Source organism: Vigna angularis, chromosome 7, assembly GCF_016808095.1.
Source record: "Vigna angularis cultivar LongXiaoDou No.4 chromosome 7, ASM1680809v1, whole genome shotgun sequence".
Classification (NCBI taxonomy): domain Eukaryota; kingdom Viridiplantae; phylum Streptophyta; class Magnoliopsida; order Fabales; family Fabaceae; genus Vigna; species Vigna angularis.
The window spans coordinates 9,237,346-9,309,434 of NC_068976.1; the positions used below are offsets into that span (position 1 = coordinate 9,237,346).

General features: G+C 31.6%; 3 protein-coding genes across 7 annotated transcripts; 1 reads left to right on the forward strand and 2 right to left on the reverse strand.

Moving 5' to 3' along the window:
- Positions 1 to 12,495: 12,495 nt before the first annotated feature.
- On the reverse strand, positions 12,496 to 20,336 carry LOC108338334 (transcription factor MYB3R-1). 3 transcript variants are annotated; one of them, XM_017575137.2, is made up of 13 exons: positions 20,239 to 20,336; positions 20,072 to 20,142; positions 19,620 to 19,791; positions 18,981 to 19,035; positions 18,736 to 18,793; positions 18,257 to 18,351; positions 17,923 to 18,026; positions 16,266 to 16,394; positions 14,262 to 15,957; positions 13,849 to 14,177; positions 13,474 to 13,588; positions 13,159 to 13,383; positions 12,496 to 12,774 (listed from the first exon to the last, which is right to left on the reverse strand). In XM_017575137.2, exons 3-13 carry the CDS (start codon positions 19,694 to 19,696, stop codon positions 12,655 to 12,657), a joined length of 3,003 nt encoding a protein of 1,000 aa, XP_017430626.1. In that variant the 5' UTR covers positions 19,697 to 19,791; positions 20,072 to 20,142; positions 20,239 to 20,336; the 3' UTR covers positions 12,496 to 12,654. The 3 variants fall into 3 exon arrangements, with proteins under 3 accessions (XP_017430626.1, XP_052736281.1, XP_017430625.1); XM_052880321.1 differs by having other exon boundaries at positions 20,216 to 20,319; XM_017575136.2 differs by having other exon boundaries at positions 20,072 to 20,325.
- A 15,647-nt stretch (positions 20,337 to 35,983) lies between these two features.
- Positions 35,984 to 44,923, forward strand: LOC108338240 (probable protein phosphatase 2C 76). Of its 3 annotated transcripts, XM_017575007.2 has the most exons (10): positions 36,039 to 36,194; positions 36,276 to 36,389; positions 36,584 to 36,832; positions 37,811 to 37,938; positions 38,061 to 38,159; positions 38,391 to 38,549; positions 38,902 to 38,988; positions 40,606 to 40,697; positions 43,796 to 43,870; positions 44,474 to 44,923. In XM_017575007.2, exons 3-10 carry the CDS (start codon positions 36,588 to 36,590, stop codon positions 44,654 to 44,656), a joined length of 1,068 nt encoding a protein of 355 aa, XP_017430496.1. In that variant the 5' UTR covers positions 36,039 to 36,194; positions 36,276 to 36,389; positions 36,584 to 36,587; the 3' UTR covers positions 44,657 to 44,923. The 3 variants fall into 3 exon arrangements, with proteins under 3 accessions (XP_017430497.1, XP_052736075.1, XP_017430496.1); XM_017575008.2 differs by lacking the exon at positions 36,276 to 36,389 and having other exon boundaries at positions 35,984 to 36,194; XM_052880115.1 differs by lacking the exons at positions 36,276 to 36,389; positions 38,061 to 38,159 and having other exon boundaries at positions 36,008 to 36,194.
- An 11,538-nt stretch (positions 44,924 to 56,461) lies between these two features.
- On the reverse strand, positions 56,462 to 65,333 carry LOC108336955 (la protein 1). Its single transcript, XM_017573397.2, has 10 exons — positions 65,195 to 65,333; positions 65,029 to 65,107; positions 64,614 to 64,763; positions 63,638 to 63,780; positions 63,123 to 63,271; positions 62,616 to 62,717; positions 57,808 to 58,153; positions 57,366 to 57,513; positions 57,038 to 57,116; positions 56,462 to 56,785 (listed from the first exon to the last, which is right to left on the reverse strand). Exons 1-10 carry the CDS (start codon positions 65,240 to 65,242, stop codon positions 56,695 to 56,697), a joined length of 1,335 nt encoding a protein of 444 aa, XP_017428886.2. The 5' UTR covers positions 65,243 to 65,333; the 3' UTR covers positions 56,462 to 56,694.
- Positions 65,334 to 72,089: the final 6,756 nt, after the last annotated feature.

Genomic DNA, 72,089 nt, shown 5'->3' on the forward strand with positions numbered 1-72,089 from the left:
TGTTCGATGTTATTATTAAACTTTATTTGAAATTGAATTCTTTCATTTGGGAAGAATTCTAGTTGAGGACGAACGCCCTCTTGTATTAGTGCTACGTTTGAGCGTTCGGCCAAACGTAGATGCCCTCAGCATTATGTGAGGAGTTGAGAAACTTTATAAATATACCTTTGAACACTCAGTTATTCCTAAATCCTAACTTGACCATCTAGTGTTACCTTTATTTCTATTATGAGTACAACTCCGCGATGGGTTTTGACCCAAAGCGTACGTTACGAGTGGCGCTCGGTCTTATACCGAACGCTCGTCCTTGTCGTTACTTACCAAATTGGTGGAAATAGCGTTCGTCCAAAATTCTGTAAATCCGTGTACCGCGTTCGGTCATTGACTGGCAGTCGGCTTCTATAATTAAATTGTTCTCTGTATGGTCATTTAATCATCTTGAGGTGTCCTTGTCCAATTGAATTCGGCCTAGAGCCTTCCTACTTAAATTATTCTTTGAAAAATGATTTGATCTTCTTAGAGTCAGTTCATTCAACTAATTCAAGTAGAAAATGACGTTCGTCAATTATGATGTGTCGGTTTTATTCGATTCTGAAACGAGTAGTTCTCGATCTCGTTTATACGTTCGTCCTCGTTATGAAGAGGGCTGAACGCTCGTTATTTCATGTAATTGTAATGGAAGACGAAAATGAGGTTAAAGTGAAAAATTATAAAGGAGGAACAGTATATGAGATGAATAAATGGTTGTGGTTTTTGAACGAGCGTTCCAGGGAGGAACGACTCATGTATTAAATATTGGATTTTTGTAAAGTATGACTGTGGGCATGCTAATGCTGGCAGTTCATCCTGATGTTCCGTGAGTACTCCTCCTCACGTAGAGGAGGGTAGGTCATGTGTGGGAACGACAGGAGGTCCTAATCCTTAGGGGTACTTTGGATAGGGCTAACCTCGGGTGACAGCTGTTGAGTGTATCACAGTTACTACATCACCCGGGTGCACGAACGCCTATAGCTACACAGATTCATACAGTCCGGACGGTCCGTCTAATGATAGTTTTCGTATTGATATATATATATATATATATATATATATATATATATATATATATATATATATATATATATATATATATATATATATATATATATATATATGTTGAACCATTCTTGTGTTGTTAAAATGTTTAATTTATATGTTGATGTGTGAATTAAATTACTTAAGTTTACCCTGTGTTCTTTATTGTGTTGTCTTGTCCTTGTACGTCCGTCATGTTTTTGCAATGATCATCCATGTGGATGTGAGCAGAAGGAGATGCCTTGTTGGAGGATATAATTGAAGAGGAGAATCTGGTAGATGTGGAAGTCAAGGCCGAGCCGTAGGACGTCCGGTTATTCATAGACGTTAGCTAGTTATTTCTGTTTTTGAACGTTCGGTTAGTTAGTTTTATAAAACCGTTCGTCCCGAACTCTTGTTACTTCTGTATTAATGCATTTAACTCTGAAATTAATGTCGTTCGGCTTTTGATCGTTGATGTTTAGTGTAAGACTGCACCGTTTGATTTTGCAATGTAATTAATTCTAATTTATGGTTATTACTGTATTTTAGGATGTTACAGCACAAATAATATAGAAAATAAGAACATCATTAAATTCACTTTTTATATTCAATTCAATTCACTTTTTAACATTCCAATTACTTATTAATTGTTTATATTCAATTCACTTTTTTTATCACTATTCAAAGTAGAGTTGTCAAAATAGGTCACAATTCGCGGGTTAACTCGACCCACCACGGGTTCGAGCCGGGTTGAGTTTGAAAAAAAAATATTTTTTTATGCGGGTCAGATTTCAACCCGGCTCATTTAAACCCGGTTCATGCGGGTTGAATCCGTGGTGGGCTGGGTTGGCCCAGCAACCCACCTACCTAATTTTATTTTATTAAAATTTAATTTTAATTTTATAAAAAAAATATTTTTTTATTTTTTTTTTGCTTGAAAAAGTTATTTAAATTCTTTATTTTCAAAATTAATTAAACACCCATGTTGGGATTGAATTTTGGGAGTGAAATTTGTTTAGATTTGAATTATAGAAAGTTTGTAAAAAACATTATTTAAAAAAAATTGTAATTAAGTGAGCCAGTGAGCCAACCCGTTTACCCACCAACCCATGGTGGGTCGGACCGGGTTCGAATTTTTTGGTTCGCTAATAAATGAGTCGGGTTGGGTTGGCTCACTAAGTGACCAACCCGTGGTGGACCGAGTTAGGTCGGGTGGCCCGTTTTGACGGCTCTAATTCAAAGGTTAGACACTCTCCCTCAAATTTCACTTTGGTTCTTAATAAGAACTTTCAATCAACCTATCAAGATTTTTACATGTAATAAATTTAAACACAACTCAAAGAGGTCAAGAAAAGAAAATAGTTTAAGAACAAAAAAAGGAGTTTTAAAAACAAACTAAAAAACATAAAATCATGAGATAGGCTAAATCAAAAAGAGTAAAATACGACAATAAAGAGAAAATTCACTTTAAAAGACAAGAGTGATGTACATTATATATTTAGACATATTACTAGAAAACGTAAAACAAAACAAGTAAGCTAAGCAATTAAAAAAATCAAGTTGTAAGAAATGAGACAAGACTACTCAAAGGATTGTAACTAATTTTAAATCCAATAAAGAACTCGACAAGAATTAAAATCTAATTCTCAAAAAGAAATATAAATAAACACTATTTTTTTAAAATTTGTATAATTTTTTTATAGCTTTAATTTCTAAAGACTTGAACTCAAATTAAAGAAATTGTCAAAATATATATATGTTATCACTTAGCTCTTAGTTTTGTAATATCAAAAACTCAATTTCAAACAATTAAGATCCTTATCTCACAAGCCTAGTTTGTTTCACAATTAGAAATCAAGAAAAATTTAGAAGGAAACTAATGAACAAATGACTCGTATCAAAATTATGATATGAAAAATATTTATATCCAACAAAAACCCAAAATTGTAATTTTCGTAAGAATTCAAACCGAATATGAACAAATATGAAAAGTGCATACCACTAAGAAGAAAAATTGTTGACTATTTAATTTAATTGAATAATATACGTGTATGTTACAGAACGGAGATGGTCTTGGTCATGCAAACTAACACCATCTATTATCCTCTCTTAAGTATGGTTTTTCTTAATTAATAAACATAAAAAATTAATCAAACGAGGAAGAATAACGAATCTTGTTAATCTAAACTTATACAGGTAAAATTCAATTAAAACGATATAAATAGTTATTATTAATGAGATAAAAGATTGTTCAATTATTACTGTATGACATAGAGAATTCTAGGTGCAACATAGGTAGGACCCATCTCAGAGTGAAAAGACCAGATGAAATAAAACCCTATTAAATAAAGTTGTTTTGATGATAACAAAAAATAATTTTTATATCATATGTTCAAACGATACATGATATAAAGTTGAAATACACTGATTAGACTATACAAGGATGAATTACAATTGATAAGTATTATAAAGTGTTTAACATTTTTTTGTTGTAATTGAAGCTTAATTGTTTCTAATCAGATGACTTAAAATTCAACTAGCTAGGTAATATAATGTTGGAAATCATACTAACATTGACTAGACGATTGAAATATTCAAGTTGATCATACGCTACGGTGACTAGACAAATTCAAGTGTTTTAACATACCATTGATCAATAATTTTACACTCTAATATAAATGATCATTGCTCAATGCAAATGGTTGTAGGAAACAACTAATGAAGACTATTGGAAGACTATACACAACAATAGGGACCATGTCATTTCTCAAGCATTGTTATAGACCTGCTAAAGGTGTGGAAATGAAGCATGCATTTCTCTCACTGATAACAACAAATTATTTTTCTAGTTTAGATCAGTGAGACCCTTTCCACCATTTGGCCACATTCTAGGAGTTGTGGAACTCTTGGAACAAATTCTGATGAAGAGGATGTTGTTTGTCTCAACAAATTAATAGTCAAAATATATATCCAGACGATGGTGTTTAAAATGAGTTTTAAGGAAAACATTTGTGGGAGCAACATAATAAAGCACAAATTTTATATTGGTTCCCTTAACTTTAGTTACGTCTAGTTCTCTCGTAAGAACTCTTAAGGAGTTTCACTAATTTTCAAGAATATTACACAAGACTTAGAGCCTAAACCCCAAAAATGCACAACTAAAACCAGAATCCCTAAAGATAGACAAACTTAGGTAAACACTTAGGTGTTAGGAAATAGAAAAATATCTAGGTTAAAACACCCGAACGCGTGGCTAAACGTTGTTGTGCCTAAAGTGTCTAAGAGAGATTGAGTTAAACGCTCAATGCTTATAATACCTAAAATAGGTATTCAGCTTCTCTCAAAAACAAAATAGGTCAAGACAATGTCTTTGACAAAACATATTAAAAGACATAATTATCAAAATATAAAAGAAAGCTTAAACAAGATAAACTTTATCTGTCCAAAAAGAGACAAAAGCTAAAGAAATGTTTACTTGCTTAAACGATGCCATGAGTTTAACAAGTACCTCATCTTATGATTGAGTATATATGTACGTTTGGTATCTTTAGAAAAGAACTTAATTGGAAAATGTTACCTAATGGTAGAAATTCAAAAAAAACTTTATTGTTCTGAGTAAGCATTAAATGACAATAAATGCTCAATGTTCAAAAATAAGATCAGAAAAGACATATATGTTGCATGCACAATATACTCTAATCTTGCAGATAAGCTATTCTACATGCATTCACAGTGCTACAGATTAAGTATAAAAAAGTGCACGTTAGAGACAAAGGAGATATTTACAGAATGTTCCTCACTTGAAGCAAAGTCTAAAAAGATCATACAACCTACTTCAAGCAAAGGATTGAAAAAGCATGTATGCTCTAACAGATTGACTTACCCAACGACTGTTGTGCAAAGAAGAAAGAGAAAGTACGAATATCAAGGCTATAAGCTCAGTCTAACGGACAAATATCCATGAAACCTATAAATAGAAGATATCTCATAAAGAAAATCAAGAGGATAGCATAAGAGGATAACATAGTAGAGAAAAACTTACAACGAAATATTCATCCTCAAAAGAAAAAGAGAAAGACCTCAAGAAAAAGAAGATATTTGCGTTGAAGAGAAGATAAGAGAAAAGAGGAAGAGATACTCGCGCACTTCGTTGTTATATTGCTTACTATTGTAAGAGAGAAGAGAGAAACACTTGCAAGTACTTAGACTACTTTGTATTGTAATTAAATCCTCTCAACGAGAGATATAGTTTGAACATCTTGTAAGCAATCATTGATTGCAATTCTGAAGAGAATTAATATACTTACAACTGAACTCTATTTGAGTTGAGGAATCTTGACAAGGTTGATAAGTACCAAGAGTGGTTTGAATACTCAAAGGAAATATTGGCTAAGGTGTTGAGTACCAGGAGTGGTGCGAATACTCAAAGGAAATTTCGACGGGGTTGCTGAATACCAAGAGTGGTGCTAATACTCAAAAGAAATCTCGACGGGGTTGCTAGACGTAACTCAGTTATAGCGAACTAGTATGAAATCTCTTATGCAATTATCTATTTTCTTATTTAAATGATACAATTGTGCTTTATTTCTAAACATAAAAATTTTCCAAGCTAAACAATGTTATTTATAAAGGAAGTTCTTAACAAACGCTATAATATCTACATTTTGAGTAGCACATTAAAAGTTGCTATTATACAAATTCATTAAATTAAGCTTCCAATCACATAAAGAAAAATTTCAAGAGTTCGATAACGTGCTATATCAAAAGGGTTGCGAAAAGTTTTCCATTAACACTATTCAACGCCCCTTCCTCCCTTTCCCTCCCCCCACCCCCCTCTAGTGATTTTCAAGTACTTCATTTACTTCAGACCATATAACGAAAAGTTGAGCTTGCATATGCTTGTAGATGAAGAGAAAAGGCCTTGAGGAGGAAGCATGTAAATATTTTCAGTCAACTCACCATGAAGAAACACATTCTTCACATTCATTTGATGAAAGGATGAACCCTTAGAGGTGGCTATAAAATGATAGTTCTAAAAGTTTCCATTTTGGCAAAAAGTGTAAATGTCTGATCATAATCAATGTCATATTCTTATTCTTTTCCTAAGGCATCTAATTTTTTCTCGTAATGACTAAGAGAACCATTAGAATTTAGTTTCAAGCATACACCCATTTGTAACCTATGGATTTGATATCAGGAGAGCAAGAAATAATATCCCATGTGAAGTATATGTTCCAAAAAGAGAATTTGCTAGAAAAGTATGAGAAGAAGCACACATGTTTTAAGAATACCTATCAGGAGCTCGAGATATTCAACTAGATCATCATGGTTCAATTGGTTAGAGACACGGGGTAGATCAGAGTTGGAAGGGGAAATGAAAACTTAGAGATATTATTGTCCTATATATGTGATGTTAGGTTGGAAACATTCTATAGATAGGGATAATGTAAAAAAAGTAGGAAGAATAACAACATCATTTGAAGTAAGAGAAACACAAGAGGAAGATAAATTAACTATTAGAAAATGTCACATTCCAAGAAATAATAGTAGAATTTGGATGATCCAATTTTCTATGTCAAACCTCATAAAGATTTAGAACATTATTACAAGAAAAAGACAGATGGTTAAAAATAAATTGGAGCAAAAAAAATCATCCCACTTTAGGCCCCTTCACGAATCACCTTCCTCATTACTTGCTCTTACACAAGACAACCAAACCGAGAAAATTTAACATCACAATTATTGTCCACTACTTGAAAACAATAAAGTGGAAGCAATTCTAGGTGAGACAATTGCATTCCAAAAACTAGGGTTTAGGTCACCAATATTAGTGATAGAAAAAGTATTACTATAAGCAATTCATGACAATTAAGCACACACAAGAATTGTCTTTCTTTGAGGTAGTCATGGTGACCATTAATAGAACGGATAACAATGTTGTCAGAGCGTAAAGCAAGATGCCTAAAATCACGAACATAACTGCAACAAAGAATGAGGCTCGAAACCACAAACATAACGACAAACAAGAATCACAAACTAGGATCATGAACCAGGCTCGCAAACAAAAATGATGGACGAGACCATGAAACCACGAAACGAGGAACAAGAACTATGAAACTCCGAAAGCATCAAGTAAGAAAGTGAAAACGTGGATCGTGCTTAGACAGATACCATATTATAAAAAGGATTTATATATTCACTATTGTTATCTCGCTGTAAATAATACTAATAATATTTACAATAATTATTACTTATAATTATAAAATATCCTATAATATGGAATTAGGAACAACATATTCTAGTTTAATTTTAGAAAATCATATCAAACTATTTAAATATACACATTAATTTTGGATTGACACAAATCAATTTATAAATTATCTAACTAAATCATATCAAAATATCTAAAGATAAAAATTAATTCTTATTACTACTATTCTTTCTTTTTTTTTTCTCCAATTATTACACTATTTCTTTTATTTATGTATATAACAGTTTATTGTTAATGTTCAGAATTCACTTGTCGGAAACTAAATTTAAAAGGGTGTTGTTTTCCATAAATGATTTTTTTCCAAAAATTCTTTCCTCTTGAAAGAAAAAATTCAGTTTGGATTTCAGTTTTCGGATTAGTTTTATTATCAGTTTTCTTTCTACACAATCCAAAATTCAGCTTTTCAAGAATTGAATTCTTGACTGTTTATTACACCTGTATAAATTTCTCCCTACACTGCATATAAAGAAATTTTCATTTTTACCCTTTTCGAAATTCAAAAGTCATTTTCGAAAATAAAATATAAATCTCAAATTATGTAAATTAAAAGTTAAAAAAGACTTCTAGATTCCATAATCTGGGAACTAATTTTTTCCTTAAGAAAAACCTTCTAGATGATAAATCTATAATATAGTCCAAAAATAACATTCGGATTTTATAATCTCAAAGTTAAATATTTTTTTAATATTTTATTTTTATTTTTTTGAATCTAAAATTTATTTTTATTTTTTATTATTAGATTATATAATTAAGAAACATAAAAATGGAATCTTTTTATATGGGTGAAGGAGGGAATTTATTCAAGATCCTGCCTGAATTCACGTATATACACTAAAACTTGCTAAAAGGCACATTACATTATGGAAGGAAAACAATTTTTTAAAACTTGCTACAGTGGTGAACTGGAATTGTTCTGATCTTCATCTACTCTTACGATACAAACAGGAAGAAAGATTTTATAGTTTATGTTTCTTTATAGGTTTAATTGCTTGCATTGTCCCTAGTTTGGCTGCAACGTGTCAAAGTAGTCCATTCTTTTAAAAAAATTTCAATTACGTACAAACTTGGTTTAAAAGTGTCAATTTTGTCCAAACGTATGTAAAATTTGCTTCAATCAAGTCCCTTCCGTTAAATTCACCAAAACGGACGTTAATTTTTTAGTTCTCTCTCCTCTGCTTCTCTGCTCTGCTCCTCTGCTTCTCTGCTCTGCTCCTCTGGACATTATAAAATAATATAATGATAATATAAAATATAAAATAATACATTAAGCAATTATTAGAAAATTTGAAGATGAATATTATTTTGTTGAAGATGTACTGACACGTTGATATGTTATTTTGTTAACAAATTGCGGCAGTAATATAGATTTGATTAAATTGTTTTGATTCTTTATACATAATTACTTTAATATTTTTTTAAACTTCATCAAATACAATTCAATTTAAAATGAATATTACTTTTATTTTAAAATAAAATATTAAATTCGTGATAAAAATTATATTTCGCACAATATTTACAAACTATATTTATCATAAAAATAAAATAAATACATGACAGTAAAATATTGCCACTTATATTATTATCTATGAATAAAAAACTAAATTAGTTAACTCATGGCTACAGTTATATCTTTCACGCAAAATATAAAAACTTTAAATTGTACATATTTACAAAAACATAGGTATTGATATCATCTTTCTCATTTATGAAAAAATCACACAAGATACAAAAATAATAATTACTCTCCAACCAAAACATTTAAAAACTCTAAAACTAAACATACTCTAATGCATATATGATTTAATAAATTTAACATAGAAGTTTGTATTTTAAAAATCTAAAAAACTATTCATATAATTCATCTTGACTTCCTCTAATCATAATAGATGAATAAAATCATTCTACTTTTCCTATTTTGAATATTAAAAAATTATTCATATACTTATTAAATTTATTTCAATTAATATAAAGTTATTCACTTTAATAATTTTATATGTAATCATGTGTTTAAATAGTAAATAAAATATTTTTAATTAAATGCATTTTTTTCAAATATCGTTAAAATTAATTTATACACTTAATAATTTTATTTATATATCTTTATTCAAACAGTATAAAATACTACTTTCAATCACACATATTTTCTATAAACCAACGTGTCAGTACATCTTCAACAAAATAATATTCATCTTCAAATTTTCTAATAATTGCTTAATGTATTATTTTATATTTTATATTATCATTATATTATTTTATAATGTCCAGAGGAGCAGAGCAGAGAAGCAGAGGAGCAGAGGAGAGAGAACTAAAAAATTAACGTCCGTTTTGGTGAATTTAACGGAAGGGACTTGATTGAAGCAAATTTTACATACGTTTGGACGAAATTGACACTTTTAAACCAAGTTTGTACGTAATTGAAATTTTTTTAAAAGAATGGACTACTTTGACACGTTGCAGCCAAACTAGGGACAATGCAAGCAATTAAACCTTCTTTATATGATTGAGTAGGGTCGAAAGACACATCTTTCCGTTGTCATCTTCTTTATTTTTTAACTTTTGAACCATGTGTTTCAAGTTTTATAAGTCCAAGTCGAACAGTGAATATCTGTTAAAGACACCCCGACGTTCAAATCAGATTTTAATTAATGAACTTAATTCATAATTAAGTATCAAAATTCAATTAAGTTAATTTTATCTCTGTAGTTTACTCTTATATTTATAGTTACCTGGTGGACAATAAATTAATATTGACCACATAACTTAAATATTTTTATGGATCTTAAATTGACATTGTCCCATTATTAGTAATATTCGCATTGACTCAATTATGATCCAACACTCACAAAATCCATTCAACTTGCTTGATTACCATATTAAGAAACAGATCGAAAGATCATTAATAAAACTGACATATCATGGTTGTTATCGATACTACCTTATTACCTCGATCGGAATGGATCCTATACCATACATTTTAGAAGGTATGTTCTTCAACAACGAAAGACTATATGGGAAGCTTTCGAAAGTGGTATGAGAAAACAACAGAAATTTTCTGAAACGAGCTTTGGATATGTTCTCATAGAAAAAGTTTGTTGAACTAGAAAAAATGAAAATTTTGACAGAAAATATAATTCTTGTTGAATATAATAGAAAAAAAAGATAGCGCGTGTAAGAAGCATACGGAATTAAAAAAGTAAAAAAATGGGAATAAGAATAGCGACTGATGCCCATGATAAGGCCAACGAAGGACATAATAAGTACCAAGGCCATGAAATCGTAGCAAGTTGCTAAAGGTGAAAAGATTAACTCCATTTATTATATGAATCTGAATAATTTTTCAGAATTTCGATGTCCCTCCTATTGGAAACAAGATGCGCATAAACAATGGTTGGAATGAGACCTAAATTTTAGATTTTCTGAAGAAAATAGTACCTCCTTTAACATAGTTATTAATATTTTAATTTCTGTATTTCCAGTTTATTAATAAGTTGATAAGTTTATATACGAATATATAAGATTTGATCTATTTCAAGGCTAATGGCAACTTGTTTAAAAATATACTTCAAGTGGGGAATTATGGGATTGTTGACACGTGTGTAATTATGGGATTGTTGACACGTGTGTAATTATAGGATGAAAATATAAACTTGAATACTCTTATATATGCTAGAGGCTAAGCTCCAACCCTAGCTAACAAATTATATCAGAGAACAATATTAAATACAAACATTTTAAATAAATATATTAATATTTTACTTGTTGTTTAATGTATATGCATTAACTTTAAAATTTAATAACCAATTTAGTTTGTAAAGAGATTATAAAAACTCTTATTAGTAAAAATAATATTATATATGAACATTCGTTCTTAGAGAAAAGAATTTAATAAAGTGAAAGTTTTGCAAAGAAAATGTCAATCTCTATATTTTGCACCGAGAAGCTTCACAAATATTATTGTAAAGAGTCCTGTAAGTTCATACATAATGGCCATATAGAATGGCCAATAATCATTAATCATTTTTGCTTAGGAAAACTTATATGTGTAGATGTCTTGTAAAAGATTATTAGAGATTGTGTGTATTCAATTTAGTAAAAAAATTAGGTATAGTGTTAATCCTTTTCTATATAGAAAATATAGTTGGAGAATCTCAAATAACAAATGAGAGATATCAAAATAAAAAGAACCCTTAAAATAAAAAGAAAACTCATTGAACGTGACATTACATAAATAAAAGAATCGCTAAGAGAATGAGAAAAACACTTATATTTATTTTGTATAAATCCTAAAAAACACATTTTTGTAATTTAGAAAATAACTTATGGAGGCCACAACTAAAATTATGATCAACACATATAGACCAAAAACCTTAAGGAGTAAAGGATAAAGTGATTCATTAGGAACTAAAATAAAATAACGAATTTTCATATTTAAAACCGAAAATAACATACTATTAATAAGATAACATACCAACAAGAATAGTATCAATCAAAAAATGTTGAGGAACTTCACCATGAACTAAAAGAGTGCGAGTTTTTTTAATAAGATGTATATTCTTGTGCTTAGTCACCCCATTTTGTTGAAGTATACAAGCATATGAAATAATGTTTAAAACAATGAAAAATATATTAACGACTATTATCACTTCACAAAATTCAAATAAAAAACAACTCAAAACGATTTTTTATTAAAAACAATAAAGTACATTGGAATAATTATCAATAAAGGTAATAAAATACTAAAAATCTAGATAATAAAATACTAAAAACCTATGATAAACTTAACATGATTGAATCCCCATATGAACTAAGACAAAAGAAGACTAAGAATTGATTATCACTAAATCTTTAAAAAGACTAAGAATTAATTATAACCTGATATATAATTTGTATACACCAAATTAAAAATGATGTTAAAATTTTATATTAACTAATTTTTTTTGTTAACATTCTATTTACCATATTTATGTTTAGTTATCACATACATACATATATATATATATATATATATATATATATATATATATATATACTTCTATCATTATAAATATATTATCCATGTTAAGAGTTAGCCCTGCAAAAACAAATTTGAACTGACTTCACTAAATTCCTGACAACTTTGAAAGTTTTACTCGATCAAAATATTCGCTTACTAAGAAGCACCACACTACTGAATGAAAGGAAGATATTTATTTCAATCAGCTTTGATCGCCGAGGTGCTTCATTGCTTACAGAAAAACTATTCATAGAAATGGAATACTATACATATATTTGTAACACACACATATATATATATATATGCAAATACAGGTTTTATCCATATTTGACAATCATCTACAACCTTTCAACAGATACGAAGAAGGGCTTTTGGAACTTATAGCTGAGGATTTGTTGTCATCACCCTTGCTTGGTGTTCCACATTCGCTAAAGTCAAGTGTACGTCGCTCTATCTGCAAACAACAAATTCCATACAACATTAACAATCCATAGGAGAATGTTAGAGTCATTCTGTTTTACTTTAAAAACCAAAATGTCATACGTATATTCACTTTGTTTCTGTTTCCAAATTGCACGGAAAAATGAGAATAGAAAAACAATAAGCGTTAAGATTTATCTAGACTCCAAATAGTTTGGTAGAAAATGCATTAGAACACTCGGATTTGGCATTCTCTCGCATTGACAGAACACAGAGCATCAAACAAATTCACTTCCATCTTTTACAAATAGTACTGTCTTACTCATTCAAACAGGTTTTTGTAATGCCATAATGTCATATTGAAAGATCCAACTATAATTATAATGCATAAAAGGAATCATTATATTTTTAGCTTTACCAATGCATTTGAAGCCAATTGAGAATGGTTCCCAGGCTGATTGGGAGAACCATGGCAGTTATCCTTGTCGTTTCCAGATGCATCTTTCTGTAATGCCTTGGGAGTTTCATTTACCAAAACCTCTTGAGCATTGGCATATGTAGCAGCAGTATGTTCACTGATCTGTTTTAACAACCCTATTGCATCATAGCTTCTATCACCTGGGCTCATTAAATACCCAAAATCCTGTAAACATGTTTATTGGTTATAACATACGGTGAAAAACTAAAATCTAACCTACAGACCAAAAAAAACAAATAAAAAAAAATGCAGTACCTCAACTGTAAGTTCGTTATCAAGTCTGGGGCTAGATAGAAAAGCGTTGAAAAACCAAGGAGATTTCCATGCGGAAGGTGATTCAAGGCCTTTCCTAAAAGGTGTTCCACCAAATCTACCATCAAACAACAAGACAGTCAGTTGCAATGAGAGAATTAGGACCAAGGTGAAAAGAATCCAGTATGCAGAAAAACAAAACAAAAAAAAAAAGTTTTAAGGTGTGGCACATAGAAACAATTACTAGGAAAACAGCTTAAGCAATTAGCAGTTGTACCTACGGTTTCAATATAAAAAACAATCAACTATATACATAAAAAACATGGAAAAATAGAAAGACAGGAATAATTAAATGATAACAAGTACAGGGAATCTTACATGCTACATGTTTCAAAACCACCATCCTTTCTGGTTTGTTCCCCTGAATTGTCCGCTGGAGCTTGTACACGAGTAACAGCAACAGAAAGGTTTTCATGCTCCTTTGCACGAACACAAGGAGAATTAGAATTAATCCTTGAGCATGGATTTTTAGAAGATAATTTCAAATGGCCGTTCTGATTGGGAACTTCTTCCAAGGTTCTGTTCATGCTTTTGGGTGTTTTAGTACTTGTAACAAGACCTCTGTTTGATTTTAAACCAACTTGATCAGGAGACAGCGTCAAGTCATTCACATCATGTTCGACCAAAACTCCAGAAGGTTCTTGTTCCTGATAAATAGAATAAAGTGAAAAGTTCATCAAAGAAAAGAGTAAGTATTTAAAAATTTCACATAATTAGTACTTAGTACTTACAATGGCAGCAGCTGAGGCATCAACCATTAGCCGCTGTTGATTCACATTAGGCTGAGAATTGTCTACAGTATCTTTATAGGAGTTCTTTTCATCGATAATTCCATACTTAGTTGGCTTATAAGCTTGTCCGCAATTTTCTTTATTATCATCATCAACACATGCACTACTGTTCTGTTTTTGCAATGAAGGGATATCCGTTTCCTGAGTCTCATTGTCATCGAACATGACATCCAAACTGCAAATGTTGTTGGTGAAGGTAGTCATGTCAGTCCCAAGTTTCTTTTCAACTCTTTTATCTGAGAGTGGTGACAACAAATCTCGGTGCCGTTTCTTTAATATGGATGGTGTACCTGTAAAAGTTTTAGCAGCACTTTTTAACAATGCATCAGGACTATCACCATGAGAGGGTGAGTCCCACAACTTAAAAGGAGTAAGACAATTCATAGAAGACATCATAAATTGGCGGATTCCCAAGGGACTAAACTCTTGCTGCATATCACTCCCAGATTGTACAAGATCACAGCTGAAGAAAGGAATATCCAAACTTGGAAAACGGGGAGGTTCATAACATAGAGATCCTGAGTCCTCCTTTTCTGTATGCACATTTGTGTTTTCCTCACGTGGTTCTTCCATTACTACAGTACCCATACCATCCACACAGGGAGAACTGGATATGTAATTGACATGAGTGAGGTTAGCAGGTGCTGTGGAGACCAACTGCTGACCGTCTTCCCCATATAAATGATTGTCATTGGCAGTTGGCCCCTCCCTATCATCACGTGCAGAAAGTACTGGAGGATTAGACAGGGAGGATGAAGTTCCTTGATAATTATTAGAACACCGAGGACAAGTTAGATGAGGAGTTGAGGATCCACCAGTTTCAGATATCTGGATATTACAAGATTGGCAACGAAATGAAGTACATCCAGAAAATTTAACTGTTTCTTCACCTTTAATATAATCTACAGGGGGAAAAGACCCATCATTTATTGAATCTGAAAACAGAACTCTGCAACATTCATCATCAGATATCAACACATGCTCTGGTTTAAGAGAACCCAAAGATGCAGGCACCATGGAAGTTGAAGCACCCAACGCCTTTGAAGGCCGAAATGGAACATTTACCATGTCACAGATTTCACTAGAAGCTACACAATCTCTATGCAACTGTGAGGAATCCTGCCCCACGACCATTGATGAAACATTGGGTAAGGAATGTAAATTGAAATGACGATCCCCAGTTATGGAATTTCCCAGTTCATGTGATTGTTGCTCAATGAACTGAGAAGTGCATGCCTCTTGGTGAGAAATTTCAGGAATGCATATACTAACATCATCAATTGATACATAATATGGCTCTGAATAAGATGCTTGACTTGGACTATGATCCTTTCGAAGATTACATTCTTCATTTGGCCTACAAGTCGCCTCTCCAGTTTGTAATTCAGTACTGCTCATTCCTCTAGCAGACGGAAAGCAAACAGCATTAGCTGAACCTTGGCTGGACTCCGAAATCTCTTCTCTTTTAATCCCTTTGGAACAGTTATCATCTCCACTACACTGCAACCTTGTTGATTGATTTGAATTTCCAACATGAGGTACAGGCTCAAACTGATTAAGCACACCAGATGTCAAATAAGAATCCAATTTCTTTTTGACAGAACTGTTCCAGTGATTTTTAATAGCATTGTCTGTCCTGTTTACACAGAATATTGAGAATGAAATAAAATGGCACATGAAAAAATCAGGCATTACTCATACTGTAATTTAGATATCAAACAGTTACTCCAGAAATCCTTTAGGAGAGAAAAATATATAAAAACAAACTAAAAAACATCAATTAAAATTTTATTGTCTTTCTCATACCAGAGCCTGCAATACTTTGTGAATCCAAATCTCTAATGTGCCTTGGAACATCAATAAAATAGAACAGTAACTCGATGTGGAAGTGGCTTGACAGCATGTTCACAGTTTATGGAAAAATAATTTAATATGCATATATACCTTCCAGGAATGTACTTTGACAACTCGGCCCATTTGTTCCCAAATATCTGATGATAATGTATTAGAGCCAACTCCTCTTCCTGAGTCCATGCTTCCTTTTTTATAGTAGGATCAAGATGATTAACCCACCTAGCAAGTTTTACAAATTATATTAATAAAAATGAGCATCAACAATTACAACGAAACCCCATCCCAAAAAAGAAAAGGTTTACTACACAGATCATTCAGTTACGTTAAAGACCAAATGAAAAATGAACATCATATTATCCCTACCCTATAGCTCAAGTTGACGAAAGCACTAACCTCTTTAAAGTATAGTATGATATAGGAACTTGGGTATTAATATGTCCACACCATCTTAACTAATTTCGTATCCACTTTTCTTAAATGGTTACATGTCCATTTAAACATTCTCATTACCATAATGTATAGCTAAACATACAACATTATATAAAAAGTGCCTTTGAGCTTACTAGGTAGGTACATGGAAATCATAAATAACATCCAATACCTTTCTCCATTTTAACCTGAGTATAGCCAGACATGTAACACAGTACAAATAACACTTAACTTTGAGCTTAGTAGGTACTAGGTGATCATAAATAACCTCCCATGCCTTTCTGCAACCATCTCGCTTAAATGACACCCTTAGTAATTTCCCCATATTTTGTATTATTGTTCCCAAATGTTTAACTTCGAAAAATATGATGTGAGTTCTTCTTCCATCCTCAACTACTTGAGGGAGTAATTTATTTCCAAAGGCTGTCAACAAAGCCCAAGTCTAATAATGCATGTTGACTCTTCGATCAAAACTATATCATCCGCAAAAAAATGGATTCAAGTCCAGATATTAATCTAACTAAAATATATCTTATTTATGGAAATAATTACATTCATTATATTATATATTTATTTTCACTACCAAAAAATAATTATATATGGATGCTTTTCAATGATTTAAGAGTGAAATAACAAAAACAATCTCTTATCAAGACGAAGAGAATACTATTAGATAAATCAACAACCTGTTACGGGTCAATATATTTTAAGTATGAAGTTAACTTTTCTAAAAGAAAAAATGGGTCATGAAACACCATTGTGGTGATTAAAGATATTGGCATATAATAGCAAATAATGGATAGTGAACAATGGAGTCCAGAAACACCATGTTTAGTGTTACAGTGTGGTAATGATGATTATTTAACAACATTGATGAAGCAACACTAGTGAAGTGATCAAAGATTCTGCAGACCATTTGCCCAGAATTGGTCGTGGTGCCCATACATGCCAAGCACACCAGCCAAGTGCAACTCAATGGGGAAGATAGCAACCTTGACATGACACAATACGAAAGGGCAATAAGGGAAATCATGGTGCACTATTTAACTACTCTTCTAGTAGTAGTATCTATATTGGTATTGTACAGTGAAAATCTTTTTATTGTGAATTAGAGGCTACTGTTGAAAATTATCCATGATTGAGCTATGGATATTATGACAGGTAACAACAAATAAGGTTGAGTGAAATACTCCAGGATACAATAAACAACGTTGTGAGGACACAATAATCTATAGAGAACAAATTACTTGAGAAAAAAAGAAACTTAATGAATACAGGAAATAATTAGTAGAAATTCAATACGATCCAATAACCATACCTTTCTCGACATTGCTTACCAATACGTCCAGGTAAATGTCGTGCAAGAGATGACCACTTTTTAGCCCCATTTTTATTCACCAATTCAATAATTATGTCATCTTCCTGATTGAAATTGGATTAAACAAGCATGTTATTAGTATATATCAAACTAGAAAACTGATAGTCCAAGGTCAGATCAAAGGAATGGAAGCATCTCCGATTGAACAGTAGACAATATGTTCGACTAGGCTCCAATACCATGTTATCCTTTTAGTGTTAAGCAGGAAAGGGAGAAAGAATAACTCTAATATGAAAAAATGAGCACAAAAAAATAAATGCAAAGAAGAGAATACCTCTTTAGACCATGGACCTTTAACAAGTTCAGGATTTAAAACCTTTTGCCACCTATGCAGGCATTGCACATCAGTCCTATCCTTGAAACATTCCGCTTCATACACATATTTGGTAATTAGAAAAGCAAACATAAAACATTATACAAAAACACATGGATGTGTGCTAAATTTGTTTAAGAAAGTACCCAAGCAAAAAGAACAAACCCTCATAAGAGACAAGCTAAATAAATGGTAAACAAGGACAGATTAAAATTACAATTTGGTTTAGGAGTACGACGGAGTTGACATTAGAAACCTACCAAGGAAAATAAAGCAAATCTCTCCCCCAACAATACATAGGTTTTCATCTCATTTAAATCATTTGAACAAGTGTCTATTTGGAGAAAGCTCACTTCTGGTACATGGATCAAGAAATAGATGCAAAACAACTTAAGCACACTGGAAACTAGAATGTACAATGAATAATATCAATATATTACCAATTTTTTTCCAATTCTTTCCCTTAAATTTCTCAACTGCCTTCCGTAAGATGTCATCCTGGAGCACAAAAAATAACATGACTCTTTATGTGTTACATGTTTATTTATTAATTTAGTGTATAATTGATACTACTTTGATAACCAAAATTATAAGTAAAAAGAGAAGAATGGAAAACATTAACAAGAATAAACTAAATTAAATATTTTCTAGGATAAACAACATCGCTAAACTTAAGAAAAACTACCTCCTCTAGTGTCCATTGCCCTTTTGTAGAACGCCTTGTAGGGCCAGTAGTCCTCCTACAAATAGATACTTTATGGTTAGCATCACCCAGTTAACTTCATCATCAATGTCTCAAAGAAGAAATATCCTAGTACGTTTACCAACTACAACCCTCCCTGTTTATACCTATCAATTAAAATAAAAAAGACAATGTAAAGTGAAGGCACGAAGATAAACTATAATTCGAAAGTATTTCAATCCTCCTGGCTAATAATGTAGCATTTTTGTTTCAAAAAAATACAACATTAAAATCTTATCCATAAAACATCCCCTTTGGGAATAGTAAAGACAACATTTATATAAATGAGCCAACACTTGAAAGGTAGAAAATAACCCATCACTGACTAAAATTGCCTTTTATAATACAGACACGTCAATTGTTTTAACATCTCAATCTAACATGTATTTCAGGGGGAAATATAGTTTTTTCCTGATTGTAAGAAATACTAAAACAGCTTATTCAAAATTATAACTTTTTTCAAACCCTCTTCTCGAAACTCCCATCTGGACAAATCCTATTGATTTTTGTTTTGTCTAATCTCAAAACAACAATTGTATCACAAATATAGCGTTAGATTATGGACAGATGAATCAAAATTACCCATGTAATGCTTTAACTCTCTGAGTGCCGTCAACTTGCCCATGAGATGGAGCAGACACGCTCCGGTCACTGTCCATATTCTCAATGGATTGCAACTCTTTTCAAACTTGGTCCTCCAAATCATTATAATCCGTTCCAAAGAGCCACAGGAACAAACCCCTCCTGCACAGAACTAAATAAAAAAAAAAAGTCAGAACATCACCTTCAACAACAAAAATCAACCAAAAAAATTATATTAGAGGAGGCGAATAATGCAAGAAAACACAAAAACCTCTACAAATCCACACCTTTAAATAGTAGATTGTCCGGTTTCTACAAAAATCTTCTAAGTAACAAAATTAGTATTACTCTAATTCTCTTTTCAAGGATCTAAATACCATTTAGGCAATAGACACAAAAAAATGAGTATTACATTGAGACTAAATGAACAGAGCGGCGTAGGGAATAATCACCTTAGCAAGATAGAGAAGATCGAAATGGATCGCATTAGCAAATCAGAGAACAGGGTTTCGCGAGGAAGGATCTGCAAATTGAACTATTATAACCGATAGGAAATGAAAGGAAAATTTCAAAAATAGAGAGAGAGAAATGGGAACGTTGGAGAGTGTCTTTGTTCTACTTTATCTCTTTCAAACACACATGAATGGGCGGACCCTAGAAGTTTCAAACCCTATGAGTTGTCTCGAAAAATACTATGGTTCCACTAAGAAAAAATGTCACACTTGTCGTAATGCATCAGAAAAATACGTTAATTTTTAAAAGCTCTAACGGGTACTTCTTCAAAATTTAACTTCAACGGAAGTTGGTAATTTCAATAATTTTAGTAACTTTCATATAAGTTTGAACAGATAAATTATTTAAAAGTTTGTTTGATTTTACATTAAGTTATATTTAATAAGTCTGAGTAACACACTCTATTATCTATTTAAATTTATTATTGAAAACTGTGAAATTAAAAGAGAAAATTATTAAATGATAGTGTGTCCATCAAAATTTATGATTTTTAACAATTCAATTAATAATAAAAATGCATTGGTATGTGTGTACAAAAACTTTTTTTCTTTATTTTTTTTATTTATGATTGAGTAGTTTTAAGTGGCTTAGTGGTTTTACATGATACTAGGTGAATGAGCATTGTACCAGAAATTAGCTTCAATTATTATTCAACTGTAAATATGTATATATTAATTAAAATAAGAAATTGGAAAAGAAAAAATTAAACTAAATTTTCAAACAGATTATAACGTTTGTTCTTATTTATGAGTATATAATGTGAAGACTCTTCAAATTTTATATCAATGACTTTCTACTTTTCAAACACCAATGTTCTAGATTCATGTTACTTCAAAACTAAAAGGGGATGTGTCTGTAGAAGATACTCTAACACTCAGGGTAATTGAGTGCGTCAGATAGTAGTTGATGTTATAATAATAAACGTAAAATATTATCTTAATGATTGCACAATTTATAAGGTAATTATGAAGTTTGTGGGCCCTCACCTATATGGGACCCACTAGCCCATTTACCATGAGTCAAATGTTTGATTCAAATGCTACTATGTTATAGAGTAATATACAATTAGTATTGATAGTTTAAAAGGTAGTAGAACAGGTCGGCTTGTGGTCAGGCAGTGATGCTTTGTATTAAGCTATCCTACGACGAGATCAAGTTGGTAAGGCCGAAGGGTAATCCGGTTATCTACAGTACATCAACCCCTAGTATTTTCATACTTCCAAGCATATGAAGAATTTCACTAAACTAGTGGTGGTTGGCCTTTTTTTTCCTTACCAAGCGTGATATCGACAGTAGGTACTCGATAATCATTATGTAGAGTTTTGCAAAGAAAATTTATATCTTTGGTTGTAACCTTACTAGTATAGTAGTCCCCTATCCTCGAGGAGCATAGTGACAAAGATTTGAATGATGGGATGTAAGGTCTAATTAGATGTGAGGGGTGAATAGTGTTAAGACAATATCGTCTATAAAACTAGACCGTCTAACGTCCTCATATACTTTGAAGTTTAACAAACAACAATAAACGAAATGAGCATATGACAAAGTGTTACCTTTAAGGAAAATAACATCGTTGAAAGAAAATCATTTTCTAAAAAAGCCTTATGAAATTTGAATGTCTAAAAGAAAAGCTTTAGTAAACACAATCTTGTTATACTTTGTTAAACAATGTTAAACGAGCTTTCACTATATCTTAAAAAATAATGAGCAAAATGATGTTTTTGGTAAACACGCTAAAAGGTATAAACATTGCAATAAACGCATTCTTGAACCAAACTGAGATCACTAAACAAAGTGTTGTTAGGAAACCTCTTATATAGGCCAAACGATACCTTGTACTAAACAACATTTTCATCCAACGATGAAACCTTTATGAATTGTTTGGTATGTCTCCAGCAATGCTTAAACGATCAAATATTGCTTGAACAATAGAAAATTTGAAAAGCTTATAATTGTTCTAAACACACATTAAAGAGCATTAAATGCACAATGTTTCAAAACAACAAAAGTTATTAGAAAAAAGACACATTTGCCTGCATGCATATCTACTCTACTCTTTGTAGTTGCCTAAGTATCCACCTGCTCTATCATATACAAGTTAGGAATGGACATTAGAGATAAAGAAGACATTCACAAAATTTCTCACCATTAAAAGTCACGCTGAAGAGTTCGTACAACCTACTTTTGATAAAGTACTGAAAAAACATGTTTGCTCTAACAAGTTGACTTCAACCTACGGCTGCTACCTACGATAAGACAAAACAAGTGATATCTAATGGATATTTTCTCTTAAAGCCTATAAATTGAAGATCCTTGAAGAGAATATCAAGAAAATAAGCACACGAATACGAAAGAAATCATTTGAGAAAAAAAGCAAATACAAAAGAAAGAAAAAACTCTCAAGCTTCATAGAATCATAAGCTTACACTTGTAAGAAGAGAGAAAACTCTAAAAATTCTGTCACATTGAATTGTGTAACATCCCAATTTAGTAATATAAACTACTAAAATGAACCTTACATTAATAATGATATAACAGAACTACAAATCTTTTGAAGAATAAAATTCTTCACCTGAAGAATAAGAGTATAACATATTCTGCAAGCTTCACTCCTAACCTCCCGCTGAGTCAACTGAAAGATTGTATCCCTAAGCTCACACCATTAAGGTGATCATCGCAATAGATAAACCACAAACAAAGACAAATCACAAAAAATGCAAGGGTAAGCTAGTTTACAATTGAGAAACGATATATATATATATATATATATATATATATATATATATATAAACTCATTTAAAACATGTTATATACAACCAACATATCACTACACAATCATCAAACCATTTATGTAGAACACTTATTATGAATGGATTGTCCGGACTTAGAATGATTGTCGAGCTATGGCGGGTCATGCACTCGTGGTGGCTTCTACTGCTTTGCAAAGCCATTGCCAATAGGTTTCACCCTACCACACTCACGAGGTTAGTCTGTACCACGCCTTGGAGCATACTAGAAGCCCCCAAGACTAAGACCTCCTACTACTCCTCACGACATGGATCAATCCTCTCTTCTTGAGAATGAAAGACCATTGAAGTTTCAGGATAACCCTCAAGACTGAGCTCCTGCATTCATTCTAAACATACTTGAATCTCAACAAGAGAATTAACTTTGGATCACAACATAGGGCACCACCATGTAACCTCTTTGTGAGGATCATGGAATTATGTCCATCAACCATACTTTGAAATCGTCAACTTTCACTTTATAACATAACTCGTGACAATAACCAATTATGTAATGTAAGACAAACTTAACCATACTTCATATTGCACTCAATAATTCATTTAAAACAACTTAAGACTAAAAGAAAAGAGTCAACTAAACCTGGACCATTCGCATAGTGCACACATTCGCAGAGCGAATCTAGAAGTTTCTCGCACACCGACCCAACTCGATGTGCGAATCTTCAAACAGAAACCCACTCCTCATAAACATTCGCATAACAATTAAACTCACTATGCGAATAAACTCCTAATTGAATCAGACCCTAAACCCCTCGCATAGCGCCCCAATTCGCCTTGCGGATCATCAAACAGAGAGCAACCCTCTCAAACCATTCTAACACTCCTAAATTGTTTTATATACCTAATTATACTTGACTAAACAATTCTAAACCTTTCTAACATCAATCTAAACAAGTAACCTCAAGATCTCACCTAAAAACTTACAAAAACTTAACTTAGAGACCCAAATTGAATTCTACTATTTGTAGTACAATTCTAAGCAACTTAGGGACTCTAACAAGTTCCAAACAACTTACCAAAACCCTCCAAAACGACCTTATGCCCATAGAACCCCAAACTCAAGTTTTCACTAGTTCACTTCCTCAAAATTGTGTTCTAACACAAGTAGAACTCTACCTCATTACCATCACACCCTCCTAACTCAATTCTCTAACATTACCAAGGATTAAATACATCCAAACCAACTCATACACAATCTCAACTTCACCAAATCAATTCAGCAACCATTTCTCACCATTTCACTACATTAAACCTCCATTTTAGACCAAAGTAACCTATAACTAATACTAACACTTTCTTCCAATAATTTAATCATCTAGTTTCACTTCATCAACATCACATACACCAATAAAAAGACCTCCACACAGATTCAACATAAATTCTAATTATTCATCATCACAAAGTTCATCAATTTCACCACCATACCTCAACAATTACTAACACAAATCAATATTCACATTCAAACAGTTTAGTACTCACACACCTTCAATTTATACAGCATACATACATTTTAGAAACAATTAACTAACTTCCCTTACCTCGACTCAACAGCTCCAAAACCTCTAAACGCTCCATAGATTTCTTGTGGCACAAGGAACTTCTAGAATACCTACAAATCACTGATTGATGAATGGAGACCAACATTTGAACCACAAACGGACCAAGAAACAAAGAAGAGAGAGTCTTGATCCATGCAAAACAGAAACGTCATGCATGTTCAAGAACCCTAGAATACCAAAGAAAATGGTTTTTCACTTACTTGCTCTAAACAACGAATTGATCGGTTAAGGTTGTAGACCTTGACGTCGTGATCGTCTAGGCACCTCCTGATTGTCAAATATATGACTTGAGATCAAGAACTCTTAGAGATAAGGTAGAGAACTCTAGAAAAGTGATTTCTAGAGAGATGGTACATTTTAAAATAATGAAACTCGTTTATAACAAAACTATTTATAATAAAACCGTTTACTATTAAAATAATCAAGTCTCACTATTTTTAGACTACCACCACTTCTAAAATACCATTTTCTGGGGTTTTACAAATTGTATTGTAATCATTGTCAAAGCGGTGCTACGAATTGGTTAGCGTGAACAACAAACTAAGAGGGGGTAAATTTGTTTTTTATCGCAAATTTGTGTCGTTAATAATTTTCTTTAGATGTAAATACTCCTTAGAAAATAATTAAACAAAAAATATAGAGTAAGGAAGAGAGAAAATTGCACAGAGAATTTTATACTCATTCAAATCACAAGGATCCTACGTCTAGTTACTAATCCCAAACAGAGATTAACGTTCCACTAGCACCAAACCAATAAATTATTACAATCACACAGAAAGACAAGTTTAATGGTTTAGAAACACCTTTCTTGTTATCACAAGAGATGAAACTCACTTCCCTTGAAGGCCACAAGGGATGAATACCTCCTTCGCATGCTTCACGAAGGATGAACACTTTCTTTCAATCTTCACAAAGGATGACAAGCTTCACTTAGCAATAACAACAACACTCAATCACAGTCCTAATGAAAGTTCTTGCTCTATGTCAACACTAAGTCTCAAATCCATAACACAAGGGTTACACAAACCCTAGAGCACACTTATCACAAAAATAAAAATAGTCAAATATGTTTGTGTGTGTTAGAATGAGAGTCTTAAACCAATATATAAAGATCTCGCTTAAGGACACCTCCAAAAATCTGTTGTTAGCTATTTCTCGCGTGATAATCGATTATCCACTTATGGTAATCGATTATGCATTTAATGAATGCACAATGACCAAAAACATGCCTAAAAACTCCAACGACTAATCGTGATAATCGATTATGAATAATCGATTATCATGGGCTGGTAATCGATTATTCTAGAGACAAAAATGAGTTTTATTAACCTTTAAAAACCTCTATGTGATAATAGATTATCTTAAGTGTTAATCGATTATTGCAAAGTTTTTGTGACTCCAAAACGGATTTTAAAGCATACAATACATGGAATCAACCACAAATGAAGCCTTATACATAAATCTACTTATTACAAAAGCTTTAACACAAAACACAAGTCTTGATGATGGTTTTCTTGCAACTTGAGCACTCGAGACTTGATTTAGGCATTATCAAAACTTCTAACTTCATGATTTTGCTAACAAACACATAATCTCTGCGAGACTAATCCTCCAAGGACTTGTAAGCAATCTGATTAATTGCATATTTTGAAGAAAATACAAACACTTAACGACTTGGTGGAGTTAAAAGATAGTTAGACAATGTATCAGGTTGATACAGGGTTTGTTTAGTGAAAACCAAGAGTAAGTAAACTCAACTAAACAATGTATCAAGAAGATATCGGGATTGTTTAGGGATACCAGGAGTTAAGAACTCACCCCTGAGGTAAGCTTTAAGAGATTTATAATTTAAATAAAATGTTTGAGGTTGGTTTTTATAGAATGTGTATATGGAAAATGTTTCAAAGAGCAAAGAAATAAAGCATAGATTTTATATTAGTTTCCTCAACCTGATCTACCTAAAGTTCTCCCTTAAGAACTATTAAGGGGTTCAACTAATCTTTACGAAGATTACACGAGTTTTACCTCTCTAGGTTTACAACGAGTATTAGCACCACTTCTGATTCACGTAGTCAACACGACTATTCCAAGTTTAACCACTATTTAATACTAGTATTCTAACAACTTTTGGTCTCAAGTATTATGATCACTTCTGGTATATAATTATTCTAGTTATTTTTGGTCTCAACCCTAACAAATTGTCTAGACTGTTTAACTCAACTAAGGTAAACATCAAGTGTTTTAATTCTCTTCAGAATGTTCAACACAATCAATGTTAGGAGCAAATACAGATTGGTAACTCTTAAAGAGAGAATAAAATTTACAATGAAATATAATATTTTAGCGTTCAAATGTAATGTCCTAAATTTCAGGGTGTCACGGGTTATTCAAAAATGATAAATTTCAAACATTAACATATCGCAAAAACGTATTTTAAAAAACCTTGACAATTAAACGTGCATAATTTATTTAAAACATAATAATTCCAAAATATTTGTCCAATGAAATAATGATAGAAATAAAATAATTTCAATTACATTGTTCAAACGTAATAACTTTAAATAAAATCTCATGTTTGTCTCTCATCATCTCTCGCATCTATCATGTTTCAACACCATCTGCAACATCATCTGCTCACGTATAACCCATTATACGATCATCATCAATAATATCATTCACAAACACACAAACAAACATGTATAGGGTAAGCTACCGATAAAACAATCATAATAATAATAAGATATAAACACATTGAATATATCAACCATAAATCACCTAGAGCTGTCAAAACAAGCAACACGGCCCGACCCGGCCCGACCCACCACGGGTTGGCTCACTTAATTACAATTTTTTTAAATAAAAAAAATTTACAAACTTTCTATAATTCAAACCTAATAAAATTTCACTCCCAACATGGGTGTTTAATTAATTTTTAAAATAAGGAATTTAAATAATTTTTTCTAGCAAAAAAAATAATAAATATTTTTTTTTATAAAATTAAAATTAAATTTTAATAAAATAAAATTAGGTAGGTGGGTTGCTGGGCCAACCCGGCCCACCACAGGTTCAACCCGCATGAGCCGGGTTTAAATGAGTTGGGTTTAAATCTGACTTGTATAAAAAAAATACAATTTTTTCAAACCCAACCCGGCTCGAACCCGTGGTGGGCCGGGTTGGCCCGCATGTTGTGACCCATTTTGATAGCTCTAAAATCACCCCATACCCAACCGGAATAACAACAAGATTCCTAATTCTCTAATCATAACAACTTAATCATAATGAAGTATTCGATTCTCGATCCTTGATCTTTAATCCTCGATCTTTGACCCTTGAATCTTGATGTCATTAGTAACATCTCACACATATAAACCCTCGATTTATCCACTCATTAGCGTCTAAGCTAACTACCTACTATAACCATTATAGTAATACCGCTATCAACATAACATCATCTAAAGTATCTTAATTACCTTGATCACTGTCATAAATACACCACCATCATGACTACCTCCGTCATGAACAACACCATGAGCATCACCGTACCATAACACCATAGTGGAAAGAGTCAGTCTTACTCTTGTATTATACCTCATTGATTGTAGTTGCTTGTTGAAAGACATTTTAGTCACATTAAAGCCAACAAAACCTAAATTCCCCACTAATGTAATATAAGGCAACCTAGGGTCTAATTCGTTGACTTAATACTTGTTAAGGATAAAATTATAGAATTAAGTCCTAATTTTATCAAAACAAGGTGGGAAAAGTATAAAACTAACTAATAATGCATGTATCTACTAAAACTAATCAATGAATGCAAGAGAATGATATATGTATGATGAAAACAGATGAATAGATGCATTGATAAGGAAGGAAAATGGATGAGTAAATGAAAAGAAAGGAAAATAATGCATGACTTCTATCCTAAAATAATAATGCAAATAATGGAACCTAAGCTAATGATCATTTATGAATTAGTATCAGAACAATATTCTTATCACACAATGCAATTAACAATGGAGAACAACATATAAAATGAAATGTAACATATGACAACTAAAAAACCTAAGCACCTAAAATGGAACAAATTAGAAAATAGAGTAAGATCAAATACAATCTTGGCAATAAGCTTAATTTTAAGCTTTAAAGCATAATATGTCTCAAGATGTGGTCTGATCTCTAGACGATCTTGTCTTAACAGATTCTATAGATGTATCGGTTTGATGAATAAAGCAACGAGTATATTAGAATTTGGGAAACAATCAAATTTATTAAACGTTTTTGCTTAGATAATAATGTTAAGTTTATTTCGTGATAATTATTTGTAAGGATTAAACGTTTTGCTTTTTGTTTAGTTTATTTTATTTATAAACGATTTTTAGATTATAATAGGCGTGTTGTATTTTGATATTGTTAAGAATTAAATTTTTGTAAGTTAAAAAAGTATTATATTCCTAGTGATATTCTAAATTAGGATATTATATAACTCTTATTAAATAGCATATAGGTCTCGATAACCATCATATGAACCTCGGTAGACAGCATACAACTCTTATTACATAAGACATATAATATGTTAAGGTTGATAAGGAAAAACATACTAGAATTTGAAATAAAACTCGGTTATTTATATTCAAAATAAATATTTTAAAATATATTTATTTTAATTTTTTTAATTAAAATAAGAAATTTAAAAAGGAAAACCTAAACTAAAATTTGAAACAAATTATAACGTTTATTTATATTAAAAAAATTTAAAAATTATTTATATTAAAATAACATCTTAAAATGTATTTCCACTATAAAATCATTTAAAACTAATAGTTTTCCTAAATGTATTTTGTTAACATTAATTAATGTTTAATTAATTATGTTTGCCCTTTCTACGAGTAAATAAGATAAAAGTTATTAATTTTAACTGTAGCTACCAATTTTCAAAACAAAATAATTTTTATTTGTAAGTGAAATTATTTTAAGGAGTAAATACAAAATTAAAAAGCATTGTGTAGTTAGAAAAAAAGATTCAATTAGTTTTTGAAACAGAATTTTTCTACGAGTGAATAAGATAAAAATTAGCAATTTTCATTGTAGCTACCAATTTTCAATACATAATTTTTATTTCTAAATGTTATTTTAAGGAATAAATACAAACTAAAAAGGATTGTGTAGTTAGAAAAATGTTGTAATTCTTATTTAAAACAGAAATGAAGTTGTTACAATTGGACTATTTAATTTTAACATTTTAATATAAATAATCTAGTTAAATCTTGACAAATATTTAGACATTTATAGTGTATTAATTATAACAAGTAATATTATGATTTGATCCAAATTAGTAAAATTGAAGAGTTGCAACACATGTATTTTTTCTTTTATAAAGTTTAAAAAGACATGTTTTAAGTCGATTCAATCAAATTTAAGACATTAAGACTCTTTTCACTTTAAGAGAAAGAACAGTTAAGCGAAATTGGAAGAGATGGATTTAGAAGATTAACTGGCATCAAGGAATTTGCAATGAATAATTAGCTGGATTTATGAGATGAAGTACTTTTTTTTATATAATGTTTTTTTAACATTAAAATTATTTTATTTTTACATTATACATAGTTAAAAAGTAACTTTCCTTCATTATTTTTTTTATTTTTATATTACATAATTTAATGTCATTTAGCTAAATTTAACTGTTTGTTATTCTGTAACAATTTTTATATAAGCAACCATATTTCTTTTGATTTAACTATTTAAGATGATTTTAAAATGTATAATCAATTTTGTACATATATTAAAATTAATTTTAATTTTAATTTTTAATTTTTAATAACTTGATTGTTATTTCTTTTAAATTTATAATAACTCAGGGTATAAAAGACATAATTAAAAAAAATTAATATTATTTCACTTTATTGATTTGCAAATAAAAACATTTTCTTAAATAGTAAAATTCAAGTTAAAATATAGATATAATTTATAAAAATTAATTTTTATTTTTTTTCTTCTTATAAACATTTTTACAATTAAATATAACATTTCCAATTATTATGTTAGATTACTTTTATAACTAGGAGTATTTTGGTAATCTTCAATTTTTACCAATTAAACGATTTCTTTTTATCTGTTGAGTCAAATTTTAGACTAATTTTCACAAACTTTATTTCTAAATCCACTTCCACTCACCTTCAAACTCACTTAAATAAATAACAAAAAATTACTTTCAAATTTATCCACACACTCTCTCCAGATCATCTCCCCAAAATAAACACACCCTAAAAAAGCACAAAGTTTTAATCTTTCAATCAAATGTTTCTTTATAGTCAAACTATAAGTGTAATTATGTACCAATATTTACATATAATTTTGTATTAGTAGGAAAAATGTTATTATCTACGGATTTTAGTTACATTTTTGTTTTTTTCATATGTAAGTTTGTGATACCCTTGAATTTATAAAGTTATTTGTAGAGTTAATCAATATACAATTTTGAGGCCTTTCGACTAAAACCATTTTGAAAGAAATAATTCGTTTGTATAATTAAAGAATTCCTTGATGATAATTGATATATTATATGCGAATATGTGGATTTTAAAAAATTACTAAAAACAGTTAATAAAATAAAAACATTTATTATTGTCTTAAGATGCTTTCTTTTTTTTTGTCCCAAGTCCTTGATCGTGCTCGTCTTCATTCACTACTTTATGTCCTAATATTCTTTCTTCTCTCTTCCCAATATCGTTTCTTAACTTTCATTCTTTCTTTCTTCCATCTTCTTCGTTACTTCTTTGGTTTATCTTCAAATTCCTTTAGGTTTTGTCATTGTTTTCACTATTTTAAAATTGTTTTATTTTTCACATTGAATTTCACAATTTTTAACACATTCAAATACATTTAATTTGAATTGATTTCATTTCAATCGATTTATTTAAACAAAATAATTCAAATTTAGTAAATTTTAAATTTTTTTATTTGAATAAATTATTTTAATTATTATTAAATTCAAAAAATTATTTAAATATTAATAATATTTGTGATTGATTTTGATTGATGTTAATTTTTTTCGTTAAAGTAACATATGTTGAATAAGATTATTTTTGAGTTATAAAATGTTAAATTAGGTAAGATAACACTGGGTTACGACCATCGGGTTAAATCTTTTCCTATCAATGTCAAGTCAAATTGATTAAGCCTAGGTTAGGTTGAGTCACTTTGGACATATTAAGTAGGCATGAGTCTTAGTCAAACTACTTGACATCGAGGTTAGTCAGCTCGAACCTAGGTTGAACTAAGGCAATCCGACTGCAAGTCAAGCCAAGTTGATTTGTGTAACATCCTATTTTAATAGTATAGTACTACTATAATAGGATATTTTTCATAATTAATAATAAAACACAGATAATCCAAGGTATATTGTATATTAGTACAATTATCTAAAATATAAGACTAATAATATAACACATAGTGCTATCAAAACAGGTAACCTGACCTAGCCCGCCACGGGTTGGTCACTTAGTGAACCAACCCAATCTGACTCACTCACTTATTAGCGAGTCAAAAAAATTTGAACCTGGCCCGTGAGTTAATTGAGTTGGCTCACTAACTCACTTAATTACAAGTTTTTTTTTAATCCAAAAAAAATTTCAATTTTTGTTGTAATTCAAATCTAAATAAATTTCACTCTAAAATGATGTTAAACTCCAAAGAAAATTCAAAATAAAAAATATCATACAATCCAAATGTAATCCAAAAGCAAGCACAAAAAAGCGAAGAAATAAGTATCTAATATTGATCATTCTTGTGTCACTTATCCATTTATAAGATTAGATAATTGAATGGATAAATCCATAATATTTTGCTCTCTTAAAACATCTTTTTCTTTATCTTCATCTATAATACAATAAAAAAACGTGTTAACTAATAATATTGAACACAAAGTAATAAATAATTAAATTAAATTAGGTGGGTTGGTGAGTCGGATTCTAAGTGAGCCGAGTTGAAAATTGACCCATATTAAAAAATTACATTTTTTTCAAACCCAACCCGGCCCAAATTCGTGGTGGGCCAGGTTGGTCCTAGGGTTCTAACCCATTTTGACAACACTTATAACACATATACATCTTAAGCTACTCTACTATGGTTTTATTCCAAAACTATACCTAACATGATCTAATATCTACCCACAATTCAGACAACGGGATCCTCATCCATAAGAAGTGTCTTTATCTGCTCACACAAATTAGGTGATAATTGCAAAAAGAAAAACATAAGATAAGACAAACAACACAAAAGAGGGTAAACTAATAGACAAAGAAACATCATGTATAAATTAAATATGTTGGCACATCATACCAAATAACTTAAAAAATAGTCATAAGCATGTTATCCACAAGATAAAAACTCTTCTAGACTTAATCATCAAGATAAAATAAATTGATGTCGAACAACATGGAAATCATGCACTTGTAATGGATAAACTTCCACCTGACAAGGTTAATCCTTTACTATGCTAAGAACTACAAATTATTCTTTAGACCAGGAACTCTTACTACTCTTACCACCTAATCCATTCTCCTCTATATGAATATGAATGATTAGTAGAGTGTCAGAATAACTTCCATTTTGTATTCCTTGAGAAGACATATATCAAAAGGATTTCCTGCCTGGAATTCCTATATCATTCACCAATTCATATCTCATTGTATTCCTATATCACATGCAATTTAATGCTAACAATTTGAACATACAACAACATATAAAACTACAGTTTAGATTTCCTCACCTGATGAAATAATTCAAGAAAGCCACAAGACAACAAACACACCTCCAAACTCATACGATGCTCTATCTACACATACAAACATCACAAACACAATTAAGTCATACCTTTGTGATAATTAATCAATAAAGACTCACATTGAAGACAAAAAAGACACATGCAAGCAAATGAGACTCACATGCAAAGAGAAAATAGGTTGGACTAAGAAAACTCATACGACGCTTTATCTACACATACAAACATCACAAACTGATTAAGCCATACCTTTATGATCAACAAACACACCTCCAAGCTCATATGATGCTTTATCTATACATAAAAAACAACACAAACATGATTAAGCCATATCTTTATGATCATTAATCAATAAAGGCTCACATTGAAGATAAAAAGGACACATGCAAGCGAAGGAGACTCACATGGAAAAAGAAAATAGGTTGGACTAAGAAAAAAAAGCGTAAAACCAACTTACTTAAATTGAGAAATTAGTCGATTGAACATGAAGAATTGCCCACAAGGATCACTCTAGCGATCTCAAATATTCAAATAAATAAATGAAGAGTAAGAAAACTTAGACAAAATACAAAGAATTTCTAAAAAGTGTTTTATAGAGAGATAAGTAATGAAATTCATTTAATAAACTTATATTTGTGCTTAAACATTTTAATATTAAAATAATTGAGTTTTAATATTTTAAAGATACTATCAATTCTAAAATATCATTTTCTACATTCACACAATTCACGCATAGGATTTGAATCCAATTTTAGCTGAATCAGACTAAACCACATCCAATTCAAAATAAAAAATATTAATTTAAATAAACAATCACATAAATAATAATATTGATAAAATAATTATTTTAAATTAAAAAATGTTTAAAGATTAAATTTTAGAAAAATGTGAAGACGAGTAAAAATCCATATATATATATATATATATATATATAAATAATATCACTAATTTAGTAAATTAGAAACACTATTAAAATATTTATATAAATGTATTATTAATATTTTAAATGATTACACTGAAATTTAATGTTTTAGATCAAAATATATTTAAATAACTGATATCAATCATTAATATTAAATTAAAAACGTTCATTTTTTAAAATATTTTTTTCACTAACTGATATCCATCATTAATATTAAAATTAAAATATTAATAATACTTTTACTTAATATTATATTAATATTTTAAATTATTAGATTGAAATTTAATGTTTTAGATCAAAATATATTTAAATAACTGATATCAATCATTAATATTAATATTGAAAACGTTAATTTTTTAAAATATTTTTTTCACTAATTTACTATTTTATAAATATGTTTCAAATTAATTTTCAATAACGTTTAAATAATTAAATTTCAGAACTCAGTTCACAGTTTCAATCCCAAAAGTTCAAATGCTATCTAGTTTGGTAATAAAAAATGATTTAATTTCTGTATCAAGTTAACTTATCACCTTAAAAATTTATTAATAAAATGATTATTTTAATTTAAAAAAATTATTTAAAGGATAAAATTAAAAATAAGTATAAAAACATAAAAGAAGAATCTTCTTTATAAGTAGAATAATTATTTTAATTTTAAAAAATATTTAAAGGATAAAATTGAAAAGTAAATATGAAAACAAAAAGAAAAATTCTTTATATAAATATATATATATATATATATATATATATATATATAAATTATAAGTAAAATAATTATTTTAATTTTAAAAAAATATTTAAAAGATAAAATTGGAAAACAAACATAAAGAAAAAAAAAACCCTCTTTATGTAAATATATAAGTATAAATGTAGATAATATCACTAATAAATTAGAAACACTATTAAATTTTTTACTTAAAAGTATTATTAATGTTTTGAATTGAAATTTAATGTTTTAGATCAAAATATATTTAAATCACTGATATTAATTATTAATATTAATAACGTTCAATTTTAAAATATTTTATTCACTAATTTACTATTTTATAAATATATTTCAAATTAAATTACAATAACGTTCAAATAATTAAATTTCAAAACTCACTTCACAGTTTCAATCACAAAAGTTTAGATGCAAACTAGTTTGCAATACTAAAATGATTTAATTTCTCTATTAATACGTTAACTTATTAACGTTAAAATTTCAATGTAATATTTTATATAAAATATATTTAAATTACTAAAGTTATTATTGTTCAATTCTTCTTCTTTAATATTTTATATTGACATTAACTATTAATATTTTTTTATAAATAAAAAACCTTATATTTAATAATGGTGAGAAGTAATTGAGTGAATAAATTATTTTAAAATTTTAATATTAAATTATTAACTACTTTTAAATATATATATATATATATATATCATTATATAAAAATAATTATTTTGATTGTAACATTTGTTTTTCATTTTATCTTTTGAATGATTATTATTTTAAATTAGAATATTTATCTTATCAATTTATTCTTTATATAACTATTTATTTATATTATTTTATAATTATTATAATAATAATTTTATTATTTTTATAATTAAAAATGTTAACACATGGCAAATGTTTCCACTAATGAAAATAAAAAAAAAATCCTCCACACTGAAAGAGCATCTTCAAGAGAAAAAACAAATAAAAATTGAAATAGCGTCCTTTGGTAACTGTCCTAGAAACTATTTCTCTTTATGAACAATTAAAAAGTATATTACAATTAATAGAACTTGAAGGTTCTATTAATGGAATTATTTAATTTTAATATTTATTGATGGAAAAAATTTCTATCTTTCTCATGTTTCTATTCTTTTTCCTCCATTCTCTTTACCACTCCTCTCGTTTTCCCCTCCTTTTTTGAGAAATCTCGTAGTGCTTCTCTTCCAACCTCTCTTTCTCTCTCTAGGGTTTCGCTCTCATTCTAGATTCACAACAGATACTATCTGCAGGTGCTTTGCTTCTTCTCCCAACCTTTACTTAATCCGGATTCGAATTCCTGACATATTTTTTTCCGATCCGCTTTTAACCAGATTCGAATTCGAACATTCAACCCTTGATTCCACAATTCTCTTCAAGTTTTGACGTTGAGTTTACTTTTCAAATCGATGGTTACAGTATCTTAGAGAGTTCAATATTGAAAAAAGGTTTTGATCCTTGTGCATTTTTTATTGGATAATTGTATAAATTAATAATTACGATGATTATGATTATTTGTGAACTTGAAACCTTTTAATTAGTTTTTTCCGTTTTTAAGTCTTTGTTTGTTTTATATCAGATTTCATTTATTGTTGGGGTTTGAAAGTGTTTGTGTTTTTCTGTGATTTGCTATGTACATCAGGTAGATGGTATGCGGGAGTTGTGTAAGGTCTTTTTTGGTTGTTCAAGCTGGAACCTTCGCCAACAGAGTGAGAATCAACGGATTTGGGAGGAGTTTGCGGCTAGTCAGTGGTTTTTCTTCGATTAGTGAATACAAGACAATCACAGGGATGATGATTCATACAGGTTCTATGTCAAGGGCTGGACCCCTTGTTGATATGATGCCTGAGAAAGATGATGATGGTCGGTTTGCCAGTGGAGGATGGAAATGGTGAATATGATTCTCACAACTTGCTTTCAACTTGTGCTGACGCCTTGAAAAGGGCATATATATGTTCTGATTCCATAGATGGAATGTTTACTTTGTTGCATTGATACTATCTTTAACATCCCCATTGGCTGTTGGAGTTAAGCGATTATAACTTAAGCGATTATAACTTAATAGTTCCTATGGCCTCTAACTTGGATTATTAGATTTTCTATTTGAAAAGAACTTTGACTTGAAAGAAGCAGTTTTATGTTTGGAAGCAGTTTTATGTTTGGAACGGGTAATCTGGAATTGCTTTTTGTTTGACCTTGTAAGGAAAACTATTCTTGACTACCTTAACAAAAAAAAGTGATTGGCATTTCTTTTAGTTTATAAAGCATGATGGGGAATTTTTTGAGATTGAGAGACAATTTTAAGGTGATATCACTGCCAAAATAACCTTAACTGTTCAAAGCAGGATTTCCAAAGGCCCTAAAAGGGTTCTTAAATCATTTGGTTCATGTGCTGGCTTGGTTTTGCTTATTGAACTGTGTTTCTTTTTGCTCAATAAAAGCAACAAATATTCTTATTTTTACGAGGTGGAGACTGGGGAACATAGAAGAAGGCCATAGTGAAAATAATAGGAAACTATAAATAGAACCAAACTCCCTGTGCCTTAAAAGGTCAAGTTCCTTTTGTGGGAGGTAATACTATTATATGGTAGAAGCCTGGATTTTAGTAATTTATACTTGAAAGTTGAAATCAAGGAGTTAAATTCATATTATTTCACTCTAATCCTTTTAATTTTCTTAGTTAAATCCATCATTAATCCATACTATGAAAAATCAATGTGAAATTTTACTAAGCTTGCATTGGAAGAGTGACATTAATGAACAATTTAATTTGCTTGATTTACTGGATTTGGTGTTGCATGATGTTATACTTTTGCTGGTATATATTGTGATCTAATGGTACTTATTTCATCAAATTTTTATTTGGCAGTGAAGATGGAAGGCTTAGCTGTGGGTATTCAAGTTTTAGGGGGAAGAGAGCAACAATGGAAGATTTTTATGATATCAAGACATTGAAGATTGGTGACCAATCAGTATGCTTATTTGGAATATTTGATGGTAAGATTTTCTGCTGGATTGCATGGGAGAAAAAATAGTTCTTTGATCTCAGTATATGTGTATTTGTTCTCCTGTCATGCAATTATGGTAACATGCAAATAAATATTTAAAATTCCATACAGGTCATGGTGGTTCTCGTGCTGCTGAGTATTTGAAGGAACATCTCTTTGATAATCTCTTGAAGCATCCAAAATTTTTGACAGATGCCAAATTGGCTATAAGTGTGTTCGCTTTCTCTCAATTATTGTCATGAATGTCTTGTTGTAATGTCTGTTGTTTATAATTTATTAATGCTTTCTTGTGTGCTTCAACATTGTTGAAAGTATTTGATGGTTATCCATCTCATGCTTGCATTTTTTTCTTGTGTGATCTGTGGCTGGATTCCTGCAAGGAATGTTTTTGGTCTTCCATCACCAGTTTTTGCAATTATAATAACCTCAACGAGCTTGCAGGTGAAACATATCAACAGACTGACGCTAACTTTCTGGATGCCGAAAAGGACACTTTCAGGGATGATGGATCTACAGCTTCGACAGCAGTCTTGGTTGATAACCATCTTTATGTAGCTAATGTTGGAGATTCTAGGACCATAATATCAAAAGCTGGTAAAGGTAAAGTAATAACCTACTATTTTATGACATCTTCTATTTATAGTTTTTATTAATTATCTTGTAATATTGTAAAGTTTAAGTTGTCATATTCTTTATAAATTCTGATGTAGTTTTTAGTAATATGTTAATAAAATTTCTCTTCAAAAATTAAAAGAAGTGTTTATATTTTAATGATGTGATGTTGGTGGAAAGCTTCTTGATGATGTAAATACAGAGATCACGTGGAAGATGCAGCATTTCAGAAAAGATTTGTCTGATCATAGGATAAATTTTCTCCTATAGTTCCATTTGAATACATTTTACAAATAAGATTGGTAGTAATATTGTTAACTAATTGTTTCTCTTTTGGCAGCAATTGCTCTCTCTGAGGATCATAAGCCAAATAGAAGTGATGAAAGGAAGAGAATTGAGAATGCTGGTGGTGTTGTCATGTGGGCAGGTTAGATTAGATATTATATTTCAGGCATATAAATGGCCTTATTAAATAGTTTCGCTGTTGAAGTTTTGCTTCTGGCACATTTAGTGTATCATACAATGGTGATGGGTTGTTTCCCATGTTATCTATGGCCACAGTTGAGATTTCAAGTAATTTATGGTGAGATTGGAAGCTTGAGCTGACTTTATCTTGGATCCTTTTGATCAGTGGTCATGTTGGCAACTTGAAACAATATTGATATGCATGGATTTATGTTCTTGCTGATGGATATTCCATATATTTCCCCACTTTTTATCTGTACAGTTTTTGCTATATCTCATTTAATCTTATATAAGTACAGAGTTATATAAATTCATTGATGCGATTTTGTTATTAAATTTTCTTTTACAAATTTGGAACAAAATAGCCGTACCTAGGATTGGATTGGAAAGTGAAGGTAACTGTTATGGAATATGGAATAATATGGAACGTACTTTCCTACCTAAAATGCAAAAATAAGAAAAACAGCCTTGTTAGTAACATTTGGTTAAAGATTTAATTGAAAACAGATAAGGTCACACATGACATGTAAAGTAACAAACTCACATTAGCTAACATTGCAATTTTACTCCAAATCTAGATATAGAAGACATTCACCAAATAAAAGTTAAAACTTAAACAGATAAGGTCACAAATGACTTGTAAAGTAACAAACTTACACTAGCTAACATTGCAATTTTACTCCAAATCTAGATTTAGAAGGAATTCACCAAATAAAATGCAACATTAAACGAAAACAGTCCAACCCTAGATCTCTTTAGCTAATTATTCAGTGCAGCAAAAACAGTGTCAGAACTGAAACCCCAGTCCAAACTGTGGCAACATAGAGAAGCAGGAAAGAGAAGAAAACTAATGCAGTATTTAAATGGCTTGAAGTTGATTAAATCAAATACCCAGATGAATCAGCACCAAGAGAATATCAGATATAAAGCTGATACGAGACTATGGAAACAAGCAGATCAGGTTGTCTCCTAGCAGTACAAAGCAAATGACCTCAGGGAAGTGATCAAATTGCCATTACCGAGTCTTGTTTGTGGCAGCAGATCAGCACCAGAGGGTGCAGGGTTTGACTGCGTAGGAGCAAAATAAAAATGGGAAGAAGAAATAGGGCTTGCATGCAGGCTCGGGTTGGTTTTCTGGGTTTTTAAGTAATGGGCTTTCTGGTCATCATGGTTGGATTGTTTGGCAACACCCAATATGATATTTCCAGAGAAACTTTCCGAGTATAATAGGATTTCTGGGTGCCTCCAAATTTCTGTGATGTCATATGAGCAAGATAACATTTTTTCCTATCATGCATCAATGTGTTTTGGGATGTGTGGACTTTAATAAAGTGGATGAAACCTACCGGTCTTTTGTACTACTTGTTCCATGTTTCACCACACAAATAATTTAGTTAATGTAGGTGTTGACCTATGTATTGTTGACATTAAATTGATTTATGCAAGTAGTATACATGTTCTGAACTTATGCTTAGAATAATATGTTTTATATCTTTACCTTAGAAGCTGGCCAAACATCCAAAGAATGGATGATTAATTTGGGCAGGTGATATTTACTTTTGCTTATTTTGCTGGTCAGGTACTTGGAGGGTAGGAGGGGTTCTAGCAATGTCTCGGGCCTTTGGAAACCGTATGTTGAAGCAGTTTGTTGTAGCAGAACCTGAGATCCAGGTAATTCTTGGTTATTGTGTGAAAATCTGAAAATTAACAGTCTATTAATAGCTAAAGATGATTCACTAATAATTAGTTTCATTGGATAACTAGTACCTAGTTTTACAAGGAAATAAATTGGTAGGATAAAGTTTAATAATATTACAATTCTAGCGGTTTGTTAGGAAGATTGGTGGGTCGTGACTCAAATTTTCAAGCTGCAATTAAATTCTCTATTTACATTAGTATTACATAAGCATGACCATATTAAATAAGTACTTTTTAACACCTATTAATTTTGAAGTTACTAAAAGGCTTTTACTTGTGATTAAGATGACAGTTAGAGAGAAAAACTGAAAAGCCCCTTGCGTAAGACTTCATGGCCCTAAAAACTGAAATCAACAACCTTTCCGTTGCACTAGTTAAACTATAAGAAATAGAAAGGCATTGGTCTAAAACCATGTTTTTCTATGACAGCACGGATGCTTTATTTATATTAAGAAAAAAAATGCAATAAATTGAGGACATATGATATCTTTTAATAATAAAGATATGATACATGAATATACAAAAATACTCCTAACATACATATATAATCTAGAGATTCTAATGATAAAAGGTCACCCACCACCTTATTTCAATGATTCTAATGCTCTTCCTCAAGCTGGAACGTGTAAGTCATGTTTGCTCAGCTTGCTATACATATGATCGATCCTTGGTCCTCTTAGATACATGGTGAATATCTGGGCTAATTGTTCACTAGAGTTCACAAATATGGTGATGTCTTAATGCTCCAACATTTTTCTTGTGAAATGATAATCTACCTCAATATTCTTGGTCCTCTCATAAAAGACAGAACTAGAAACAATGTCAATGCTACCTGGTTGTCACACATAAGGTGCATTTTGGAATTTTCTTCAAATTTAAGCTATTTGTGGATTTTCTTTACCCATATGAGCTCATAAGTGATTAATGTCATAAATGATAATCTACCACAATATTCTTGGTCCAACTGGAAAAAGTAGTGCTCTATTGCTTTGAGACCCTCCCTTGTCGGTGTCAAAATACCTAATGTAAGTATTTTCATTATCTTGATTAATAAGGCATTTTCCAAGAGCATTCTTGATACATTTTAGGATATTTGGACTGCATCCCAATGATCTTGACAACATTAAGACGTGTCACAATTTAGCTTACTGTAAGCATCTCTCCTAGGGTCTATACAACCCTCTTTGGTTAGGTATAACTTTCACTCAAATCTATTGATGTGTTCATAGGCTTAGCGTTTAACATCCCTGTTTCTTCTAGATTGTTCAGAGCATATTTCCTTAAGATATGACTAAAACATCCTTGGATTGAAACTTCTATACAAGGGAATGTATCAAGTGTTCATGATCTTTTGTCCCAAGTTGTGGAGCAAGATATTGTTTTAGTTGGCTCTTTATCACTACTTGGGATAACAATGTTGTCCTCTATACAATGAGGTAGACACATCCTTGGTGAGAATGATTGTAGAACAGAGATCAACATCACTTCATATCATTCCAAATTGCTAGATGAGTGTCTGAAAACACTCAAATCATGCACATTGCTTGAGGCCATACAACAATTTGTAAATATGACATGACATATCAGATGACTTCCCCTGAGCACCATGTAGCTGTCAAGCACAAACAAAGCTTATTGTCGAATAAATACAATGAAGAAGAAAAGTTAAATAGATGTCATTTTTGACATGAGTGAAAGTGTCGTGGTAATGTTGTTGATAGAATTGTGTGTATCCTTTGGCAATTAGGTGACTTGTGGATTTTAGCAAGTACATGGAAACAAATGATATTCAATGTCACAAACACACATACATTGAATGTCATTTTGTTAGGGAGAAGTTGCCGCTGGAAGATCATAGTATGATTTGACAGTTCTCAAAATTAGCTTACAGACATTGTAACTAAGTCTTTGGAGGGCCTAGAATTAAGTTCATATGTTCCAAGCTTAGTGCGAACAATTTATGTGTTTTCTTTAAAGAATGCACTGTGGGATTCTCCTAGCCCATGACTTCTCTAGAGAACCAATTTGGGATACACTTTGATACTATTATAGAATGTGATTTTGGACGTAACATTACTCCCATAAAAGCAACTTGTAAGGTAAAAGTTTTCCCCCACCTATGATGTGTTTTATGGAGGTGGAATAACCTATCAACTCAAATAGGTGTTGAAGAAACCGTTCTCCTTGGAAGTAGCTTGGAAGCTTGCAGGCAGGTGACAACATACACAAGAACAAAGTTGCATAGAAAATAGAAAATGAATTGAGATAAGAAAAGGATTAGAACACACAACCTTTGGAATGAATTCCAAGGATGAGTGCAATGGAGATTCTCCACTTGAAAAAGCTCTTCAAGATAAGAACCAAAGGCAAGAGTCTCATTCTCACAATATCTTCTGATGATTAACTGAGATATTCTAACAGAACCCAAGTTGTAAAGAACCTAAAGACCATCAGTAGGCAAAGTTAATAGAGTTTGTCCTTTCTAGTTAGTTAGTGATTTGAAGTTAATTGACATTTCAAAAAACCACTCCTTCATGTGGATAGGAACTAATGTTTCAGTTTTTTTAAGGGAATCTTGTCACCTGATGCTTTTCATCTTTGGAAAGCTCAAGATATGTGGCTTATATCAACTTGTGGTTGTTTCCCATAGCAGCACAAAAATGTTTAGGGTGTCAAAATAAGTATGGTCCGATGATTCAGTCTGAAAAAGGATATAAAACAAGCCCGGAACAGGTAAGAAGTAATGTGGCCATAATTGAACTGAGTCAAAATAAATTTTTATATTTTATTTTTTCGGTTTAACTTTTTTTAAACGGATAGTCTGATATAGGGCAGGTCCATAGCAGCACTTTTTACACCTTAGCTTGTTGGTCTGGGTCACCCTTTTGACATTTTTAACTTAGACTATCTATTTTCTACTCATTATTGCCCTGTATAAGCCTTAATTTAGTTCTTTTGCTGAACCACTTCTGTGATGTTAATCACCTCACCTTTGTTGCAATCTGATAGTTGCATATTAAGTGATAAGCGCCTAGTTTGTCAATGAAATTTATCTTTTCATATGCTTTCAGGACCAGCAGATGGATGAACAAATTGAACTTCTTATTCTTGCAAGTGATGGACTCTGGGATGTGGTACAGAACGATGTAAGCTGTCTTAGTCGTGCATTTAATTTATTTGTGCATATTTGATGCATCATTCATATTAATCTGGCAGGAGTGGGTTATCTGTTTAGTTGGCCCATAAAGGAAACAAAAAAATTAATGAACATAGAGGAGTTTGGGAAGGGAAATATTAGCTATCATGAAATAACTTTAAGTTAGGGAGTCTGGGAAGGGAAAGAGAAAACCATCTGGTTGTGCTTTTGGGGACTGTCTGCTTGCAAGTTGTGACTTCTTTCTTGGGCATGCTATGCTAACTGGAAAGTAGTTCAATGTGGACCATAGTTGTTTTAGTATAGCTGGATGGGGTCTTAAGGTTGTTTATTGTCATCCTTAACTGCAAATGAAAATTGAATACTCTTATACCTGGGCCAAAACAGTATTTTATATTTGCAGAGGTTATTTGCCTAGGACTAGACTTGGCAGTTGAAATGAAATAGAAATGTGACAATGAGTAGTGGCTTCCAATTCTCCAGGGTACCTATTGCGGTTCAGTTTGATACAACATTAAATCATTCGTCTGTTAAATACTTAGTTCAGGTGTTCTTGTTTTTTCGCTGATATTCCATATCTACTCTGTATTTTCAGGATGCTGTTTCTCTTGCCCGCACAGAAGAGGAGCCCGAGGCCGCTGCTCGGAAGTTAACAGAAGCAGCATTTTCCCGAGGGAGTGCTGATAACATTACATGCATTGTGGTGCGATTCCATCATGATAAAAAGGACATAGCTAAACCTGACAAAGCAGAATCAGCTAGTGTTCAGCGTGAGTAGACAATATGAAAACACATATTATGCATGTGTTGGTTCTATTCGCCTCAAATTGAATGAACTGAAGTCGGCACATGCATGGTTTCAGCAAGCGATTTGTTTATTCGTTAGTTTTCTTATGTAAGTCACTATTGTATTGGGATTTTTGAGTCGTGTTCTTTTGATAACTGATTTCAGCTTGTTTCCGTATATATTTCTAGTTTTTTGTTTGTAGAGGCATAAAGATGGTATTTTTGTTCTGATCTAATAAATGCAGTTTGCATTATTTTATTCATGTTGCTGATACGTTAAGGATTTTTAAGATAAAAGTATATTAAGATAAATTAAACTTGGATTTTATAGAAATTAAAATTTGATTTGTTTGTGTGCCACTAATTTTTTTTTAAAACTTTTGAAATTTTTTATAAATTAGATTTTGCTTCAGAAAATTTTGAATGATTTCTTACAGTTTATTCAAGCATATTGTAGTTAGAAATCGATTAATTTATCAGTTTGATTAGTGCGGTAACATAATTGTAGAAATATTTTTATACCGGTAAAGACTTGGTCAGATTTATCCTTAAATTTTTTAAATGACCATTTTGCCTTTTGAAAAAGTGACTTCAAAAATACATATTTCAGAACAAAATTTCTAGATGGAGTGTCTCTCTTCTATCATCATGTAGCTGACTATGCTATTTCATATTTGATGTAATTCAGTATGCTTAGCCTTTGGAAAAACAATTTACTATGTAATTAATATTATTGCTATCATGTATTTGATACTCTATTTTAAGATTATATATAACAATAATTATATTATTTAGAAATATTTTGATAATGCGAATGACTCTTATGATTTTATGAAAAAGACAATAATACTTTATTTGGATATAAATTATGATTTACCTGTTCCCATTCGTACAAACTAACGATCATTTTACTTAAAATGAGGATTCGATTTTTCAGCGGTGATGAGATGATCAAGAACTATATAAAGTATTTGAAATATGTATATCACATTATCATAATAACGGTATCATATTGGAATTAGAATAAATATGTATAAATACATATGAAATGTATGTTTCGTAGGAATTTATTAAAAATTAAGTTCTTATTTTCCTTTAACAATCTTTTGTGATCATGAATTAATATTTACTGTTACGAATCATTTTCTTATGATTCAACCTTAAAAAATAAAAATAAAGGTATAATGTTTCACAAATCAAGTTTTTCTTTCTTGAATACACTTTATACATGAATGTTCATTTAAAGTTGTAACTACTCCCGATTTGTCATAAATAGTAAATAAAAAGAAGTTCTAAGTATCGATTGTATGTGACATAGATGAAATGGGTGAAGTTATAAATTATAATGGAATAATTTAATTCCTAACATGATAATTGCTAAGAGAAACATCAAATCTTTCGTTATTCTTATTCACACTCGTGCATGTGGGACATCTACTTCTTGGATTTCCTTGACAATTTGATAAAAAAAATAACTCATGATGGGTTAAAAAAAGGTTGTATACCCTTACCATGAAAATTCGTACCATTGCATTAAGAGGATTTCTTTTTTCTCTTACACTCATTATTTTTAAATTTTCAATTATACTTTTATTGTTGTATCATATGAACTGACCACTCAACATAACACAGACTGATGAGTCACTACTAACATTAGTCACTAATTAACATATCTTACATTAAGACTGTCAAGATAATTAGCAAGGTAAAGTTTGCTTACAAGACATTGGGTCATGATTGGGACAGTCCTAAACAAAAAGTCCACTTCAAAGCCTGTATATAGTGAGATATGGTAAGGATGTACATGATTACATTTATTGGACATTTAAGAATTAACTGTGATAATCGATTTAAAAACTGACTTGAGTGATGGAGTGCCTTTCGGATTTGCACTTTACTAGAAAGGAGGAGAGGAGATATCGAAAGAAGAAAGACAAACTGAACTAGGTGAAGAGGTTTAAAGTGTGAAAGTATAGTTCTTGAACTCACGTACCGAAACAATTATAATTATAATTTCAGACAGTAAAATATATTTCAGATTACAAAAATCCAAAATTCAAAAATATTTTCATTAAATGTTTCAAGTTATATAATCTAAAACATAGATTTGCATTTTGGATTATAAATTTATAATCTATTATATGAATTTAGAATATAATTTAAAGGGTTAAATATGCTTTTAGTCCCTTAACTATCAAGCAATTTTAGTTTTAGTCCTTCTTTCAAACTTTGGTACACTTTGATCCTTGTGCTTAAGGAAATTATAATTTTTTATCCTCTAAAACCAATGGCGTTAAATTTAATCCTTGCAGGCTGATATGGCACATCGTTATCCACATCACTTTTGTTTCCTGAAACGTGGCGATCTGCATCTTTTGAGGTTTCTCTCCCTCCTTTATTCATCTCCATTATCCTTCCAACTCTCTTCAACCCACAAGTCCCACCACTCCGGACCCTCTCTTCCTCCAAGTGATTTACGGGGTATCGGAGTTCGTGAAGCTCAAATATCACATGGGGCTGATGTTGTCTTCCCTTGATCAACATCTATCTCATCTGATACGACAAGTGACCCAATCGCATAACCTTTCCCGTCGATCATCGTAATAGGATCTACCTTCTGTCGCGCCGTCTGCGGCTTCCACTACTTCACCTTCCCCTCCAATGTCGGCTACAACCTCCCCTACGCTTGGGTTGGGAACTCTGGCAAACAGTGCCCGGAGGTGAATGCCCGCCATGAAGACCCCACCGCACCCACCGAGATTGGTGATCTCTGCGAGGTCTTGTACAGAACGGGTGGTGGAGGTGGTTACATCAGGTCCGTTATGAAAGATGGAGTAGAAACGAAAGAAAGTTTTTGGTGCAGTGGATTTGGAGCCCTGTTTTGAAGGCTCGTGCTAACCCCAATGCTTTAGATTGAATTCACATTGGATGAAAAAAAACACACAAGTGCTAGCAATGCACCCTTCTACTGGTTAATATTTATTGAAAACTACAAAAGCATTAGTAAGGTTCATTAGATTAGTAACACCCATAGAATTTTATGATTTTCAATAAATTCAAACTATAAGTGTTTGCAAACATTTTGGAAAGACAATATGGTACCTGGGATGGGGGAGGAGACATGGAGAAACCAAGATCAATGACAATTGATAGAGCATTGGACATTCCCCCAATACGTTTCACTAGCTTCCTCCCCACCCAACTTGATTCGCTTGCCACATATGCATCAACAAACATAATAGAATGCAATAGAGACTACTGCCTTTGCTACCTCCAAAGCCAGCCGAGCCAGACTTCACTTCTCTGAAACACAAACTTGGATATAGGAGTAAGGACATGTTATCCATATTGCATAGCTATTATGTGTGCATATTTTGGGAGGGTTTCTTAAGAATTCATTCAATAAATCAATGTATATGTCGTAGCCAAAGCCTTTCATATGATGTATTTAAATTTAACAATATCTATGTAGAATACAAACAAGATGAATGAATTACAATTTTTTAAATAGCAGATCTCATCATTTCAAAATACAACCTTATCCATAATGCATATTCTAGTCTTGAATTTATCTATAATATTCTTATATTAAAAACAAATATAAAGATTAATTAGATCAACTTTAGTTAACATATGTCAGTGTTTGTGCAGTAGAGGAAGCTGCATTCTTATTCAGAATAGATGACAAAGCAATATTTTATTTATTCATGAGTCCGTACAAGCTAATTATCAATTTATTTTTCTACTCCGTTTATAATATATTTATCTGATAATCTCGCACTTGCAGCAACCCAAATGAACCTCACATGATAAAGATTTCTCTGCATTACCAAAAATAAAAGTTAAGTTGGAAGCATAATAAAAAATTGAATTTAAAAAAGAGCAAATAAGTTTATTTTTTGCAATCAGTTTTGTCGTCAATAGGAGGAAGCTTAACAGAGAGTCCACGCTCTTTGGGAACTAAAGGTATACTTGGGATCATAATCTCCAATCGTTGCCAATCCTTGCTTGAGGCATAGAGATATAACTTCTCTATTTTTGTGGCTTCTAGCCTCACCATTCATTATCTTGATACCTTGGCAACACTGCTCAGAGGGGTGCTTTGTGTTTGATTTAAGGAAGCTAACACAAAGTGTAACATCCTCAATAACTGTGGGGCATTTCATGGAACCCTGAGCTTCACATCCAATAATTAGGAGAATGACAATGGATACGATTGCGACTCTTGACATTTTCATTTTCATTGTTTTATTGTCATTCAATTATTTTATCAGCAATGAAGGTTCAAGAGATCCAATGTGAATTCAATCTAAAGCAAATATTGTTTTATTGTCATTCAGTTATTTTACCAGGCGTTCACCTCCAAACACTAATTTTTATTCTTAGTCATATAACTTGAGAAAAAACCCTAGCCAATCTTTCTTCTCCCCAATTTCATTGTTTCTCCTTGCTCGCAGACCACCCAACCTTGGGAAAAAGAGTGTTTCTTTGCAATTGTGGTTTTGGTGGTGACGAACATCTAGAACCTTGACTCGCAGGGTGATGCTGAGTGAAGAGCTAGTGATTCTGGTTGTTCGGAGAAGGCGGCGATGCTGTGGAGGTGCGATCTAGGCAGGGCTTCTTCGTCACGCAACGCAGGAAGAGTTTCTTCCTCTTCCGCCATGGCATAAGGTCACGTTGATAGGAGATAACCTCCTTTCCCTTCTCTTTTATGGAATCACGATTCGTAGAAAGGTGGTGGCATCGTTGCCGGCATTGTTGACGACATTGATGGCATTGAAGAGGATGATGAAGATGAATAAGAAAGAGAAGTCTCACGGCTTGAAGATGCAGATCGCCAAGTTTCAGAAACAAGGAAAAGTGATGTGGCACACCATTAGCCACATCAGATTAAATTTAACACCGTTGGTTTTGAAGGACGAAAAGTTATAGTTTCCTTAATGACAAGGATAAAAGTGTACCAAAGTTTGAAAGAGACACTAAAACTAAAATCGCTTTATAGTTGAGGGATTAAAAACATATTTAACCCTAATTTAAAATATAAAATTCGTTTTAGATTGTATAATCCTTAATATAACTTAAAAGAAACAATTATAATACAAATTACATTTCCAATTATATAATTTTTTAGCTTAAATTTACGTTAATAATCGTATTTCGTGAACAAGTGCACTACTACTCATAGGTGCATGAAACACTTAAACAACAAATAGGAGAATCTATTTTCAATATGGTGATTGGTGGCAACATATCTTTGGCTATTTTGACTAAAAGGACCTTCAAAAGAAAAACACCCTCAATAATTCCAAGGCTTCCACATTAAAACTGCAACTACAGGTAAACACCATGGTTGTAAGAATAAGCAAGAGCTTAGTCTGCGATTGAAATCTGAATTTTGAATGAAATTTGTTCTAATTAGAATTAATTTTGGAGGGATTTAAATTATACATAAGTGCTTTTACTAAAGCAAAAGTTATCTAAAATATTGAAAGTTTCACATCAATTAGAGATAAGACCAATTTATACTATATAAGATATTATAATATGTTTTAGTATACAAGTGTTAAGCCAAAAATATTCTAAGAGCTGTTTCATTTTAACAGCTGTCTATTTTTTATGTGTCGGTGCTTTTTCTAGTGCACACTGTTAGAAGTTCCAACCCTTATAAATAAAGGAATATACTTTGCTTTATACAATTGAATAAGATACAAAATATACATTCAGTTTAAACACATTACCTTTCTCCTCTCTTGTGCCCAATCCTTTATGGTATCAAGAGCATAGGTTAGAAACCAGTGAGTGTGAGAAAAACTAGTTTTCTAGTTTGTTCTTCAGGTCTCGAGAAGTGTATCCAGAATAATGTGAGAGTTCTTCAGAGTGTGAATCTTAAGGCCATCAAGAAGGGAGATATCTTGAGTCTTCAAGAAGTGTGGAAGAAGAACATCTGGAAGGATATAAGTGCAAAAAGGAGATTACAGTGAAGTTATGGCTGGACTAGGAGGAATGATGCAAGGGTCTTATCCAATCTTTGATGAGAAATGTTTTGATGAATGACATATCAAGATGAATGCCATTGTTGGCTTCCAAGATGTTGCGGATGTGGTGTTTGAAGGGTTTCCTGAATTAAGCACCAAGGCCTCTAATGAAGAAAAAAGAAACTTCAAAAATCTGCAAAAGCTTGATAGTAAGGCTTGATTTATTCTCTATCAGTGTGTTGGGTTGAGAGTATTTCATAGGATTTCAAAGGCACAAACAACAAAGGAGATATGAGAAATTTTGCTGAAAACGTATGGAGATGGGAACAAAACCAAGAAAGTAAAGCTGCAAACATTAAGGAGGCAGTTTGAATGTCTAACTATGGAGGAGAACGATACAGTGGCTGATTATTTTGATAAAGTGAAAGAACATGTGAGTGCAATGCGTGTGTGCAGGGATACAATCACGGATCAATACATTGTTGATAAGATCCTAAAGACTTTGCCATCAAGGTTCGATCATATTATAGTTGCAATAGAAGAGATGTGTGACTTAGAGACTATGGAGGTAGAAGAGCTGCAACATTCGTTGGAGGCTCATGAGCACAGATTAAATGAGCGAAGGCAATATCAAGATCAAGTCTTGCAAGTCAGATCCCAGTTTCATGGAAAGGGAAAAGGGTCTAAGAAGTTTGGCAAAAAGAAGCAGAAGGAGGGTCAAAAACAACAAGATAAGGACTTCAATGACTCTAAGAACCGAAAGAGTCACAATTCAGAATTTAATGGTGATCAAGAAAAGAGCTGGAAGTTTGACAAAAAGAAGGTGAAAAATTTTAATTGTTAAAAACATGGACATTTTGCAAAGGAATGCTGGAAGTGTGAATGTGCAAAGAATAAACCCAAGAACCAAGCCAATCTTGCATAAGACAACACATCTGACTCAGAAGCAGTGATGTTGATGAAAAGAACAAGCGTAGATGAACCAGAGAAGGCGTCATGGTACCTTGATTCAGGGTGTTCGACTCACATGACTGGAAGAAGAGATTGGTTTGTCAAGATGAAGGAGGTTCTGAATGGCAAAATCAAATTTGCATATGATTGAAGCTTGAATACAGAGGGGCCTGGTTGGATTGTGCTACGAGATGAAAATAGGAGAGAAGTAGTAATACATGAAGTCTTGTTTGTGCCATGACTCAAGACAAATCTACTGAGCTTGGGACAACTATTACAGAAAAGTTTTGCAATGAAGATGGAGAATAACCATCTTAGTATTTTTGACCAAAGCAAAAAGATGGTTATCAAGGCGAGTTTGTCTCAAAATAGAACCTTTTGTGTGATAATGAAGGTTGTGCAACATCAATGTTTTAATGCAGCAGGAAAGTCAACAGAGTGGCTATGACATCTATGTTTTGGGCACCTAAATTTCAGGGATTTGTGTCAGCTGAGTCAACACTCTATGGTGAGTGGTTTGCCTTTGGTTAACATTCCAGAATCTATATGTCATGAATGTGTCCAGTGCAAGCAAACTAGAGGGCAATTTCAGAGTTTTGTGCCTCAAAAGACCTCAGAAAAATTGGAGATTGTATACTCAGATGTATGTGGACCCATACAAACTTAAACTCCAGGAGGTAGCAGGTACTTTGTGCTTTTCATTTATGATTGGACTAGAAAAGCATGGGCATATCTGATCAAAAGAAAGAGTGAAGTCCTAGAGGTGTTTAAAAGGTTCAAAACCTTGGTTGAAAGGAAGAGTGACAAGAAGCTGAAAGTCCTAAGAACAGATGTAGGTGGTGAGTACATCTCAGCAGAATTCAAGACCTATTGTGAGAAGGAAGGGATAATGCATGAGTTGACTTCACCTTACACACCAGAGCACAATGGCACAACAGAAAGGAAGAACTGCACCATAATGAATATGGTAAGGTACATGCTAAAGAGCAAGGAGTTGCCACAGTTCTTATGGGGGGAAGTAGTGTTGACTACAACATATATTTTGAGTAGAACACAACTAAAAGATTTAAGAATATTACCCAAAGGAAGCCTGGAGTAAAATCAAGCCAAATGTGGAGCACTTGAGAGTATTTGGCTCTGTCTACTTCAAGCACATGCTAGACCAGTTGAGGAGAAAATTAGATGATAATGGAGTGCCATGGATTTTGGTTGGCTTGGTTATCATACAACTGGTGGATATAAGTTATACAATTCAGAAACTAGATAAGCAACCATAAGTAGAGATGTGATTGATGATGAAGAAAGAGTATAACTTTTGAGTTAGAGGATTAGACTTCAAGAGATGAATGTGATCCAATGGAAGGGAAGTCCTCTGAGCAAGAAAGGAATCAAAGAAGATAATCTAGAACGTCACAACTGCCTTCACATTTGAAGGACTATGATTTGTTCTATGAGGTTGCAATAACTTCAGAAGGGAACCTGGTCCATTATGCTCTTGTTGATGAAGAAGAATCCATGACTTTTGAGCAAGCAGCTGCAGATGATAAATGGGTGAAAGCTATGCAAGAAGAGATTGATTCCATAGAGAAAAAATGATACTTGGGAGTTGACTAAGTTGCCTGCAGATAAACGGCCAATTGGTTTGAAATGGGTTTACAAAACTAAAGTGAATCGACAAGGAGAAGTTGTTAGATATAAGGCAAGGCTGGTTGCAAAGGGATTTTTGCAAAAGACTGTAATAGACTATGGTGAGGTCTATGCACCTATGGCTAGGATGGAAACGGTGAGACTTGTAGTGGCCTTAGCAAATCAGTTTGGTTGGACATTACATCAATTGGATGTAAAGTTAGCTTTTCTAAATGGAAGGTTGGAAGAAGAGGTATAGGTAATGCAGCCCCCTGGATTCAAAATTGAGGTACAACAGGAATGATTTACAGATTGAAGAAGGCCCTGGATGGGTTAAAGCAGGCCCCTAGAGTCTGGAATTCAAAGGATTGATAAATTCATGGACAACAATGGTTTTGAGAGGTGTGTTTCAGAACACGGTGTCTATGTGCAGAACAACAAAAGAGAAGGGAGAGTTGAAAGATTAATTATATGTCTATATGTAGATGACATGCTAATTATTGGAAGCAATGAGAAGGTGATTCAGAATTCCAAACTGCACATGCTGAATGAGTTTGAAATGAGTGATTTAGGCAAGCTAAATTACTTTCTTGGCATAAAATTTATGGAAACTGAGAAGGGGATAATGATGCATTAATCACGCTATGCTAAAGAGATGTTGAAGAAGGCTGAAATGCAAAATTGCAAAGCTGCAAATACACTTGTGGAAGTTGGTTTAAGACTGGAAATTGATCCAGAAGAGGAGGCTGTAGATGCTACTCTCTATTGTAGCATGGTAGGAAGTTTGAGATACTTGTGCAACACAAGGCCAGATGTGAGTTTTAGTGTAGGTCTTGTGAGCAGGTACATGCCAAATCCCAAAATATCACACTTGAATGCTGTGAAACGCATTCTAAGATACATACAGGACACACGGCTATGGCATTTTGTTTCCAATAAGAAGAGGAGGTGTGGAAGTGAGAATAAAGGCCTATTCTGATGCGGACTGGTGTGGAGGTAAAAGTGATAGGAAAAGCATAGGAGGGTATTTGTTCTTCCTTGGAGACTCCCCTATATCATGGAGTTCAACCAAGAAACCAGTGGTGACTTTGAGCTCTTGTAAAGCAGAATATATTGCAGCTTGTGAGGCAACGTGCCAGGCTATGTGGCTGAAATCTGTGATGGAAGGGTTGAAGATAGATTTATCAAAAAAGATACAATTGTGTATTGATAACAAATATGCAATAGATTTGGCCAAGCACCCTGCTTCTCATGGAAGAAGCAAGCATATAGAAACAAAGTTTCACTACATCCGTGAGCAGGTGAAGGATGAAAAGCTAGAGTTGTGCTACTGTAGATCAGAAATGCAACTTGCTAACACTCTAACTAAAGCTCTCAAATTTGAGAGATTTAAAAGCCTCAGGAAGCTTATTGGGGTTGGTGGAACAATCTAGTTTTTGGCTTAGGGAGGTGTATTAGAATATGTATTAGTATACAGGTGTTAAGCCAAAAATATTATAAGAACTATTTCATTTTAACAACTGTCTATTTTCTATGTTTCGATACTTTTTCTGGTGTACACTGTCAGAAGTTCCAACCCTTATAAATAAAAGGATATACTATGTTTTATACAATTGAATAAGATACAAAATATACATTCAATTTAAACAGGTTACAAAATTTGAGTTGCCATGTTGGTCCAATTGACTGGTACCTCTTCAATCCATATTAAAGGAAAGGCAATTAGAGAAAAAAAAAGACACAAGTTATTCCTATTTTGATACAAGAGTGTTAAAAGTTGTCATGAAAACTTTAATGCATTTAAATTACATTTTGGACCGTAATACAAATTTGAAGGACATAATGAAAGTGCAATTTTTTTAATAAGGGACAATTAAGTCATTTCATTATGACTATGCGTTGGAGGAAGAAAACATGAAGTGTAGGAAGAAATCCCTTGCATTAAGATCACTATATCATGTGAAGGATAGTTTTATCTAATTCTAATGATGAGAAGTTGTAAATTGAGAGAGATGGAATTGAGCCTTAAAAAAAGAGAGAGAAAATTGAGTATAAATAAGAAAGAAAAAAAAATAATAATATGAAAATAAGTACATTTGCAAAGAAAATGATAAATTGACAATGCTTTATTAAGAGGAGATAAACTACTTGTATTCTCGTGCAAGAATGTTTACTTCATTAATGATTTGAACTCTTCTTTACCTTATGAAATTGTTTCTTGTTACAAGAATTGATACATTTGTTAAGAAGTAGTTCAAGGGTTACGAAAAACATTGAGAACATAAACGCAGTGATGTTTTGTATGAATTTCGACAAGACAATAAATACAATTTTCTAATTTAAAAATTAGACTACAAGTCTTACTTTATTTTCAGATTTATATAAAATGATAAAATAAATCCTCTATTCTATTGAAAACGTGAAAATGACAAGATTGCTAATTATTATGAAAAAATAAAATATTAAAATAAATCGACATAAATACTTCATTAAGAAAACTTAAAGACTATTCTAATAACGAAATCATATGTTAACGAAATAAATGATAAAAAGCATATATGACAGTTTTTTCACTCTCAATAAATTTGATTGTATACTGAGTATAAATAAACTTTGGCTTAAATATTAATTTCATCATTAAATTTATTTAATTTAATCTTAATTTTTTTTAATTTGATTTAAATATTCATTAATTTTATTCAATTTAGTTATTTTAATTAATGTTATCCAATTAATTTTGTTCAATTTAATTATTTTGTTAACGTGTCTAAATAATAAATGATAGTGAACGTATGCCACAAATCATTTTTTGATTTTTTTTAATATTTTTAATTAATGTTTTATATTTAATTTTGTTCATATATACGATACTTTTTTTAATATAGAATAATTTTATCATTTTTTAAATCAAGACTAAATTTAACTTCTATATAAATGTTATAGTAATATTTTTATTAAAACTTATACTTTTATTAAATATTTTTTTAGAATTATCATTTGTTTAAAATTAAAGTAAAAATTAGTAAAAAAATAAATTTAACAAAATTGACAAAAATTAATATCAAATCAAAAAAATATTATAATTAAATTGAATAAACTCAACTAAAATAAAAACTAACTTAATATTTAAATAAACTTCTAAACTAAAAATACCAAACCCTATAGAGGAGATTCATGCAGAAAAAAAAATACAAAGAAATAATAATAGTACGGAAGTGCAGGTCAAAATATTTTCCACAAAAATGTTTATTAAAGAGAAAAGGGTGTGCATTCATTAAATTATAATACCAAAAACTGAAAAAAAAAAGTGTTACAAACTAACCCGAAGTCATCTAATCCATTAAGGATAATTCACAGATCTGATTTTAGGTTGCTGAGAGGTTACAAAAATAACATAATAACTTTAGATGTCAAATACGTCTCAGCAACATAAAAACCTCATATCTAAACTCATCTATAACCATTAATCTGTATACAGTTAAAACTTTCTAACTTTATTTGGCCGATTTAATGCAGATTCATTCTCTCGAGACCGGTTGAATTTACCCCCTCTCCCATGCTTTCTTCCCCTGCAATCGAATGGAAGAGAACGTGTCATTTCCGAATGTTTACCAACATTTCTTAATATTTCTTCCGAGTGTTATGTTCATTATTCTTACATGAAAAAAATGACAGATAGCCATTTGTGGGGCACAAAAAGGCACACACATAATGAATACCTAATTTAAAACCATAAGAAATAGGCCAAATTTTTACCAACCAAAAATAAAAGAGGAACCAATAATGGCTTATTCAAGACATGGTTGAGTTACTCATTTTACCTTCCTCGGTTATTCATACATCCTCTGAGTTTTTCCTGATTACCACGAAGCAGGCTCCAGTATTCTCTCTCCACCTCACCTGAAACCATACCAGAACAACAGCTCTCAGATTAACCAAACAAAGAAGATTGCGTCAGTATCAGTCAATTTATCCAACAATGTCCTTTAATTGTACCAGCACATGTGATGAGTAACTTATTAGTGATAATGAAGAAAAAACTAATTAGGTAGATGACGAAATTTTGTTGATCAAGATATGAAGTGGGCCTTTTACCAAACAAATGCATATTAATAACTCATGAAAAATTATATCAGAAGTGAAACAAACCAGTCACGGGATCCAGAGTAGCAATATAATTCTTGACAACTAAGCCGTTCTTTTCAGAAAGAACTGCTGCTGCACGAGCTTTCTGAGCACCTTCAGGTTCTTCAAATCGGATATATCCGGACTCTTCTCCAACCTTGAAATCAATGTACTGAACAGCCAAACAGTATATAGTTTATATAAGTCTTGATCGGTTCAGTCAAATAGCTATATAATAAATTAATAACTAATTTTTTAGGGTTTAAAGAATGAAAGTGAGACAGATTAGTTGAACCCACAACCTGGGTATTCAGAAAACTAAGCAAAAGGTATCATTTTAGAAGTGCATGAAACTCCAAAAAGAAGAAAGTGGTAAATATAATAAGTACATAGATGTAAAATGGACAAAAATAAAACAAAAGACACCAAGCCCGAACAGCCAAAGAAAAGAGGAAAACCCAATTACCTTCACGGTACCAAACTTCTCAAAGACAACTTTCAAATCCTCTCGTGAGACAACAAACTTGTTGTCCTTGTCCAGAGTAGCAGAATTTTTTCCATCAGTTTCTTTACTCTTTTCCTCACCCTCAGTCCCTTTTCCTTCACTCACCTCACTGTTTTCTTTATCATTCTCATCATTTTCTGATGTCTTTTTACCACTTTCCTCAGCAGCAATTTCAGATGGATTTTGTTGATCGGTTTTGGAGATATCATCAGCATCATTGGTTTGTTGTTCAGGGTTATTTTGTTCTGAAGGAACTTCATCAGAAATAGTTTTTAGCTTGAAGGCTATAAGTAAGCCTTTAGGGTAGCTGCAAAAAAATAGATAATTAGTGTTAAAACACTAAGACATTTTATTCATATATGAAAAGTGTAAGTTACAAGGGTTATGGTATTCTATATATATATATATAGAATACCATGACAGAACACAATTACACAATATAACCCACTTCTCAAGTTGGGTACACACACAAACAACATCAAACAACAACATAAACATAATACATTTTAACACTCCCCCTCAAGCTGGAGCATATAAATCATATGCACCAAGCTTGGAACATATAAACTGAATCCTAGGCCCTCTTAAAGACTTAGTAAAAATATCTGCAAATTGTTCATTAGAATTGACAAATTCTGTAATGAGATCCTTGGACAATAACTTCTCTCTGATGAAATGACAATCAATTTCTATATGTTTTGTTCTCTCATGGAACACTGGATTGGAGGCAATGTGAAGAGCTGCTTGGTTATCACAATACAACTTCATAGGCTTGTTTTCACAGAATTTTAATTCTTGAAGGAGTTGTTTGATCCATATAAGTTCACATGTAGCTATGGCCATAGATCGGTATTCAGCTTCTGCACTAGATCGAGCAACAACACTTTGTTTCTTGCTTTTCCATGATACAAGGTTCCCTCCAAGGAGTACACAATATCCTGTAGTAGATCTTCGATCATTCGGACAACCAGCCCAATCTGCATCACAATATCCTTCTAACTCAGTACTTCCCTTGTTCTCATACAATAGTCCATGACCTGGATTCCCTTTTACATATCTAAGGATGCATACCACGGCATTCCAATGATCAATATGAGGATTTTGCATAAATTGGCTCACAACTCCCACTGGATAAGAAAGATCAGGTCTTGTTATGGTGAGATATATTAGTTTTCCAACCAACCTTCTGTATCTTTCTGGATCTGAGAAAGGTTCACCATGGTCTTTCATTAACTTTTTATTTGAGTCCATAGGACTATCAATGGGCTTGCAATCTGTCAGACCTGTTTCCTCCAAAATATCCAGGGCATATTTTCTTTGTGAAATGATGACTCCTTCTTTTGATTGTGCCACTTCAATACCAAGGAAGTATTTCAACCGACCTAAGTCTTTGGTTTGAAAGTGGTTGAACAAATGATCCTTTAATTGAGCAATTCTTGCAACATCATTTCCTGTAATTACAATATCATCAACATAAACCATTAGATAAACACATTTATCAGGAGTAGAATGCCCATAAAACACTGAATGATCTGCTTCACATCGTTTTAATCCGAATTGTTGCACAACATGGCTAAATTTACCAAACCAAGCTCGAGGTGATTGTTTTAAACCGTAGAGTGAACGACGTAATTTACAAACTAACTTAGACTCCCCCTGAGCAACACAACTAAATCCAGGAGGTTGCTCCATGTATATCTCCTCTTCCAGATCACCATGAAGAAAGGCATTTTTAATATCCAATTGGTGAAGTGGCCATTGTCTAATGGCAGCCATGGCAAGAAATAGACGAACACTACTGATTTTGGCCACCGAAGAAAAAGTATCACAATAGTCGAGACCATAAACCTGAGTATATCCCTTTGCGACTAGACGAGCTTTAAGACGATCAATGGCACCAGTAGGACCAACTTTAATAGCATATACCCATCTGCATCCCACGGGTTTCTTATCAGGAGGAAGAGGTACAAGGTCCCAAGTGCCACTTTTGTCAAGTGCCTGCATTTCATCAATCATGGCTTGTCGCCATCCAGGGTGATCAAGTGCCTCACGAACATTATTAGGAACTTTGATGTTAGAAAGGGAGGAAACAAAGGAGAAATATGTAGGAGACAGACGATGGTAACTTAAAAAATTATAAACAGGATAAGGATTTCGAGTAGATCGAATACCTTTTCGAAGAGCAATAGGCCAAGCCTGATTTGAGTCAAGAGAGGACGAGGAGGATGAAGGATCCATGGTCTGAGAATCTGATGGAGAAGGAGCTGAGTCTCGAGGATCTTCGGGCACGGAGGAAGGTGGTTCAACAATATCTTGTGCATTCTGAGTTTGAGGTGAAGATGGAGAAGCGGGAATGACCAAGGGATCACATAATGGTATAGGAAGCATCTCTTCAACAGATGAAGGATACTCCTTGGAAGACAAGAAGAAGGGTGTATCCTCAAAAAAGGTGACATCAGAAGACATATAATACCTTCTTGTGGAGGGAGAGTAACATCTATATCCTTTCTGAATGCGAGAATATCCCAAAAAGACACATTTAATAGACTTGGGAGAAAGTTTATCAAGACCAGGAGAAACATTATGGACAAAACATGTACACCCAAATACACGTGGGGGAATATGATATAGGGCGTCATTTGGAAAAATAACAGAATAAGGAACTTTATTCTCAAGAGAGGAAGACGGCATCCTATTGATTTGAAAACAGGCAGTGAGGATTGCATCCCCCCAATGATGAACAGGAACATTAGTATTTAACATCAGGGAACGTGCTGTTTCAATAAGATGTCTATTCTTTCTCTCAGCTATGCCATTTTGTTGTGGAGTGTGAGGACAGGTTGACTGATGTAAAATTCCTTTGGAAGATAAAAATGAAGAAAATGCAGCAGAAAAATATTCCTTAGCATTATCACTTCTGAGAATTTTAATTGTCTTTCCAAATTGATTTTGAATTTCATTAACAAAGGACATAAAAATGGCTAAAAGTTCAGATCTCTCTTTCATAAGATAAACCCACGTACATCGAGAAAATTCATCAATGAAGGTTACAAAATAGTTAAAACCAAAGGAAGTAACCCGACTCGGTCCCCAAATATCAGAGTGAATGGTAGAAAAAATAGACTTACATCGTGTCTCAGATTTCTTTGGATAAGAAGATCTAACATGTTTTCCTAACTGACAAGACTCACAATCTAAGACAGGAATGTGTTTAAGACTTGGAACCATCAACTTCAGCTTAGACAAATTTGGGTGACCCAAACGATCATGTAAAATTTTAGGAGATGAAGTTGAAATGCAAGAAACAAAAGAGGTAGGTTTTAGGAAATACAATCCTCCTGACTCATATCCTTCTCCAATTCGACGACCCGTACCATGTTCCTGTATGACAAAGGAAGTAGCAGTAAAGGTTATAGAACAATTTAATGAACGTGTCAATTGACTCACGGACATTAAGTTATAAGGACAATGAGGAATATACAAAACAGAATTTAAGTTCAGTGAGGGAGATAAAGACACTTTGCCGATTCCTTGAGATGTCAATTTGGATCCATTGGCAATAGTAACTAACTGAGGAACTTTTTGAGAGGTAATGGAGGAAAACAAACGAGTGTTACCAGACAAATGATTTGAGGCACCTGAATCAAGAATCCATGAACCTTGACATTCCGCAGATTGTGAGATACGTGCACTTGACACACTTGGCACTAAAGGAAACTGACAATGGCCAGTGGATTTCTCAATCTTGTATCTCAAAAATTCTTGATACTCTTCATTTGAACATTGCACATACCCACTTCGACTACTATGGCATCCTCCATTAGCTCCGTTCCTTGAAGTGACAGATAAGGAGAAATTAGTTTTGGTAGACGATGTCATTCTAGATTTGTGAGTAGGATCCAAAAAGAAACAAGGTCTTATGACTATGGGAAATCAGAATCCCTCTTCAACCATACTAAGAAATGAAGCTCATCAATGTGAAATTTAAGAGAGAAAACCCTAGGTGCAAACAACAACTACCAAACCAGCGAAGCAAGGGGCCAAAACACGCTGAGGAAGCTACAACAAAACTGTCTGCAATGGCGCAGTGTCGACCCAGTACAGAGAAGGCTGCGCGTGAGGAACACGCGCCGGAGAATCGCCGGAAACAGGCGGCGCGTGAGGACCACGCGCCGGGAACTTACTGGAGATAGGTGGCGCGTGGCGGCGCGTGAAGAGGAGTCTACTCTTGACTCCGACGAGGTTGGCCGTCGCTCGAGAAGACGGTCCAGATCCGCTGGTCACCGGTCAAAACCGTGACGGTGGCCGGCGTAGATCGGAGAGAAACTGCGCGTGGAGGAGCGTGTGGAGGTTTCTGAGGAAGCGGCCACCAGGGTTGGGTCGCGCTTCTCTAGGCGAACCTAACCCTCAACTTTGCCTGACAAACGGCGGCGGACGGCGGCGGACGGCGGCGGTGACAGCATCGGCGGCGGCGGAAACTGGCGGCGACAGTAGTGACACACTGGGCCTGGCTCTTGATACCATGTTAAAACACTAAGACATTTTATTCATATATGAAAAGTGTAAGTTACAAGGGTTATGGTATTCTATATATATATATTGAATACCATGACAAAACACAATTACACAATATAACCCACTTCTCAAGTTGGGTACACACACAAACAACATCAAACAACAACATAAACATAATACATTTTAACAATTAGCTACTAAATTTATCTGTTTTCTTGTAGGAGCAGGGATAAAAAGAATTGTCAGTATCTTACTCTGCTTCTGTATGAATGTTATTTTGGTGATCTATACCCCCAGGTGGACGGAATTTTTCTTGCTCTTTTAATTCTTCCTCTCTCTGCACGTCAAAGTCCTTCCTGAATTGGATACAATAAACATAAACAACATTAGATAATATGCTTATGTACACTGTCTTCACGTTCTAAAATTCTAATTGTAGAACAAAACCCAACGTTGCAACCGAAATGCATTACGTTCAAATTTTCAATGTAATGATACAAAAGTAAACTGGCTGTAAAGCAGCTACAATCAATACACATTTTTTTCTTGTCTTTTGACCTATTACAAATATCAATAATTGCAAACCCGTTAGCAATCTACTTTTTCAAAGGAATTTGACATAAAATATTGGACTATCCTACCTTTCTTCCACTTACATAAGAAATTATTCTAATTTACAGAAGAAAAAAAAATATAAAACACTTTTTCATTATAATTGATCAATAAATGACCCAGTACTGAATCAATATGAGCATTCTTACTTTGGCTTTAACTCTAGCTCAGCCCCCGCATAGACAAGACTTTGCCTCAAAAAAAATTTCATTTCTTCATCTGATGAAAACTCAACAAGAGCAGTGCCACAAAAAATCCTTTTGTCTCCAACATGGCGAGGCAACCGCACGCTGTTAACCTGGAAGAGAAAACTAGAATTTATCCCTTTTGTTACGTAATATAAATTATCAAAAGGTACTCTCTACCACCAGGACCATCGTACACACTTTTTAATCATTGAAGTTACCTATAATCTGAAGAATGTAAGATTAACAAGTGCAATAAAACTCCAGAATTTTATCTTTAAAAGTGAAGACAATTTATTTATAAGAAGCATATCAATTCTGCGCTAGTTTCACATCAAGATACTTAATAAACTTTTATACAGTTTTCACTCCAGTTGCCACATACCATACATCAAAATCAATAACAATTAGGAGAGGAACTACAATTCCCCCAAGCCAAAAAGTTATAATACAAAAGATAGCTTCAATCTAAACAATACCTTGGCATATTGACCAAAGAATGCCTCCACATCTTCAAGCTTAACATCATATTGAAATGGCGATGCAGCAATTGTTCTTATCTCTACCTGCTCAATTACCTCTTCTGGCTTCAGAAGCTTAGTTGACCTGCCAACTTTGCTCCCTGAAATATAAATAAACAAATATGAAAAATCTTTTTATACATAAAGGTTAAAAAGTTCATATCAGATAGAGATAAGGTCATATTATAGTATATAAGTGAGTCCAAACCTCATCTTACAAGTTAGTTTTGTGAGGTTGAATTAGACATAAACCCACTTACTAAGATGTTATCAAAACTATTCAGAGCCTACCTTAGCCAAGTTTATAAGGAATTGTGTCACCCACTATCGAATGAGAGAAGATGAGAATGTAATTGGTGTGATTGAGATCAATAAAATAATTCTTTAGTTTTCAAGCATTTTCATCCATAGTGTCACCCCAAGAAACATAAAACAAAGTTAAAAATTAAATTTAACTTATGACCATTTGATTCCTCTCCCACTCATTTCAATAACCCCTAAAATGTGTTAAACAATTAAAAAACAAAAGCACCATAACCATTACAAGCAATCACCATAAAACTTATTTCAATAGTGAACAAAACGTTGGGGAAATAAGAAGTTCAGAAGAATAATTTTTATCATGTTTATCATAAGAAGCATGGCAAGAAGGTAGAAACAGAACCCAAGGGGAAAAAAAGAAAAAAGCTTAGTTCGACAACTTATTCACATTGCTACAGCATGGCAAGGGGAAAACACAGTCTCCAAGTCTAAACTACCCACAATAAAGAAAGAATTTACACAACCAATAAGCTAAGAGGAATCCACAGTAATCTTAGATTCTTTAATGATGAATAAATATTAACTTAATGTCGCCAGAATAAAACCACAGTTTTTTTTTTACAAAACCTCATGTTTTACAAAACCAAACACATGCATCAAAACAGAAACTAACCATCTTCTGAGACTCTGACCAAAGCCGAATCTTTCAAAGCTTGAGCAACAGCTTTGACTGTATCATCGGGCACCTCAGCCGACTTAACTTCCTCTAGTTTGAGGTGCTTTCGCATCCGATTAAAAGAACAAATAAGAGCCAAACTAACCACTGTGTGGTTGCAAGAAAAGTCAAGACAAACAAAATCGCAAAAGGCAAAAAAACAAACAATTAGCCACATGCTTTGATTGATTAAATAGGTTTTAATGGAATCAGAACAGCAACAGGATCAAACACAATGTCGAGACTCCTAATAAAAATTTGTTGTTCTAAGGCTATGTTTCCTTGTGAACAAAAATCCATTTAATCACTTAACCGAAACGCTACAAATTTGAAGCAATTTACGAGGGAACAAACGCGGAATAAAGAAGGATACTGCCATCTTCGCTTTCACTGACGGTTTTCTTCAAAAATTTGTCTGTGGGAAGGTTGCTATCACTGAAGTAGAACTCCACCTGCTTGGGAAAAAAACGCAAACAAAAGTTGAATAAACGACGCGAAGGAGTGTAGAATGGCTAAAGGAAAAAACCACTGTTGCAAACCTGTCGTACGACTTTCTTCGCAGTTTCATCGTCCAGCGACGTCGCCATTGTTCAGAACCGAATCAAAGAGCGGTTTCAGAGAGGGAAAGCAAGAGAGTGTAGGGTTTTTAAGTTTTTAGAAAATTTGCAATTTCTTTTCTTTTCGTCTTATGTATATATACATACACAGTCATATATATATATATATATATATATTCTTCCCATTTAAATTTTTTAAAAGAAATGCGCCATATGAAAATAATTAATTCTTATCATAATTATTAAAATATAGATATGAAATATATCACTTATATAAGTTTATTATAAATAATTTTTATTGTAGATAGTTAATTAAATTTAAAAAATAATTATTAAAATTAAAGAATAAAATGATTTATAGTAATAAAAGTAAATGTGTAAACTAGTAGTTATTAGACGATTATAAAATTAATTTTCTTTATTAATAGATTAGTAATAAAAAATAAAAATTTATGAAATGTTAAAAGAAATATCTTTATTAATAAAAATAAAATTTGTAATAGAAAATCTTGTTACTTTATTCAACCCCTGTTCGAGATTTCTTTCAAAAATTATTTTTAATTTTTAAGAATTATTCCAAGATAATATACACAATTTTTTCTAATTTTCATACTTCAAATAAAACACAAAAAATAATCAAAATTAAAGAAATTAATCAAGAAACTTAATATTTTATATTGATCTTTCTTTGATCACTTATATTAAGTGGACAAACCTTAGTTGTATATAAACTTCCTACAAGATTTCCATCAAGTAGAATATATTGGTCCATTTCAAGCTTCCATCAAAGCAACGTCTAAAGTCATGATTTTCTTTAATAATAAGATTAGTTGAGGTCTAGCACTTAGTTTTCAAAAGACTGAGCTTTCTAGTTTATGTTTTTAATTTCTTTAAAGGCTTTTGTAAGCATAAAAACATAACAAAGTTCAAAAATATTGGAAATAGTTTCATATTTTCGGTGATAGAATGTATTTTAGTTAAGTTTACTTTACCATCAAAGTCATAAAAAAGTTTATTAGATAATATATTCACCTTGAGAACCAACCTAAGCTTCTTTATCTTTGTTATTTTTTATTCAAAAGAGATCAAGTTTTCACATGTTGATATGAAGTTTTTCTTTTTTGAAAAATTTTATTTTTTTTCTATCATGCTTAGGACACTACAACCTATAATGTTCAAGTTCTTAATTGTCACTCCGAGATATCATCACAACAAATAGAAAAAGGTAAGAAATAATCTTTCAAGAGAGAAAATAACAAATGGTTTCCTCATAATTGTGTGACTACACAAAGTGAAATTATAAAAGTTTAATATATGAATAAATTAAATACAAATTCTTTTCTTGTACATTGTAAAATAAGAAAAATACAATAAAAGAGGATTGAAGTGAATTTTGGAAATTTTTGACAAATTTTCATAGTTATTATTTGAATAAGTTCAATCAAACAATAGACTTTGTTGATCAGACCAGGTGATCATGATTTACACAAAGTTATTTCTAAAAAGTTTCTCATTCTTTAAGTTAATTTAACAAATATAACATGAAATGCAAGAGATTAAGAAACATAATGTTACTTAATATCTTTATACCAATTTGTCTGACAAAATAGACTATGTTCAATTCTTGATAAACTAATCAAGTTTTACTAAGCAGACTATTGTTGCATTGCAAAGTAAAAATGAGTATTCTTTTGAATCATGATCACTCTTAATTGACCTCGTATGAGTATTCTTTCATATTGTAGTCCCTTCTAGCTGATTTCATCAACTATTTTTTTATACTTAGTCACTCTTAGTTACAAGGGTTAAGTATTCATTTGGATCATAATATTCTTTCAACAAGTCACTCTTGGCTTAACTGAAGTTTTCTTTCAACAAGCCACTCCTAACTTAAGAAAAATATATTTGTCTTTATGATCAATAGATCACAAATTAAGCTTACAAGAGGATAATATCTTTCAATGTATACAAGGTTTAATTTCACTCTATTAATTTGCTATATGAACACAAATAATATTCTTACAAAGCTATTTAAGTGCATAAATATTTTGTCAATGTTTTGTCACTTATACAATTATGGCTATCATGTCTTTTTCTTCTAGATGGCTTTATAAAGTCGTAAAAGAAAAAGAATTGTTGCAAATCCTTTTATGAGTCAACTTCATATTCACTAAAGTGTTCTTCCTTGCATTTGAGGAGCTTTAATGTTGAAGAGGCATTAAATGCACTTATTTTCTTTAAACAACATCCCCATAACTAGTTAGACTTATTAAGTCTTTTTTAGAGAGTTTCTTACTTGAAATCATGTAAGATAGAAATGTGTATTGAGCAAATAATCCTTTACCTAGAGTTAATAGAGTGGACATTAAGAAGTTGGTGAAACAAAACAACTTTAACTTGTATTCCAAGATAATTCACGTGATAAAAACTTTAAAGTGTTTTAAAGTGGATCCTCTTCATTAAACGAATATAGTATAAAATAAGCATAAATGTGTAGGTGTGTGTGTGTGTTCGTGGGTGCGTGAGTGCATGCATGCGTGAGTGTGTATGATCGTTTCATAGGTGAAACACTTATGCCTTACATGATTTGTTGTAAAACCAAATTCATTGTCTTATAGAAAAAGTATGACTATATTATAATCACTTGAATTTCAAATATATATATATATATATATATATATATATATATATGCTCGAGATTGCACTCTCACAAGTCAATCTCCACAAATCAATCTCCATGTATAGACTTTCATATTAAATCTTAAAGCTATAAATATATAAACATGCAAAAGTATTTCATACTATATATCATTGATTACTTTCATATATATATATATATATTTCTTTTCTTTCTTATTTTCTTGCAATATAAAATGAATCCTTAAAAACATTTGGAATCATATATTTCCATATTTATAAAATCAACACATTGATTGTTGATTGCAATGTTTAAGTTATTTTTTAACAATTTGAATCTAATCACATATATGTGATTTTATGTACAAAAATAATTTATGGCTACCACTTAATCATGTGCTTTTACTAACATTGTGTTAACTAGTTGGTAAATCACCTTGTTTATGATATGAACCATTGGAATGTTCTAGTGCATGTGATTATAACTCTACTTCATAGGACATACATTAAAAGGTTCATAAACAAAACAAAGATTGGTTCAATTACTTGTTTATGTTTTGTTAGCAAAAGTTTTTTTCATTGCGAGATAGATACTATAGTGGCTCAATTCGAGTATTGGATAATTCATGTCCTAACAAATTCAAAATGAAATAACTTAGAGATCTTAAATATGTATTGGAATTTGAAGTGACTAATTTAAAAATAACTTTCATAGGCCAAAGAAAGTGTAATTTTAACTTAATAAATAAAATTGGGATGTTTGGGTGTAAAGTAATGGACACTTACACCACCATCGATTCTTTATGATGAATAAACCATAATACCAAAGATTGGTTAAGAAACTAATTTATTTCTCTTATACACTATCAAACATTATGTATGTGTCGCAACCGGGATAGCGACGAGGGAGAATGGCGAGACTCTTAAAAATAATAAAAGAATTAGTGTTTGGAGTCGCCACCATAGTTTATTCTGGGAAACTACGAAAAAACTATAAAATAAAGACATGGTTTACGAAATTAAAGTTTTGAATTCGGGAGTCAGTTACGCGTAGGGAAGGTTTTAGCACCCCTACAACGCCTACCTGAAAGCAGTACCTTTAATTAAACGTGCAAAGTTGATGTGATTTTCAAAATGGTTATTTCCCCGAAAATAACAGTACAAGACAATACAAATAGAAGAAAAATATTTTTGGAAAATTGAGAAATTGTTTGGAAAATTTATTTGTAAAATGATTAAGGATAATTTTGGATTTTTGGGAAGATGAACCTGAGAAGGCATTGCCTTGCTCCTACGTGTCTCCATTTTTGATGGAGAATCAAGGATCACGTAGATCTGACCTAGATTAAATGCACGAAAATATGATATATTTTTTAGCTTTCTGGAGATTTTATATATTTTTTTTGGTATTTTGATATAATATTTAGATTTTGCGTAATGAGCATTAGGCTGATTGCACGAGTACTCATACGACTTTTTGGTTTGTTTTATTGTTTTGCGTAATAAGTACTAGGCTGATCGCACGAGTACTTATACGAATTTTTGATTTATTTTATTGTTTTGCGTATTAAGTACTAGGCAGATGATGACACAAGTACTCATACGAATTTTTTGGTTTATTTTATTGTTTTGCGTATTGAGTACTAGGTAGATGATGACACAAGTACTCATACGGCTATTTATATTATTATATATTTTTTTATCATTTTTATTTATTTATTTTTTAATTTTTTTTAAGAAGAGATTAGTTGAAAGATCTATTACACACAAATGTAAAAGGCATAAAATAAAACAAATGTGGTAGAAGACAAGATAAATTTACAAACATAAATAAAAAAAATTATTAAAATGCATACATAAAGGGAATGACAAGAATATGTGTACCTTGTTACGGATTTGAATGATGGAGGAAAACCTTACTTGCAATAAGTTGTGAGAAGAGGTAGATGGAAGGTGAAAAAGATGACCTTGGAGTAGAAATGTGATATGAGTTTTAATGTGTATAAAGGGATTAGAAAATGGTAAAGTGTGAGAGAAAAATGAAGTAGAGTTTTGGGATGAAATGAAGAGATTTTGAGAAAGAAGAGATGGATATTATGTAATTGTGTGTGTAAAAATGGAGTGAAGAATGGATGAGTATTTATAGAGTTATAGATAGAGAAAGTTGATGAATAAAAATAATATAATAAGTTAGTGGAAAATTTAGATGAAATAAAATATAATAAAAAAAAAGTAAATAGTAAAAGTTAAGGTGGAAAATAAGTGAAAGAAATAATATAAAAAGTGAGTGGAAAATTTATGTGAAATAAAATATAATAAAAAAAGATGAATAGAAAAAGTTAATGTGGAAAATAAGTGAAAGAAATAATATAAAAAGTTGGTGGAGAAAGTAGGTGAAATAAAATATAGTAAATAGTAAAAGTTAATGTGAAAAATAAGTAAAAGAAATAATATAAAAAGTGGATGGAAAAATAAATGAAATAAAATATAATAAAAAAAATAGTAATAGTTAATGTGGAAAATAAGTGAAAGAAATAATATAAAAAGTTGGTGGAGAAAGTAGGTGAAATAAAATATAGTAAATAGTAAAAGTTAATGTGGAAAATAAGTGAAAGAAATAATATAAAAAGTGGGTGGAAAAATAAATGAAATAAAATATAATAAAAAAATAGTAATAGTTAATGTGGAAAATAAGTGAAAGAAATAATATAAAAAGTTGATGGAGAAAGTAAGTGAAATAAAATATAGTAAATAGTAAAAGTTAATGTGAAAAATAAGTAAAAGAAATAATATAAAAAGTGGGTGGAGAAATTAGGTGAAATAAAATATAATAAAAAATGTAAGTGGAAAAATTATAAAAGTTAAGAAAAAAATTAAATAAAAATAAATATATAAAAAATGTAATAGTAAATGAAAAATGTAGGTGATGTGGAGGATGATGTGGAAGGTGATGTGGAGAGTGGGGTGTGATAAGAAAAAAAAAAGTGGTGAGGAAGTAAAAAAATGTGGGATTATTTTGGACTATTGAGCTATGAGTTAAAAGTTTAATTAAGGGGTGCAAACACTAAAACAAATAATATTTTTTTTAATTTTTGTTCTTATATTTTTATTTATTTAATTTTGTGATAAATTTTATTTATTTAGACAAAATTGAGTATTGAGGGTATGTTATAAGTTAAAGTTAATTTATGCATAACCTATTTAAGATAATATGGATGTTGTTTAGTAAGTATTTGAGATATTTGAAATCTATTCCAAAGAAAATGAATATTATTATCAAAATATGAACAATTAAAGGAAAAAAGATTACATCGGTGTATATTAAATAAATAGAAGATTCATTTCTAAATACTTCATTTTTGTATGATTAACTTGAAGGAATAAAAAAATAAGGCGGTGTAACAAAATCCAAACAATAGATAGATAGATATATAGAAGTAAAAGTTTCTAAGTTTCCATGATAAGAAATGTATAATCTTACTTGGTTTTGAACTAAAAATTTCTATAAATTTGTATCTAAAAAATTCTATAAATTTGTATTGTGGAAGTCCATAAATTTGTATTGTGATAAACATCAATTATTTATTACTTCTAATTTTGTTCAACATTATAAAAGACAAAATATGGAAAATGATATAAAAATTCTTCAAAAGTTGAAGTTTGAATAATTTCTTTTTTGTCAACAAGGTTGAAAGGACAAATAATTAATAGGTCAAAACAAAATCATTTAATAAATATTCTTAAAATAATAAAAAACGCATACTCATGTGAATGCACATATAGTCTTAGTTTTTGGATATTTTTTTAAACAATTTAAAAATTTCAAAAGTATAGAACTTTCAAAATTAAAAGAAATATCCACATTTTTCAAATAATGTTTTAAGAACTATGTTTTCATTGTGAATATAAATATGTAGGAGCAAAGTATGTCTTTGTAGGGTTTAAAAACAATCAAAATCATTTTTTAAATAATTTTTAAGAATTATAATGATCATTAATTTTTTTATTTTGAATGAAAATACGTATTTATTTTGAATGAAAATACGCAACATTGTTAATTTTCAGGTTCACTAAAAAAAGTTAAAATATTTTCAAAATCATTTTTCAAATATTTTTTTAGAAGTATGTAAATCTTAATTTTTCATTTTGAATGAAACTATTTAAGAGTAAGGTTAATCCTTATCCAACCAACAAATTTCAAAAAACATTTTTGTTTCTTTTGTGCAGTCTTTTATTTTTA

Excerpts from the sequence above, each read along its gene's own strand:
- LOC108336955 (XM_017573397.2), bottom strand. The coding sequence starts at position 65,242 with ATGGCGACGTCGCTGGACGATGAAACTGCGAAGAAAGTCGTACGACAG. Across the intron at positions 63,781-64,613 it reads GGTCAGAGTCTCAGAAGATG|GGAGCAAAGTTGGCAGGTCA; the intron begins GTTAGTTTCTGT and ends TTTATATTTCAG. Across the intron at positions 57,117-57,365 it reads TACTCTGGATCCCGTGACTG|GTGAGGTGGAGAGAGAATAC; the intron begins GTTTGTTTCACT and ends GTATGGTTTCAG.
- LOC108338240 (XM_017575008.2), top strand. The coding sequence starts at position 36,588 with ATGGTATGCGGGAGTTGTGTAAGGTCTTTTTTGGTTGTTCAAGCTGGA. Across the intron at positions 38,550-38,901 it reads AATATCAAAAGCTGGTAAAG|CAATTGCTCTCTCTGAGGAT; the intron begins GTAAAGTAATAA and ends CTCTTTTGGCAG. Across the intron at positions 40,698-43,795 it reads TAGCAGAACCTGAGATCCAG|GACCAGCAGATGGATGAACA; the intron begins GTAATTCTTGGT and ends ATATGCTTTCAG.
- LOC108338334 (XM_017575137.2), bottom strand. The coding sequence starts at position 19,696 with ATGGACAGTGACCGGAGCGTGTCTGCTCCATCTCATGGGCAAGTTGAC. Across the intron at positions 19,036-19,619 it reads AGAGTTAAAGCATTACATGG|GAGGACTACTGGCCCTACAA; the intron begins GTAATTTTGATT and ends ATCTATTTGTAG. Across the intron at positions 18,027-18,256 it reads AAGGTCCATGGTCTAAAGAG|GAAGATGACATAATTATTGA; the intron begins GTATTCTCTTCT and ends AATTTCAATCAG.